Here is a 64,761-nt window from a genome sequence, read left to right on the forward strand (position 1 = left end):
TTATTATTTGATTTGATTTACAGCAAGGGTAGGCAAAAAGGTGCCCTCCAGATGTTTTGGACTACAATTCCCATAGCCTCCAACCACTGGCCATGCTGGCTGGGAGTTGTGGTCCAAAACATCTGGAGGGTATCCTTGATTTATGGGGACAGGATACATCCTCTCCCAACCCTATGGTTTTGACAGTGGTGGGGGACCCACATTGAACCCACTCTTCTGTGACTCATAGGGTAAGTCTGCAGCCCAACTAATTTGAATAATGGGTGGCTAAAGGGTCGCCCTAGGACCCCCAAAGTCCTTCCAATTGGCCAGGGCAAGGAGCATTTTAAAAACAGGCTGGAAATTCTCTCCCAGCAGCCTTAGGAAAAATATTTAATTTAGAATCAAGGAAGGGGACAAACGTCCCCTAGACTTTTTCGGAAAATGAAATAAGTACTTCAGGCTGGGGATGGGGGTGGGATATGGAGGCGGAAGGAAGGAAGGAAAGAATATTTTTCCCCAAACTTCCTTGCTTTCCTAAACCAGCCAACAAACTAACCACCTTGGTTTTGTCCCTTTGGAACAGACCGCTTTGCTAAAAAAATCTCCAATATATATGTATATATATATATATAGTTTTAAAACTTTTAACAAACTAAAAATCTGGAAGCTTCATTTCATATTTTATCAGCATCTTCCCCAGCCCACCCTGCCCCAATCTCGCTCACTTTCTAATCTCGTTTCAAGGTTAGGGGAGCCTGAAAATTAATCCGTGGCTACAAGAGGATATAATAAACTGGTTATTTCGGGGAAGAACATAAATGGAGATATATTATAGACCTATAAGGCTAATTATTATTATTATTTTTCTCCAAAAAAGGGTGAGGAAACCATATTTCAAAAGGAACTGGAGGAAAGTTATAACTAGATTTTGTGACACCTTTTTTTTTTTTTGGTTTAGGAGAGTTCTTGCGTTTTACCCTCAGACGAACCCCCTGCTACATTCAAACTTCCTGATGCCGCTTCGGCATTAGAGCTATCTTCAAAGTGCTGTTCTAGGCCATCCTGCAGCACAGCGGCTTCAGGCGTTTCTTGCATTTCCTCGCCGCCTGCAAGGCTTCCGTCTTCTGGGTGAGCGGCCGGAACGGGAGCGATGGCCACCTCTCTAACCCGGGGCTTGCGCCCCCGCCTGGAAGGGATTCCATTGCAGCCATCTTTTTTAAGGTGCCGGTGCAAGTGGTCGGATCGGACGAAAGTCTTGAAGCAGCTCTCGCACTGATAGGGACGGAGGCCCGTATGAACACGCATGTGGTTCTTCAGGTCGTAGTTGTGGGCGAACGCCGCCCCGCACTGCTGACACAGGTAGGGCTTCTCACCGGTATGTTTCCTCATGTGGACCTTGAGCTTGTCCTGCCTGCAGGAGGGAGGAAGGCAAAAACGAGATCAATGGGGCATCACTCCACCCACCTAGGTAGCCCACTGGTTCTCGTCCTGGCCTGGCTGTAAAGAGACCTTTCTCCGGGTGCCCCCACCGAATGAGGCAAGGCAGGGGGCTACTAAGCAGAGGGCCTTTTCAGTGGTGGCATCTCAGTTGTGGAAAGACCTCTGCAGAGAGGCTCACCTGGTGCTTACATTGTGGTCTTTTCATCATCTGGAGAAGCCCCTTTTGATTTCCCCGTCCTTTTTAGCCCTTGGCTTTCAAAAATGGTGCGTTTTTAGACCTTTGCACTGGTGCTGGCTTCTACCTTGGTTACTACTTTCGTTTTATTCTGTTTTACACACATGGTTTTATATTATGTTTTACTACCTGATTGTATTTGATGGTTTTCAGCTTTGACCTGTAAAACCACCCAGAGAATTTTATTTATTACATTTCTGTACTGCCACATCGCCGAAGCTCTCTGGGTGGTTTACAGATGTTTACAGAACTTTGGCTAATGGGCAGAATAGAAACCTAATAAATAAATAAAATGATTCCAGGGCAGGTTTTGCCTTGTCTGGTTGGCTGTCTATGTCCCTTCCCTTCTAAAGCACCATCGCTCCTTCTAACACGAGACCGAGGTGGTGAATGTCAACAGGATGATAAGCAAAACCGGGTCACTAAAAAAAAAGAAAAAAACCCAAGAGGGACAGGGGATATCAGCATGCTTGGAAGATTGTGGAACTACAAAAGAAATCTTTTAAAAAATCCCGGGGGTGGGGGGACTGAGTAGTCCCTCAGTAGACACAGAATGCTGAGTGGCAGCTGGAAAAAGAAAAATGGAAAAGGGGAGTGAGATGGAATAGAGCAATTTTCCCCATGATAGTTCTCCCAATCGTCCCCCAACACATCTGGAGAGAAGAGGTCATAATCCAGTACATCTGGAGGGAGCCAGGTTGAGGACGCATATCCTAGGAAGATAGGAAACTGCCTTATACCGAGTCAGAATCTTGGTCCATCTAGCCCGGTACTGTCAACACTGACTGGCAGCACAAGCTCTCCAGATTTCAGACTTTGGGTCTTCACCACCCCTACCTGGAGATGCTGGGAACTGAACCCGGGACCTTTTGCACTCAAAGCAAGCGCTCTACCACTGAACAACGGCCCTAACCTTAAAGATTCTGGTCCTCATGGTTGTGAATAAAGGGCCGATTTAAATATGAACACATATATGACCACAAATATGAAAAATATGACCACAGATCCATCAAGAAGGTTCCAGGCAGGATTCTATCCGAGCCTGACCTGGGGATCGAACCTGGGACCTTTCACATGCAAAGCAGGGGCTCGTCCAAGCAGCAGCTCGTCCAAGTCTTGGGGGCACTCACAGTTTCAAAGGACGGGAGGGTGGTCACGTGTCAAAGCCAGCTCCAGGATGTTGTGGTGCCCCCCCTCCCCCCAGACAAAGCATCCTTGATCATCTCCCACCAAAAAACCTGGCTTATAGAGATGTTCTTTGCAAAAAGGGGGAAATGTTAAGACATATACTATGCCCCGCCCGCAGTGGTTCAAACTGCACAGTGGTGGGTAGGACTGGGGTTTGTTTGGGGGGCCGAGCAGATTCGCTCCCTGCTCCCACCCCGCCCACACACACTGGCCCCTCTTGCTTTTTCTTCTGGCTTCTCTAAGATTTAGCACGTGTGGGCGGCGGGCGGCCTTCCCACAACAGCAGGGGCATTGCTAGGTCTGGATTCATGGGGCGCCTGCCCCCAAATCTATTTCCAGGACCCCTGGATCTGTTCCCCAGAACCCTGAAGTGCCCACTGGTACCAATGGAAGGTTTCGATCTCTTTTTAACTGCCTTGCAGGCAGTGATTTTTCAAGAGGGGGTTGCACCTGGGGTGGGAAAGATTAACCCTCCCCTCGCTACATGATGGAGCACCCTCCCCGCAAAAAAAAATTCCTCTTTTGCATGGCCTTTAAGCTTAGAAACAAACTCCCATTGGTGTTAATGGAAGCTTTTCTTCTAGGCGTAATTGCACAAGGTAAGGGCACTTTTCTTCCCGGAAGGAAAGAAGCGGGGAGGTTGGGGAGAGAGAAACAGAGGAAGGGACAGCGTGAGATTGCAAATTAATTGGAATGGAAGAACTGCTGACTGGGGATGAGATGGGCTGGGCTGAAAATGAACTGAAGAATTTATTTTATTTGAGGACAACTGGGGGGAGAAATTAAATGGCGGGCTTTGCCTTCGGTGAAAGCTAAATAAATCCTAGGAATTATGGCTAAATCTTCATTTATAAATATCAGTTAGCATATGCAGAGTTGTGCCTGATGGGCCTGGGCCCCAAATCTTTTACAGGTCTAGAAACACCCTGGGTTCCATAACCCACTAGACTGACTCCATTCGGTCCCTGCATGAAGGAATGTTGCAAGGGGGCAGCTTTTCATGACCCTCCCTTCTGAGAGGGATACGAACAGCAGGATGGCCCCACGAAGGATGAAAGGGGAAAAAACAACCACGTGTACTCATGTTTTCCTTCTTGCTCTCTCCATCCAGCAGTTTTGAGCTGGGTTGGCATCAACCCACCCTCCAATTTCAGAAAACATCTAAACCAACCCCTTTCTAGGGATGTCAGAGAAATCTGCAACGGAATCAAATGAGTTTGGATTTCTATGTATCTGACCCACACATTCTGCAGCAGACTGGCTTTTCCCAAGTCACACAGATTCCACAGACCTGCAGACCGTTTAAAAAAAAAATTCTGGAAATGTACGCAAATTTAATCATAGAAAAATATGTAAAATTAAAAAAACCACTGGACAAAAATGCACATTTTCCCCACAGGCTGAAATATGCAAGTGTGCATTTGGGGGGGATTTGTGCATTTGGGGGGACTTGCAAATTTCCGCAAATGTGAATTTCCGCAAATGCGAACTTGTGCAAATTTGGGAAATGGGAAAAAATCTGATTCCACCAATGAGCAGACAATGGAACGAAAGGCAGCTGACAATCTGTGAAACGCAGATGGAATGGATTTTACAAACTTTTACAAAATTTTCCTCTACCATCAATTCTAGCATCCTGGGGTGAAACTGAAGCACATACAGCCCAATCTGACATAGACAAAAATATGCACCGATCACCAGCCCACCGCTACCCTGCTCCAGGGCCTGCAGGGAAGGAGCAACTTCAGTGCCTCTTTGCAGCTGTCGTCCTGCTCTGCACAGCCCGGAAGGCTGGTGCCTCTGTCAACCCAGACAACCTCTCAATAAGCCTTGGAGAAAGCTCAGCAGAGACAAAAGAAACACCCGAAGTTGCCTTCTTCCGGTCCATATTCAACCCCGTTGCATTTACTCTGGGTGGCAACATGACAGCCATTGTGGTGCAGTGGTTAGAGCACTGGACTGGGACTCAGGAGATCCGGGTTCTAGTCCCCACTCAGCCACGGACCTCACTGGGTGACTCTGGAGCAGTCGCTGACTCTCAGCCTCACCTACCTCATAGGGTTGTTGTGAGGATAAAATGGAGAGGAGGTGGACTATGTAAGCCACCTTGGGTTCCTTGCAAGAGGGAAAGAGGCGGGATATAAATGTAATAAAATAAATAAACAACTGTCCTCTTTCCCATCACCTTTCCAGCCGAAATGCCAGGAACTGAATCTGGGAAAAGGAGGGGCTCTACACCTGAGCTATGATCACCCCACCCCCGCCACCAAAATAAAGTTACTAGTCCTCATAGTTCTGAATGGCAACATAAATAGGAACACAAGAAGCTGCTTCATACCAAACCAGACCCTCGGTCCATCTAACTCTGCGCTGTCTACTTGCAGCGGTTCTCCAGGGTTTCAGGCAGGGGGTCTTTCCCAGTCTCGCAAGGAGATGTCAGGGATTAAACCCGGGACCTTTTACGTGCAAAGCAGGGGCTCTTCGACAGAGCTGTGATACCTCCCCTATTGACAAAACAAGATTCCAGTCCTCATTGTCCTGAATAAAGGGCTGATTTAGACCACAACATAGGAAACAGCTGTATACCAGGTCAGACTCTTTGTCTATCCAGGCCAGTACTCTGACTGGCAGCAGCTCTTCATCACCCATTACCTGATCCTTTCAACTGGAGATGCTGCAGACAGACGCAAAGGACGTGGCTTTACCCCTGAGCTCTATTCCTAACCGTAAAGGTAAAGCAAGACTCTAGCCCTCATGGTTCTGAACAAAGCGCTGATTTAAATAAGAATGGTGGAGGCTGCTTTACACCAGTCTCTCCAATTCAGTACTTTCTACACTGACTGGCAGCCGGTCTCCAAGGTCTGAGGCAGGGCAGGGTCTCTCCTCATCACCAGCTACCCAATTGTTTAACTGGAAATCCTGGGAATTGAACCTAGGATCTCCTGGATACAAAACAAACATTATTCTGCTGACCTATGGCCTCTTCCCCCTCTCTCTGTGGAGAATGTGGATAAGGGGACATTTTTCTCCCTCTCTCATAATACTAGAACCCCAATGGGGTCATCCCATGAAGCTGAAGGGTGGGAGATTTGGGACAGATAAAAGAAAGGACTCCTTCACAGTTAAACTATGGAATTCACTTCCACAAGATGGCAACCAATTTGGGTGGCTTTAAAAGGAGACTAGACAAATTCATGGAGGAGAAGGCTATCAATGGTCCTCATGGCTATATGCGACCTCCAGTATCAGAGGTTGTATGCCTGTGCACACCAGTTGCTGGGGAACATGGGCAGGAGGGTGCTGTTGCACTCATATCCTGCTTGTGGGTTTCCTGTGGGCAGCTGGTTGGCCACTGTGTGAACAGAATGCTGGACTAGATGGACCCTGGGTCTCATCCAGCAGGGCTATTCTGATGTTCTTACAGAACTACCACTACGGACATACAGATTTTGTTAAATCCGTTCCATCTGTGATCTGTGAACTGTCACGCGTCTTTTGTTCTGCTGTCCATTCATTGCTTTTTCTCAGTTTCCCGAACTTGTGTTCATGTTGGAAAGTGTGCACTTGCATGAATGCACATCTGTGCAAATCCCCACCTCATCTGCATTTTCACATGTTTGCCTCTGGGGGGGAAATGTGCATTTCTGGTCAGGGATTTTTTCGTATGTTTGTATAAGTAAATTCGCATACAATTCCGGAAAATTAAAAAAACGGTGTAGTGTGGAATCTGTGGGTTGGATTCACAGAAATCTGAACTCATTTGAATCTGTTGCAGATTTCTATGACTGTCATGACCCTGCTGGAGGAATCCTCCTCTGATCAGGTGCTATTGCTCCCAGAGACGGGTAACACCAAAGAGCCACCCATGTCAGGAGATCTGGGGGAGCCTGGGCCCTCGCAGGAGATAACCACTGGTCTGTCCCCGTAGGAGGAGGGGAGTTCCACCTCTGAGGTGCTGACTGGGCAACCACATAGTCCCTGAGAGTGTCATTGCCTCAAGAGGCCGGCCAATAGGGCTCTTTGGGAAGAAGTGCTTGACTACAAAGGAGGACTCCTCAGGAAGAAAGGCCTCCTTGGGAGCATGGCCCTCCTCCTGAGAGGTCTTTTGCCAGCGGGCCTGTAATGCACTGCAGCTGTCAGGAGCGCCCTAGCGGCCTCTTTCAGTACACTCCAATAGCCAACTCAAGACACAGACGAAAGGATTCTTTTCAAGGCTTTAATCCCTTTACAACTTAATGACTCTTTCAGATGCGAATCACCAGCGACTAAGCAATGAACAGCAGAGTAGCCTATGCTCCGGGTAGGCAGTTGGTCCCCATTTGAAGGAGAATCACTTGAAGACCCTGAACTTATGGGCTAGGGAGAGATCCTCCCTCTTTCCCTTGGGTCCACGGGAGGTGGCCGTTGCTTGCGCGCCAAACGGGCGCTACGCCTACTTTCCGCGCCCTCCATCGCTCGTCGCTCCCGGTGTCAGCGCCAAGCATCCAGCAAGCCCCCCTCCAGCGCTCTCTCGCTGCCAGGGTCACTATCTATCCCAGGAATGCTGGCAGGAGGAATCTCTGCCAGCTGCTGTGCCCGTGAGAGATGAGCACGCTCCTCTCCCACAGATTGCTGTTCCTCCTCAGAATCAGAACTGCCCTGGTGTTCTGTTGGCTCAGTTTCCACCCTGACATCAGCTGAGCCCTAGGTGGGGCTCAGGAAGCTCTGGCTATATAAGCCTTCAGTTTTAGTCTAGCCAGTGCTGGAACAACATAGTTCTACTAGTTCCAATGCTTTGTACCTTGTTTTCCTGACCTCGCCTTGTGATCAAATCTTTGTGCTACTGACCCTTGGACTCCTGCTTGACTCTGCTTCTGGACTGTGTATTGTACTGGACTGCTTAGCTGTGTTTTGACCTTTATTTGTATCTTGACCACTCCTGCTCAGCCTGATCCCAGACCGGACCAAAACCTTCATCCTTGACCATTCGCCTGCTTTCCTGCCTTGCCTTTTAGGTTGCCCCGTAATTTGCCCTAACGCTGCGTCTGATTCAGGTGTAGGAAGACACCAACATCCGTAACTACAAGTCCCACTGGGCCCAGCCAGCATGGCCAACAGTGAGGGATGATGAGAGTTGTAGTCCAAAGTATCTGGAGGGCACCAGGTCAAAGAAATCAAGGATAATCTACACCTGGCCCCTACGACTGCTAGACTGGGAACGTCTGACATACCTTCATTCTTAAAAGTGTAAGGGACTAAAATAAACAAAATCCCTACAAATAAGCACATTCTGCTATGGTCCATATTGCTGGCAAATAGATATTTTGGTTAGATGCAGGGAAATGAGGCTCCTCAAAAAGGCCCAGAAAGCTAAAAAAAAGAAAGGAAGCTAATTTGGGGGTGATAGTGATTTACGCTTACAGGTTGGGGATTTTAACATTTGTGGCTGCAGGGACAAAAGCAGAAGATGGGTGGTTGTGGGGGAGGAGAAATCCTTTTTGGCTTCCTCACAAGCCCCAAGTGAAAATTGGTTGCAAAGCTCCAGATGATGAGACTTAGAATAAACACTGAGCAGGGCGACCAGCATTCCGTTAGGATGCAGTCTTGGCCACAATCCAGGCTGTGTCAAGGGAAGGGCCGTAGCTCAGTGGTAGAGCCCCTGGTTTGCATGCAAAGGTCCCAGGTTTGATCCTTGGCATCTTCAGGTAGGGCTGGGAAAACCCATCTGAAACCCTGGAGAGCTGTGGCCCACCAGTGCAGACCAGATATAGGCAACCTGGAACCCTCCAGATGTTTTGAACTACAACTCCCATAAATCCCAGCCAGAACAGACAATGGTCAGGGATTGTGGCAGTTACAGTCCCAAACATCTGGAGGGGTGAAGGCTGTCCTTGAAGAGCAGACATTCACACCTCCAATCCAACAGAGTGCATACATTTTGTTTGGTTTTACACAAATCATTCTGCAATTCTTACTCTTTGGTATCAGTTGTTACGACTTTCTTAGTCACGGGTGGAGGAAAGGTTCTGCCCCACCTTTAGCTTCTCAGGTTTCATTCAGAGTTGCCCAGACACCTTTCAAGCATATCTTACCTTCCACAATCATGAGGACCAGAAACTTCTTTTAAAAACAAACAAACAAACCGTAACACTGAGATTCTTAGGAAGCTGAAATTCTAAGTACCACGTCCTGTGCTTCCCCACCTCCCAACAGCTCTAAACAATCGCACCAATCCCACGCATGACTCCCCCCAGCCCCGGTCTCCGCTGCCCCCTTCTTACCTCGTAAACCGAACTTTGCAAATGTTACATTCGTAGGGCTTCTCGCCCGTGTGGGTTCGGATGTGGCGTGGGAGTTTGCCAGCCCCTTGGATGACCTTCTCGCAGATGGGGCACTTCTGGAATGCTTTCGCGCGGATCTTCTTCTCCACCTTCTGGGACCAGGATGGATAGTCGCCGCCCTCTTGGGAAGTGCTAAAATATTTCAAGTAATAATCCATGACCCCGTCGTCGTCCTTGCGGTCCTCGTCGGAGAGCTGCTGGCGCCCCACGGAGTTGATCATCTGCTGCAGGAGGGCACTGGCGGCCAGGCCGTCCACTTCACGGGCGTCCGCCTCCTCTCCCTCCCCTCCCCCGGGGACGAAGGCAGGGGAGTCCCCGGCCTCCTGCTGGTCCAGTTGAGCCGACGCTTCATCCTCTCCCGCCGCCGTCGGCAGGTGGCGCCCGCCAAATTGTCCGTTCTGGGAAGGTGGGAACAAGGGTCCCTGGGCCGCCTCGTCTTCCTCCCGGTCCAGCCACATGGCGTGGTTGCTGTCGACATCAACATCGTTTGCCTTTGGTCTGTCGCTGAGGGCGGCCTGCGAGGAGTAGAAGTCCATGCCGTTGCACTCGGCTTCCCCCTCTTCTTCCCGGCCACGGAAGTTGAGCCTCTGGAAATCCCTCAAGTCTTGGTTGGTCCACGGAATGGCGCCCGGCTGGCCATTGATGGGGTTGCTCTGGAAGAACTCCAGGTACTCTTTTGCTCGGAGGTGGTTCCTTTGATCAATTTGATCTACTGTGTCCATCTGGTCGTTTTTGGCCAGAATCTTCCGGTCCAGGAGATCCGTGCAAACGTCCCTCACCGCCTCGATCTCTAGCAGCGTGGCGGCTTTGAGGATCTCGCCGACGTTCGAAGTGCTGACGGTGAGAGTGGCGGTGTACGCAAACTCCAGAAGAGCCGCCAGGGCCTCTGCACTCACAAAGTCTATCTCGTACACGTTCTGCTGGTCGACCACCAGCCCTGAGGTGAACAGCTTCTTGAAGTACTGGCTGCAGGCCGCCAAGACGGAGCGGTGGGTGGGGAACTCCTGCCCGTCCACCAGGATGACCACGTCGCAGAGCAGGCCGTGGTTCCGCTGCTCGTTCAGGCTGCTCAAGATGTCGCTGCTGTGGTCGGGAAAGGGGATGCCGATCGGGCCGTCCACACCACCCTCCATGCTGACACCAGAGGGCTGCAGAGAAGAGACACACACACACACACAAGAGGTCAGCCCACATGCCATGGAGTGGCCTTGCCGATAAACCCGCCAAAAGATCTCAGCACCTGGTGGGATTGGTTCCTGCTTTTGTCTGATGTGCAAATGTTCAACAGTGCAGGCGTCTGGGAGCATGGTCGCCAACTGAGAGCCAGTGTGGTGCAGTGGCAAGAGTGCTGGACTGGGAGCCGGGAGATCCGGGTTCTAGTCCCCACTCGGTGGAAGCTCACTGGGTGACTTTGGGCCAGTCACAGACTCTCAGCCCAGCCCGCCTCACAGGGTTGTTGTCAGGGTGGACACTGAGCCCATAGAATCCCAGAGTAGTTCTGACTCTGAGGTGGAGCAGCCGCTCCTGGGAGAGGAGCACGCTCATCCTTCCCAGGGCCAACAGCTGGCAGAGATTCCTCCCACCGGCATTCCTGACATAGATAGCGGTCCCGGGAGTGAGAGAGCGCGGGAAGCGGGCTTGCTGGACGCGCGACGCTGAGACAGGGAGCGGCGCCTAATGGAGGGCACGGAAAGGAGGTATAGTGCCCGACTGGCGCGCAAGCAATGGTTGCGCCCAGAGGATCCAAGGGAAAAGGGGAGGGACTCTCCCTAGCCCATAAGTTCAGGGTCTGCCAGTGATTCTCCTTCAAACGGGGACCAACTGTTCCAACTGAGGGCATAGGTACACTGCTGCTCATAGCTAGTCGCTAATAGTAGAGTTGTTAAGTTGTAAAAAAAGGAATAAAACTTTGAAAAGAATCCTTTTGTCTGTGTCTGGACTTGGCTACTGGATTAGCCTGAGAGAGGCCGCCAAGGAGCCCTTGACAGCTGTGAGGATAAAAAGGAGAGGAGAATTACGTACGGCGCCTTGGATTCCTTGCAAGAGGAAAAAAGGGGGGATATAAATGTAATAATAAATAGCTGTCAGGAATTTTTTCATGTTAGATCACTGGTAACCTTTAAAGGAGGGGCGAACAAATACAGCCCCAGATGCCACTACTCCCCCCCGCCAAAAAGGTAAAAATTTGTTTACATTTTTTAATGAAAAAACAGTGTCCTCCAGAGCACTACAGAGCCCCAAAGGTCAAATCTAGCCTGTTTGCAAGGGCCAAAATTAGCTTGCAAATGAGCTAGATTTGATTTTGGGGGGGTGCTCTGTAGCACTCCAGATGACATTTTGGGGGTACTTTTTTTAAAATGCATTTTTTGGAAGACTACAGCCCATGGGGGGGGTGAGGGGGGGATTAGCTTACAATCTAAAAGACATGACACAAAAGGAAAAGGGACGGGGACGGAGGAGGAAAAAAGCAGTACCAAATTCAGGCACCGGTTTTTCGTTTCAAAGTTCTTACGGGTGTTTTTTCTGGCAGGGATGGGTGAATAAAGCTCCCCGCATAAAATCGTGAACATAAATGCAACAAATTCACCCCATGCTGCCAAGGTCGACCATAAAATCTCGGGGTTGGGCTGAGCTGAGAGCAAAAAGAGACAGAGGGACTTTGGTATTCCTTTCCCAACCCCCAGGATCCAGGCCTATAAATACTCTGTGTGTGTGTTGTTCTTTAAGTTCCCAAATCCTGCACTTAGAAGCTGAAAATGCATCCATGATGCAAATTAGCACACACGAACTTATTTGCTGTAACTTACTCCGCTTCTTCTCAAGGGTTGGCCAAGGCGTGATGGACTTTAATCCCTGACACTGGAAAATCCCATTCAGTCACCTCTCAGATGTTCAAACATGCCTTCATAAGCATGAGGGCTAGGAACTTCCTTTTTTAAAACAAACATGGAGTGAACCCCCCCCCCCCATTCTTCGAATATATGCACATTTGCATACATCTTGCTCGTACAAAAGCAATCTGGGCTTTATTAGCACATAGCTTAGCGCCAGCCCACTGTACTCATAATGACCAAGCAATACTCAAGACAGGAAAGACGGGATCCCGCCCACTTCGCACTCACACAGCAACAACAGAGGAGGAAATTCTGGTTTGCCCAACCACACACAGCTTGTGGGACACACAGGCGGAAGATGCTGTGTGGCCCTAACAGGCAACTTCCTGGGGAATCAGCCCACTACTGATACCCATGGAATTTTCTTTTAAGTGATTCATCAAACTGCTCATGCTGCTAGTCCTCATCACCGTCTTCCTCATTATGAAGGGATGCTTTACAGGCAGGGTAGCCATTTGTCCTAAGAAAAGCTGGATTCTAGATAAATTACTCTACGTTAGCACATTGGCATGAGTTTTCTTGCATTGTATATAATTTATTCGTGGATACTCTGCAAACATTATTCTGGTTCTGACAGTCATGGATACAGCCCAGGAACCCCATAGGGCACTGGAGCCCAGCCATTTGTTCAGATGCTCTGAAATTTCAGCAGATACTGCTTCAAGCATACCTTTGCAACCTTCTGGACCTGGATCAGTTTTTTAAAAGATCAAAATTCACTACCAGGCGAGATTTAAGGTTTTAGTACTAGTGCATAAAGCTTTAAACAATTTGGGGCTAGGATACCTGAGAGAGCGCTTTCTCCCTTACCTACCTGCCTGGTCACCAAGGTCATTGGAGGGCTTGATCCTGGTGGTTCCACGTGGACCTATGGCCCAACTGGAGTCCACCAGGAGAAGAGCCTTCAGTGTGGTGGCCCCCTTTCTTTGGGATTCTCTGCCCATGGAGGTCATGCAGGCACCAACACTGCATTGTTGCCGGTGTCTCCTGAAAACAGCACTGTTCCAGGAGGCATTCCTTAATCGACCAGTTATGGGTTTTATCAGTATTGTGTTTTTAAAGAAGTCCAATTTTAATGTGGTGTTTTAATCTTTTTATTCTTTTACTGTTTTATTTCTTGTGTTCACCATTCCGAAATCTGTTCTAGATATGGAATGGCATATAAATATTGTAAATGAATGAATGAATGAAACAGGGAGTTGAATCCTATGGCTAATCCTGCAATTTGAGCTGGCGAATGGAATAGTGGCCTTCGCATAGCCCTGAGTTTCTTTTAGGTGGCCTATCAAACATCTCATGCTGCCAGTTCTCAAGGCTGTCACCCTTGTTGGTAAGAGACTCATTCTCATTAAGGCTCTATCATTTACTGGAGAGAGGGTGCAACTTAACACTGGTTTACTTCCGGAACTAAATTCTGGATATGCCTCTTTCGCCAGGTAATCCGGTAACATCCGTGGAGGGTGAGCTACCACTGCATATTGTTTTGCTTCTAGATGATACGGTGGTAATTTGCTGCCAATTCCCCACAGAATGTTTGGTAGAGACACAGCTGGCTCTGAGACCCTATATTCCAGGGGTGCGTGCAGAACCACCAGACCCGGTCCCAATCCAGCCCTCCAGTGTCCTCCAGAAGGCTCCAACCCCTTTCCCCCAACCACCAAAGTTGGATATTGCGATCCCCTTTCCAGGAAGAGGGCGCTGTAGGATGAGCACGCACACAGTCCTGGGCAAGCTTCTCAGCCTAAGCCCCAGCCTCCAAGAGACCCAAGTTCTAGGTTCGAAACCCTGAAAGACAAGCTTTCTCCGCGACGATGCCATGGCTGAATTAACTCACTCATATTTACCTACTTGGAAATTGAGATGATCGTCTGCAGCCCACCTCCAGGTGCCCCTGCCAAATGAGGCAAAGAAGGGGGTCTTTTCAGTGGTGGCTCCCCATTTGTGGAGAGGCTCACCTGGAGCCTATTATGGTCATTTTGGGACCAGGCGGAGACCTTTTTATTCTCCCAGGCATTTTAAGAACTGCTTTTAGTGCTCTATTCCGCTGCTGGCTTTAATCTGGTTTTATGCGGTGAGATGGTTTTATTCTTTGCCACTGGTTTTATCTTGGTTTTATTCCGGGCTCTTTTTATTCTTTTGATTAGTTTCAATGTTCGTATTTTATGTTTTTAATGTACTGTATTCCGCCCAGAGAACTTCAAGTACTGGGCGGTTTCAAAAGGCAGTAAATAAATAAAACGCTGGATGTTGCACGGGATTTTCTAAAAATCCCATTATTCTTCCAAGGAGTTCAAAGTGTGGCAGCGTGATTCCCCTGACTACATCCCCACCTTTTATCCACACAGCAACCCTGTGAGGTAGGTCAGGCTGAAGGGCGGGGGGAGGGAAAGAGTGTGATTTCGGTGTGGCTAGGGCATGCTGGGAGTTGTAGGACTTTTTTCTGTCTACCATGCATAGGATTGCACCCTTAAAATCTGCTAACATTGGCATTGTCTTGATGCTGCGTGGAAAGGGAGGGGAAAGGAGACTTCAGGGGGAATGCAGGGAAGGGTTAACCCCATGTGATTTGGGAGGAGAGAACCATCCACACATGGCAGGGTGGGAAAAATGCCACAGATCATGGGACTCTGCACAGAACGCATCATACTGACCCCTCGGGCTGTGACAGCTAATGTCCGGCCACTGGAGGAAGCACAAACCGCGAAGACATCAAAGCACGCACTTCATCAACCCTACTTCGGTGCCTGTGCCCTAGTTTCCATTTAGAAAAGGATCAAAAGCCTTTGCTAATCAATTCAGCCACCCCATTAATTGTGCCCGCCCCGATGAAACCAGGGCTGCAGCTTAGAGGAGGCTGAATCGAGGAGACCCGTCCTGGCTTCTAAGTAACTACAGTGTAGGGCCCAAGGAGACAAGCCAGGAAGCCCCCAGTTCAAATCTCGCCACACCCACACAGTCATGTGGAGGCCTCAGGCACATGAAGGTTTCCACCGTATCCATGCAGTGCAGGAAATAATGTGACTGGCCTACCTTACCACACGGTTGTAGAAGAATTACTATTACAGGCAAGGCACTTTGATAGCTTTACATATGCTCTGGAAATCCTGATCTTGAGTGACAACCACTAAGGATGGGCAGTTCAGTCCATTTCTTGTCTGGATCACTTTCTCACATGCACTGCCCCTAAATCTGCTTTGCCCCATTTCGGCATCCATCTACGACTTAAACAAAACGAAGACACCCGCATGAATATTTGTATTTAAACGTGGCTTTCTAAACGGAGTGCCTCTCAAAATGCGTGCATCCTGATATGTTTCGGGAGCCGAGAAGTGCGTCAGAAGGTTTGGGAAGCGCCAGCTTGGTTATCTGCGGGTGTTGGTGCTTCACGTTGTCTCTCAAGATGAGGATTTCCAGAGCACATTTAAAGCTATCAGAGCTCCAATGCCCTCAGATAACCAAGTTCCGATCTATGCAGAAGGCACAGACCAAGGCAGCTATTCTCGGAACTGGCAGAGATCAAACACCTCAAGTGTCCCTAGCAGAGTTTTTCAGAGACCCTTCTGCCCCAGTGACAGATCCTCGTTGGCTAGTGCTGATAGGAGGTGGACGTCCAAAACATCTGGATGGCGAAAGGGTGAAGGCTAGATAAGATCGCCCTAACTTGCCATTAAGAATTACTGAGAGGGATTTAGGTAATGGGCTTTGGATGTTCAGAGAGCGTAATGATGTAAAGGCAAATTATTATGCTATTTGTGCCAACGCACAGCTAGGTAAGCAAGGCAGAATCCGGCCCAGGATCCCTGAGTCATGACCGAACAGGGATCCGAACCCAGAGTCTCCTCAGTATCACCAGGAGTGGGTAATTTGTGGCTAGAGAGGCTCTCCAAGTTCCACCTCGAAGCTCAATCCACCTCCTTCCCAAATGAGAACTTTTGTTGCTGTCCAAACGGGAAAAGTGTGCTTTGGGGAACACTTTTTTTTTTTTAAAGAGGGCACCTAAATGCATATTCCCCCCGACTAAACCCAGGGGGTAGGTAACTTTTTTGGGCACATTTGGCAATTTGAGAAATGGTCCTGGGCACCACCACAAAATGGCTGCCATGAGAGGCGTGGCCAAGGACAAATCACCTGCCCTGAAGACTGCGTGCAAGGCAGGGGTGGGTTCTGAGCCCCAATACATCAAGCAACTCCTTTGAACTCGCAGTTTTCAGCACCAACAGAAATCCATTTCACAGCAACCTCAGCTGCCGGTAAGAAAATGTGTTAATTATTTTTTAAAAGTGGGAGGGGCAGGGTGCCTGGGCAGGCACAAAGAAAGGTGTTCAGGGGCTAATTGGTGCCTGCGGACATTGCCTACCGCTGAACAAAAGTGTAAAATGAGTATTTCTTTCAAACTGCGCATTTTTATATATCTCCCATTCAAATGTTGAAAGCATTGTTAGATATATCCACTTGCAAATGGATACTTACGTGGATATTTGGTCTGCTTTTGTTGAAGTTTATGTATAATTCTTAGAAAGTCATATTTTCATTCATACATGCATACACACACACACACACACACACTTCATATATGTGCACTGAAATTGATATATTCAAACTGCGGTATCTACATTTTTTCTTTTCCTCTATGTTTTGCTGAAATTTCACAATAAAAAGTATTTTTTTTTAAATGCGCATTTTTAAAGGGCACATTTTTCTAACAAATGCATTTTGCGAACATGAGCTCAGGACTTATAAGCGTTCTGCCTGAAAAATGCAATCGTGTTCACGAGTGCGCACAGGGCAAGTTCCTATGTTTAACGAACTGGAACTAAATTCTCATACATCTTGTGGCCCTCCAGATGTTTTGGCCTGCAACTCCCATCAGCCCTAGGCAGCACAAGCAATGGTCAAGAATGATGGGATTTGTAGGCCAGAACATCTGGAGGACCACAAATTGCGCATCCCTGTTCTACATCCAATATGATCCACTACATCACCGCTCCAGCGCATCCTACTGGGCCCACACAGAGGTGCGCAATGCTTAACTCTGAGCAGTGACAAACCGTCTGGACAGCTGCATCAACCGAACATGGCGGCAGGATTATTCCAGCAATATTAAAAAGCTAAACTAAACTGACTGCTCATTCCAAGGCCCGAAAGCCATCCTCCTACAGACAACCCAGTCCCAATAAGAGCCAGTGTGGTGTAGTGGTTAGAGTGTCGGGCTGGGACTTGGGAGATCTGGGTTCAAGTCCTCACTTGGCCATGAAGCTCACTGGGGGGTTTTGGGCCAGACACTGACTCTTAGCCTGACCTACCTCAAAGGCTGCTGTTGCAAGGATAAAATGGAGAGGAGGACCACCACATAAAGCACCTTAGGTTCCTTGCAAGAGCAGAAAAGTCGGGATAGAAATATAATAATAATAAAATAAATAAATCTCGGGGTACCCGGCAGTGGGCTGCATCTGTTTGGTTTGCACTTCAGACGGCTGCTTTGGGTCTTACAGCTCCGCAGCCCTGGAGCAGGGGGAAGGAACCATTTGGGGTAAGAGCCGAGCAGTGTCTGCAGATGCAGCTCTCTGGAATTGCACAGACAGGCTCAAACAAGCGTCTCCGTGCCTGGGGGCCGTCCCTGGGGCTGTGCAGAGACCTTTCAAAGTGCAGCAACCACGAGGGAAGGAGGGAGGGAACTAGCAGCATTAAAAAGCAAGGCAAGCAAAGCCAAATGGAGCCTCTCACACGCGCTCTCTTTCTGCGTTGTTTCTTTTTGTTTAATTTAAAAGACGAGTGGGAGCCGGCCAGTTTGACAGAGACCGCTCTATCTGACTCCGTTCCCTCATTGAAATTCAAGCACCTTCTTCCGCCCAGGAATGTGGTGCCGGTCAGCTTTCTGCGGTGTCAGAAAGTTATCCGAATTATGCAGCCCCACAAAGCCGTCGCGCCCTCTCCAGCGCACGGGGGGCCCAGATGCCTGCCCGAGGGCAGCTCCGTACTGTTGGACGGCACAGGCTGTCGATCTTGCATAGGCCTGTGCTGACATCCAAGGCAGTTGCCAGAATACAGGGGTGTGGAACCTCAGCCCAGGGGCCAAATCTGGCCAGCCCAGGGGCCAAATCTGGCCAGCCCAGGGGGTCAAACCTCTGGGATTCCCCAAACAGCCATATCCTTTCCCGCCCAACCCACAATCGGTGGGTTGTTTCCCAGCTTTTATGTGGTCCCCCCACCCCAATTCTAGAAGGTTGAAATGCCTCTCCTGAGAGTTACTGGCAGTAACAGTCTTAAGCTACGGCCCTTCCAAAAGATGCAATATTCCTCTAAGTTTGCATCAACTAGGTGATCTGCGTAAAATACAGAAATACACACAATTCTTCTCATTTTACTTGATTTGTTATGCCACATAAGCACCACTTCGTTTTTAAGGTGCCTATTTATTTACTACATTTATATCCCGCCTTTCTTCCTCTCGCAAGGAGTCCAAGGCACCTTACAGGATCCTCCTCCAATCCATGTTATCCTCACAACGGCCCTGTGAGGTAGGTCAGGCAGTCAGAGACTGGCCCAAAGTCAGCCAGTGAGCTTCATGGCCGAGTGGGGACTTGAACCCGGTTCTCCCGAATCCGTCCAGCACTCTAACCACTACACCATACTGGCTTTTTAAGGCTCTTTGATGTGTTTTGCTGTGATAGACTAATACAGCGCCAGCTCCCCTACCACACCCAGAATAAAGTAATTGCATAATTGGTACTGCTTTGCGTAATTCATTCTGGCTTTGTTAGCGATGGGGAGGGGTCTGGCGTCACACAGGACACTGTTGTCCCCTTCTGCACCCCAGCCTCAGCCCCAGGAAAATCTGGTTTGTATTTTTATTTATTTTAGTTATCATATTTATATCCCGCCTTTTTTCCTCTTGCAAGGAACCCAAGGCGGCTTACGTGGTCCTCTTCCCCTCCATTTTTATCTTTACAACAACCCTGTGAGGTAGGTTAGGCTGAGAGTCAGTGAGTGGCCCAAAGTCACCCAGTGAGCTTCAAGGCTGACTGGGGAGTAGAACCCAGGCCTCCCGAGTCCCAGTCCAACACTCCAGCCACTATACCACACTGGCTCTCAACTGAGCCGCTCTGTGGCATTAGGAGGTTCAAGATAGGCTTTCAGGCCTATCTTTGCACCACTAGCATGGTCAGGGATGATGGGAGCTCGAATGCAAAGCATCTAGAGGGCTGGGAAAGGCCGACGTTCCCTATTATGGAGAACACCGATGGCAAATTGTGTTGGCACAACGCCCTAACTCCAGGGCCGGTTCTACCATGAGGCAGAGAGAGGCAATCACCTCAGGCGGCAGAGGCTGGGGGAGGCAGCAAGGTGCTGGAGAGAGCTGCACGTCATATGGCCTGCCCTGCACACCCTAGGCTAACCTGCTGCCTTTGGGCGAAGGAAAGGGTGCTGCCCTTCACCCGGGTCCAAGGAAAACCAACTGTCAGTCCAGCTGGCATTCATACATGGAATGGGGCGGCACGTCACCTTTTCCTTTGCTTCAAGCAGCAAAATGCCTTGGGCCAGCCCTGCCTAATCCCCAGACTCCACCAAAACTAAGCCCAATTACAGGCACCTGTAAAATAAACACATCTTCTACCCCAGGTTCACCCCTGCCTGCAATGTGTCCATGTCCAGACTGTAATCTCTTTGGGGCAGGGATCTCCCCGCTCCTTCTTTGTACAGCTTGTTGGATTCCTCTATAATCTACCACCACCTGTTTTATTCTGTGGTATTTTAACTATTTGTGGCCACCCTTCCTCAAACAAACAAACAGCTTTCCAAAAGCAGCTTACCATTGAAAGAAGAAAAATACAGTAATTCAGTAAGGAGAATTTTTTTAAAAAATCAAAAAAGCAGGTCAAGGTCAGCATAAAACCAGACAAAGGAGATATAAAAAGGAAATTCAAATGCAGGCGGGAATTCCCTTTCCATATTTACTTCGTGCCAGTGGGAAAGCTCGAAAGATGACTTTTATTCACGTACATGGTATAATAACGGTACTATAACCACTGGCATTATAAGGGTGCATTATTACCCGAGTGAGAGTCGGTGTAGCATAGCAGCAAACATACCAAGCCATTAACCAGGAAATGCCCCGTGCACCACGGAATGTCACCACAGGAATGAACTCAGAAGGTGGCCCTAGGCAGGCCGCTCCCTCTGAGCCTCAGTCCCCCCTCCGATCTGCAATGTGAGAGATAATAGGACTGAGACAACCTTACTGGGTTGTTGTAAAGATTGCAAGTAGATAATGTGGGTAAAGCACTTTGAACGTCTGATAGCAATAGACAAATGGAATCATGATGATGATGTGAGATATAAGGAAGCCACCCCATCAGCCGTCAGCAGGCAGTAGCCATTCCATCAGGCTGTAGCAGAGGGAAGAAGAAAAAAGAGACAGCAGGGCCACTCCATCAGCTCAGCTGGGAAGCCACCCCCATCAGCCATCAGCAGGCAGTAGCCATTCCATCAGGCTGTAGCAGACAGAAGAAGAAAAAAGCAGGACCCCTCCATCAGCTCAGCTGGGAAGCCAACCCATCAGCCGTCAGCAGGCAGTAGCCATTCCATCAGGCTGTAGCAGACAGAAGAAGAAGAAAAAAGCAGGACCCCTCCATCAGCTCAGCTGGGAAGCCAACCCATCAGCCGTCAGCAGGCAGTAGCCATTCCATCAGGCTGTAGCAGACAGAAGAAGAAGAAAAAAGCAAGACCCCTCCATCAGCTCAGCTGGGAAGCCAACCCATCAGCCGTCAGCAGGCAGTAGCCATTCTATCAGGCTGTAGCAGACAGAAGAAGAAGAAAAAAGCAGGACCCCTCCATCAGCTCAGCTGGGAAGCCAACCCATCAGCCGTCAGCAGGCAGTAGCCATTCCATCAGGCTGTAGCAGACAGAAGAAGAAGAAAAAAGCAGGACCCCTCCATCAGCTCAGCTGGGAAGCCAACCCATCAGCCGTCAGCAGGCAGTAGCCATTCCATCAGGCTGTAGCAGACAGAAGAAGAAGAAAAAAGCAGGACCCCTCCATCAGCTCAGCTGGGAAGCCAACCCATCAGCCGTCAGCAGGCAGTAGCCATTCTATCAGGCTGTAGCAGACAGAAGAAGAAGAAAAAAGCAGGACCCCTCCATCAGCTCAGCTGGGAAGCCAACCCATCAGCCGTCAGCAGGCAGTAGCCATTCCATCAGGCTGTAGCAGACAGAAGAAGAAGAAAAAAGCAGGACCCCTCCATCAGCTCAGCTGGGAAGCCAACCCATCAGCCGTCAGCAGGCAGTAGCCATTCCATCAGGCTGTAGCAGACAGAAGAAGAAGAAAAAAGCAGGACCCCTCCATCAGCTCAGCTGGGAAGCCAACCCATCAGCCGTCAGCAGGCAGTAGCCATTCTATCAGGCTGTAGCAGACAGAAGAAGAAGAAAAAAGCAGGACCCCTCCATCAGCTCAGCTGGGAAGCCAACCCATCAGCCGTCAGCAGGCAGTAGCCATTCCATCAGGCTGTAGCAGACAGAAGAAGAAGAAAAAAGCAGGACCCCTCCATCAGCTCAGCTGGGAAGCCAACCCATCAGCCGTCAGCAGGCAGTAGCCATTCCATCAGGCTGTAGCAGACAGAAGAAGAAAAAAGCAGGACCCCTCCATCAGCTCAGCTGGGAAGCCAACCCATCAGCCGTCAGCAGGCAGTAGCCATTCCATCAGGCTGTAGCAGACAGAAGAAGAAGAAAAAAGCAGGACCCCTCCATCAGCTCAGCTGGGAAGCCAACCCATCAGCTGTCAGCAGGCAGTAGCCATTCCATCAGGCTGTAGCAGAGGGAAGAAGAAAAAAAGGAAAGCGGGGCCACTCCATCGGCTCACCTGAGAGACCAGGGAAGTTCGGTTCCTCCTTTCCATTCCAGCTGGTCATTACCAGAACTTTGTAACTAAGAATCCAGGGCCCGCATTTGCTTTTTCCCCTCCACCCTCCCAATCCCTTTTCCTTTTGTGTCGCGTCTTTTAGACTGCAAACCAGAGGGCAGGGACTGCCTTATTACTGGCTCCTGCCAGCCATTCTGGGAGACTGGTGGGAAAATACTGAGCTAGAGGGACAGATAAGCCTGAGCAGGTCTAAAGGCAGCTTCCTAGATTCCTGCTCTATTCAGAACCCTGAGGATTGGAAACTGACTTAACTCTGGTGGGAAGAACCCTAGCTCAGTGGTAGGACATACAAGTTGCATGCAGAAGGTTCAGTCTTTGGCATCTCCAGGTAAGGCTAGGAAAACTCCTGCCTGACACCCTGTAGAGACATTCCTGCCAGTCAGTGTCGACAATGCTGGCCCTGACAGACCAAGCCTCCGACTCGGTCTATGGCAGCTTTCGATGCTCTGTTGCTCCAAGCCTGTCATCCTATACCAGCCTTCTCCAGCTGCTGGACTACAACTCCCACAATGCCTTACCACTGGCCCTGCTGGCTGGGGCGCAATGGGAGCTGAAGTCCAAAGAGTTCGCCGAGTTGGGGAAGTGAGCTGTACAGTCTCGCCTGGGAGTGAATCTCTTTTGCAGAGTGGGATGGACTTCTCAGTCAATATGCGCAGGATCGCACTGTCGAGTCCCTGCCGAAAATGAGGTACCCTCAGCCCAGACCCCAGAAAACAACCGCGATCTCCGGGCCCCACGGTATGACTGCTCTTTTCTACTGGGGAGAAGAAAGTCGGGGTGGGCAGAAAGAATCTCAGCTGAACAACAGCGTTATTACGGGGGCTGACATACGTTTAGGGGAAGTGGGCAGTTGCATAATTGTGGCCGGAGAAGCAGAAAGGCGGCCTCATGGGACTCTGGGCCCAGCGGGAAGACGGTGGTATAGGAGTTGCCGCTGGCTTGAGTGGCGGAGGTTATCAGGAGCAAAAAAGAGACACCAAAATCCAAGCGTGGACCGTGCTGCGGTCTGCAAGCGCAATGCACGTTATTTCTCTTTATCAGCATCGATTACACAGTAAGGAGGGAGCTCTTTCGAAGCACTTTCTACCCTCCCTGCTTTCCCCAACCGCTTATGGAACAACTATTCTGGTTTCCGAGATTTCAGCAGGCATTGCTCGTACACTCTCAAGCACATTTCTTTTTCCTCTTCCCTCCTCCCCACTTTTTCCTTGCGTGTCGTGTCTTTTTAGATTGCAAGCCTTCCGGGCAGGGATGGGCCTTGCTTTACTGACTGATTGTAAGGCGCTTTGGGGCTGAGGAGCAAGATAAAAGTACTATAAATAAGTAGATCTTCACAGCCATGAGGCCTAGAACCTTGAATAAGGAAATACAAAACAAAGCCAAGAATATGAAATGGGGCGGGGCAGTTTGACCTTAACTCCAGACCAGAGGAACAAAAAACTGTTGGGTGCTTGTGATTGTTCCTCTCCAAAAGTACTGGAATATTACAGGGACAGCCAGAATTTTTGGTACTTTTCCCCTGAGCTTGAACCTTTTAAAGCCCCCAGGAGGCTATTCCAAAGCTCTGGGGCTACAACCGAGGAGGCCCCGCTCCTACAGAAGCCAACCCAGCTTCTGTGTTAAATTGGAACTGGAAGCAGGGTCTTTTACCAGCTGATCTTGAACTGGGAAGGGGCTTGCACAGCCCTTCACTCAATGGCTTTTATTACTTTGCAGAATTTATTCTAACTGCACCTGTTGGGGGACAGCCCACTCTTCCGATTTGCTGCGAAACGCATTCCACCACCCGCCTCTGCAACTTCACCAGCATTGCCCATATGCTTTCAAGCATCATTTTGAGGAACCCTGAGGACTAGAAACTTCTTTTTGAAATGGAAGCTTAGCTGCCCAGGAAAGCGACTTCTGCGGCCAGTACCACATTCTGTAGCGCTTGGCTGCAAGAGTACGTTTCAGACCCCCCCAAATGCAGCCCAGCCTGCATGGTGTGGGTAAACTCTTCCCTTTCCATTTTTTCCCTTAAAAAAATCACACTCTACCCTACAGCCCCCATCCTTCAAGGAGCTCCAAAGGAAAGCCTGTGATTGGCTGCCCATCTGAGCACCAGCCAAGCCCGGATCTGCGTAGCTTTGGGACCGTCACTGCATGCTAAGCTCTGGCCATTCCCTGAGGCAACCGACTGGCTGGCAGTGTTCAGAAAACCAGTTAGGGCAACTCCTCAATGGAAAAGGCCACAAAAGGTTTCCTGGATCTGCATTCGCTGACATTACGAGGCAGGCAAGTGCCAAGCTAAATCCAGTGGAGCTGGCTAATCCACTCAGAGGGCATCGGGGCGGGTTGGTTCTTCCCCGAGCCAAAAGGCAGGCAAGTTTTGCCACCGAGGTTTCAAAAGTAGGGCATGTCACCCTGCGATGCTGCCTTAAACAGGTTACTCCACCCAGGACCAAACGTGCCAATTCCCTCTCCCGCGTCACTCGGCAAGGAGCGCAATTCGGTGGCCTGGTCCGGTCAGGCTTGCTCCTTTCCCGAACCTGAATCTCTCCCCCTGCCTTCCTATTCGTGCCGGAGGCGCCTTGATGTGGACTCGGTGAGCCAGAGGCATTGCATCTAAGTCGAATCTTCTTTGCATGGCTGTGACTGCACAAACAACACGGGGATCCTGACGTCCTCTTGGTCAGCAACTATTCCTAGCCGCCGGCCACTCAGAAAGGACTGCGGAGGGGCAAGTCCTCATTCTCAACTTGCATGTGAGGCTGGCCCCTAAAGCAGGCTGGTGAAGGAGACCAGAGAGCATCAAATAACAGGAGGATCTGTCCTCTGGCTAGCACGCCTCCCCCTCCGCTCCGTTCCCACCCAGGGTCATGGCTTCAGTGGGTCTCAAACCAGCAACCTTGGAGATATCAGGCCGGGATTTTGCCAGCGTGCCTGCCCACTCCCCCGCCACACCAGCTAATGGAAGCACCAGTGGACAAGTTAACTAGTTAATCCTGAGTTTGTACACCCAGGAAGAGTACCCAAGATGGTCCTTGGAGGAAGAAAGGATTCTGGGACCGAACTCTCCTTTCTGGGAGAACTACATGAGCACAACCATACTCCGTGTTAGCAGCTCATGCTTGCTTACTCCAATTTAGTGAAAAATGTAGACTTGCTTTGCATAACACGACAATCCATGGTGGGTTGTCATCCTGGTATATTTCAGGGTGACTTGTCGTGACATCAGAACTGGGCACAGTGGCTTAAGCATGGGTGGTTAACCACGTTCAAACCACCCTGAGAACCCATGACTTCGGGGCTGTTCACACAACACGCTAACCCACATTCAGCGGGTTATTCTGAACCGCGGGTTGTTTGTTAAAATGTGGGATAGCGTGTTGTCTGAACGCAGTCATGGTTCAGGCAGCGCGGCTTATGTTCTCGAACAAACCACCTTGAGAACCCCTGGTTTGTTGTTAGGTTATTCAGGGTGGTTAGCAAGCCACCCTGGCTGCACTCACACAACATGCTAACCCACAGTTCAACAAACAACCCACAGTTCAGAAGAACCCACACTCAGCTTAGTTAGTGGGTTGTGTGAACAGGTTGCTCAGAGTGGCTTGTTTTCAGAACGGCTTGTCGTGACGTGCAAACCTGGCATGATAGCTTGTGCATAGCTTGTTTGAAAGGGATAAAGAAATGCCTGCCAAGGGCAATGAAAACCCCGAATGCTCTTTGCAGTGCCAGCTCGGCCCTTCCTTCGATAGTGACCGGCTTTATCCCCTGGGAGCCAAGTTAGCACAGCAACGTGTGCACCTGTGACTGACATACCCCAGGTAAGTGTGCATGGCCACAATTCAGGACCATGACAATTTGGGAGGGGGGGATTTAAGCTTTCCCCCCTCCTGTTTTCATGCCAATATTTCCCCTCCCCACTATAGGAGGGTGTTCAAAAAAGCCTCAATTTCTTTCTTTTTTTAACTTCTAATGATTTCTTTTTTAAAAAACATTGGGCATGAAAACAGAAGTGGGGAAGTCCGCATCTCCAAAATCGGGTCCTCGCACTCTTACCCAGAGGTAAGTCAATCACGCGCACACGCGTGCGCTAAGGAGAAGAACAGGCTGCGATGAGCAGCCGAGGGTGTTTTTTTTTTAAGATTTAAAGAAAGAAAATAAATAAAACCCTCAACTGCCTCATCCAAAAAGTAAGGTAAGCACCCTTATATGAAGATATGGCATATGCTGGTCAACGCAGGGGCTTTGCAAGGCAAGAAAAGTGGGACAGGGGAGAGAAAAACTCATCACGGCAGGAATGTAGAAGGGTTGTGTCACAAAGGCCACTGAGATACATGATGGAAGCGGGAGGGGGGACAGAGGGAGAAACAAACTTTGGCAAACTTTTGCCGTCTGTCAGCAGCAGTGTGGCTTAGTGAACACTTAACCAAACCACCAGGGCTTGTTTTCAGTGTGGCTTATTGTGACGTGCAAACTGGCCCACGATATCCGAAACTTTTTTTTAAAAAAAAGGATTCAGAAGAGGCCAAAAACAAACCAACCCAAACAGCAGCAACAAGTAGGGAGAATTCTAGTACATGCTGGTCTCAGCTTGTGGATGGGTCACGGCCTGACCAAGGCAAATATTATGGTAAGATGAAGAAACATCTTACCCCACGTGGGTTTCCCCGAGCTGCTGATCTCTCCCTCTTGTTTCTCAGTGGCTCCGTTTTGGCTACATAACCATTGTCACTCAGCACTTAAGTTTGCTATTGGAGGGAGTGACTGGTTTTGGGGGGGGGGGGATGAAAACAGTGGGGCCCAAAGGCCAGGACAAGCAACTGATAAATGCCAGGACATAAATAGCTGCTGCTATTATTCCTCCATAAAAATGTACTTATGCCATGTTTGGAGAATCTGGCATTGTTATTTTTAAAATCCCACCCCCCCCTACACACACACACACCAATTCAGCAGCGGCTGATCCAACCCCACTCCCCAGCAAATTGCTATGCAATTGCCTGGCAGAACGCCACAGAGATGCTGGTATGTAGGAAGGGGGGGGGTGAAACACGATGCAGTGAATTTCCACTGGTGCTTAGAAACAGGGCTTGGGTGTGGATCTCAGGAGGTGAGCCATTAGTACTATTATTTTGCCCCCACTCCTGGGGACGGAAGGGGGACACGCAAACTCTCAGTCCTTCCTGTGCATTCTCTGGGCAAAAGGCGTGAGGATCGCAGCCCAGGCTGATGGGATACCGTACACCCACACTCTTCTTTGCAGTTGTGTTAGAAGCCGCCCAGGAAACCCTCACCCTCAGTGCATCCTCACAAACTCGAGGTCTCCCAATCGAATTGGCCAGAACACTGCCGCAGGAAGTTGCAGTGGTATAGAGCTGTGGTTAGATTTCAAGCCAGGATATTTGGCTCTGCCACAGACATCAGTGGGCAAATGGTGTGTGTGTGTGTGTGTGTGTGAAGCGGCTAAGAGACTGCACTATGAATTAGCTGATGGTCCTAATTGTCCAATCCTCAAGACCTCCCTCAATCTACAATACGGGAATAGCTACCCTGGTCTACTTTGCAGGGTTCTTGAAACTGCAACGAGGTCTTGCACGTTGGTACTTTGAACACACCATCTCGAAAACAACTAAACAGCAGACTTAAACCTCTCCCTGGACACTCACTTATTGACATCAGAACACACTATTATACCGCAGGGAAAGTGCAATCCTATCCATGTCTACTCACAAGTAGGTCCTGTTGAGTTCAATGGGCCTTACTCCCAGGTGAGCGAGTAGCGAACAGCCTAGGTAATGTATAACGCAAGACATAAATAAAAGGGAATATGTCCAGCTGGCACCCAAGAGGCAGATATTGCAAAGAAGAGCAAGGAACGGCTATTTCCCTCTTGAGTTGCTTATGAGCAACTCTGGGGCAACAGGCTGTCCTCTGTCAGAGACTGGGTGCTGGTTTAGGCTTTGCAGCATTCACATTCACACCAGCAGGCCTCATTGCTGGGGACTGCTACAGGCGTTTGCTGTGCTCTGAAAGTTGAATCCTTGGAGAGAGAGAGAGAGAAAAGGAAACAGAAACAGGCACACATTTAACTTCTGTTTTTGTGCCAGTTAAGTTCCCTAAGCCAACAGTGCAATCCTATACATGTCTACTCAGATGCAAATCCCACCGAGTTCAACAGGGCTTACTCCCAGGTAAGTGTGCACAGGATTACTGCCTGTGTTTATTAACTGGACTTATAGATCAATCACCTCTAACGCTCAGAGCTGGCAATCTGAATGTTCCCTCTCTCTCATTCATTCATTCATGCATGTCATGCAGCTACCTTGAAACAGATACCACTGTGCCCATTTTACAGATTGGATAGTAATGAGGAAAGGATCACTGATAAGGCCTGAGTACTGCCTGCCTAGTCTTGATTCTAAGACTAGACTAAGACTTTCCAAGGGGAAATCCACCAGCGGGGGGCATCAAGTCAACCACACACTGAGAGAGCCAGTGTGGTGTAGTGGTTAGAGTGCTAGACTGGCACTCAGGAGACCTGGGTTCAAGTCCCCACTCAGCCATGAAACTCACTGGGCGACATTGGGCCAGTCACTGACTCTCAGCCTACCTTGCAGGGTTGTTGTGAGGATAAAATGGAGAGGAAGAGGAGGAGAATGTATGCTGCCTTGGGCTCCTTGGAGGAAAATAAAAGTGGGATATAAGCATAACAAATAAATAAACACACTCCCTCGACCCCAACATTTGTTATTTTCGGCGCCACACTCCTCCTGAAGATGGAGGTTCTATTGAGCAACTATGGTTAAACAGCCGCGCAGGGAGATTTATCGCGTGCGAACTGGCTCAGCCGTTTAGGGCTGGGAGCATGCAACCTGCATAGGATTGTACCCTTAGCCACCCAAAGCCACAGTCCTTCAGACAGACAGTGGGAGGCAAACTTCAGGCATGTGGGATCAACTTTGTTTAAAAGAAGCCAGAAGTCCATCAACCCATGCAAACACACATGCACACACACACTGGAATTCCCAGCCATGCAAAAATCCACTCCTGGTTACCCCAAGCTTCTTTTATTTCAGCACTACAATTTAGGACGGCGCATGTGTGATTTTGCTGCAGCTGCGGTCCAACAACTGGAAATCCTTGCTGGTTCACTCAGAACACCAGACGCAGATCTACCTTCTGCCTACCTCTGCTCTATTTTATTCAGCACGCTAAGAACTGGCCCCCATGCTGGATCAGACCAAGGGCTTTATCAAGGCCAGGATCCTGTTCCCACAGCGGTCAACCCAATGCTGCAGGCAGTGTCTCCTTCCCTACTCTAGAAAGTAAAAAAGAAAAAGGAAGGAAGGAAGTTAGGAAGGAAGGAAGGAAGGAAGGAAGGAAGGAAGGGAGGGAGGGAGGGAGGGCGATTTTTACCAACCCAAGCAGAACAAGACACATCTGGGACCAAACCTGATGCAATTCCCAGAGTGGGGCGACGCGGTGCAGCGATGTTGGGACGGATTAGCCCTCGACGTGACGCGGGGCGTAAAAAATGCAATCCTAGAGGAAGTGAGGCCGTAAGAAATTCCTAGGAACTCTGCCCTGTTATTAGCAGTCCCACCCAACCGCCCACCCCCCTTCTCCTTCCTGCGAGACGAGAGGAGGAGAGAGAGACAAACAGCTTTCTTTCTGCTTGTCAGGGCAGGAGGAAAACAGAAAAAGAGAGAGCGAGAGAGAGAATATATACGAATATGACCTGTAACTACAAGCCCAAGTCAAACTTCCCCACCGTTGGGTTAAAAGGAAAACAGAGAGCCCCCCCTCCCATTTTAAAGGCTAGTGCTTTTATCGGGGCATCAGCGTTCACAAGCAAGAGCTGGCCCAGAACATCACACACCCAATGAAAACAGAAAGAGCCCGGCTGAGACCAAGGGGCCATCCAATCCAGAGGCATTGGGTTGGCTGCTGTGAGCAACGGGGACAGATCCAGCAGGGGTGGGCAGGAAGGAGATCTCCAGATGTTTGGGACTCCCAGCATTCCTGATCGTTGTCTTTGCTGGCTGGGGCTTCTGCAGTTGGCTCTTCTTACATTGTATTTTCACTAGAACAGTGGTGGGGAACATTTATTTTTTTCTGTTGAGGGCCACATTCCCTCAGAGATAATTTGTTAAGGGTGTTAGGAAGGGCCTTTCTCTCTGCCACCCCTTTTTCTCTCTCCCTCTCTCCTTCTGCCACCCTCTTTTCTCTCTCTCCTTCTGCCACCCCTTTTTCTCTCTCCCTCTCTCTTTCTGCCACCCTCTTTTCTCTCTCTCCTTCTGCCATCTTCTTTTCTCTCTCTCCTTCTGCCACCCTCTTTTCTCTCTCTTCCTCCCCTTCCCCCCTCCTTCCCCCTTCTGCCACCCCCTTTTCCATCCCCCCTTCTGCTACCCCCTTTTCCTCTCTTTCTCCCCTTCTGCCATCCTCTCCCCCCACCACCCCCTTTCTCCCTCTCTCCCTCCATCTGCCACCTCCTTTTCCTAGAATAATTCATGGAGAAGGTATCAATGGCTACTAATCCTGATGGCTATATGCTACCTCTGGTATCAGAAGCAGTGCACCTATGTACGCCAGCTGCTGGGGAACATGGGTGGGAGGGTGCTGTTGCAGTCACGTCCTGCTAGTGGTTTTCTTGTGGGCAGCTGGTTGGCCACTGTGTGAACAGAATGCAACTGGATGGACCCTCAGTCTGATCAAGCAAGGCTCTTAAGTTCATATGGCTGACCCACTTTTGGCTCTAGCCCTGCACACTCCTGGCTTTGGCCCCACACACTACGGACATGCAGCCCCCAAATGATTGCTCAGAAGGGAATGTGGCCCTTGGCTGCAAAAACGTTGCCCACCCCTCTGTTACAGCACGTTGCCTCCATGTCCCCTCTGAGTTGGTAACTGGTGCTGACCCCGGCACGTATAATACAGGGCTGCTCTCGACTGAACAGGCGGCTCCTTTTATGGAGAGTGGCACAGAGAGGCTCGTACCATGGACAGTGGTGGCCGAGAGCACACTCTTTATGCTCCCCTTCCCCTTACAAGGCACCGAGTGCCAACAGGAGAACAAGAGCCATGTGCAGATGAGGGACCGAGCCCCTGGCCGCTCCAGAACTATCGCTGGGCCGAGACACTGAGTGGATGCATGGCACGCACAGCAGACACACACACCGACAGCAGAGAGAGGCTCCGGGGGAAAGTGCAATCAATGTGCACCCAGCAGGTAAAGGGTCATAAAAGGGAACATTTCACCTCCCCTTTTTAGAAAGCAAACAGTGTTATCACTTCTATACTATCAAGGGCTCATTTCGGCCAGCCCTCTGCCCCAACCGCACTGAATCAGATTAGCAGAGTATTGCCTCACTTCGCGCTGCTTAAAGGGAGACGTTAATGGGACCTCTGAGCTATCACATGCAGAGCTCCTCTCCATAACAATCCATGGCTTCCCCCACTCTGGTCGAGTGATCCCAGATTCTTTGCATCCGGTTGCTAAAGGCAGACCGGCTCGCGCTGAGCCATCGTTGCTAAGAAGGCACTGAAAGTCCTGTGAAGGATCACTCTCCTTGCAAAACAATAGCAGCAGCAACCCCAAGCGAATAAGGCATGCCTCCTCTGGATACTGGGTTTCTGGACATGTTAGACCACAAGCCCCGTGGTCCCCAGCCAGCATGGGGATGATACAGCTTGTAGTCCAACACATCTGGAGGGCATCAGGTTGGGGGAAGGCTGGTTTCAGCTCCGGCAGCAAGGAAAGGAAACTCTGATGGACGATGCGGAGCCCAGAGAAGGCCTTGTGGAGGAGGCCTGCATTTTTAATTCTGCATGAGCTGTTCTGAGCAGCTGGCAGTCAAGAGTGTAAAAGGTCAATTGTCATATCTGGATGTCAAGACTAGGGATGTTCGAAAGTCACTTACCTTTTCGACAGGGTGATTCGTGGTGGGGGGGAGGCGCTCTGCACCTCCTCCCAAAATCCTGATCTGGCTGGCTCCACAGAGATTCTGCGGAGCCCCTGGCCGGGGCCGCCCGCAGCTGGACATCCAGCTGCTGGGCAGCCTTCTGGGGAAAAAAAAAAACAGCGTAGGCAAATAGCGACGGCTACGGTGGTCGCCATTTGCGTTCCCTTTTTTTTGCTGTTTTAGCCTACATAAATATTTACGTAGGCTATTACGGCAAAAAAAGGGGGAATGCAAATAGCATAGTGGGCGCTATTTGCGTTCCTTTTTTTCCGCCATAACAGTTTACGTAAATATTTATGTAGGCTAAAACAGCGAAAAAAAGGGAACGCAAATGGTGGCTGCGGCCACGGCCGCCGCCATTTGCATACACTGTTTTGTTTTTAGCTTGCCATGATAGGCTACGTATTTACGTAGCCTATCACGGCAAAGGCAGCTATGCAAATAGCGGGGTGGCTGCCATTTGCGTGGCTGCCTTTGCCGTGATAGGCTACGTAAATACTTACGTAGCCTATCACGGCAGCCTGGCCAGACGCAAATGGCAGCCATTACGGTGGCCACCATTGGCGTCCGCAGCAACCGGCTGAGACCAGCTGCCACTGGAGCCGCCGCCGCCGGAACATCCGCCCCAGGTAAGCTTCATCTCGGGGGGATTCTGCAGGGGGGCGGGGGGTGGGAGGCCGTTCCGCCACAGGTTTCAGGGGGCCGAATGCACTGGCATTCAGCCTCACTGAAATCCGTAGCAGAATTCTCCGCCATCCCTAGTCAAGACTAAGAACCAGCTGTGTCCACGTCTGCCTCTTCCGCCGTCACAAATTGAGTCGTTCCAAGGCTAGCGGGCAGCTCCAGGCATGGGGATGGAAGTCAGGGCCACCTAGGCAAGAGCTTCGCAAATTGCAATGGCATCCCGAGAAGGAAGTCCCACTTAAGAGCCAGCACGGTGTAGTGGCGAGAGTGTTGGACTGGGAGCCGGGAGATCCGAGTTCTAGTCCCCACTCAGCCATGGATGCTCACTAGATGACTGTGGGCCAGTCATAGAATCATAGAATAGTAGGGTTGGAAGGGGCCTACAAGGCCATCGAGTCTAACCCCCTGCTCAATGCCGTCACAGATTCTCAGCCCAACCTACCTGACAGAGTTGTTGTTGTGAGGATAAAACAGAGAGGAGGGGGATAACGTAAGCCGCCTTGGGTTCCTTGCAAGAGGAAAAAAGGCAGGAGATGCATGCAATAAATAAATAAAATTAAAATAAACAAACAGGGCTGGGGGGAGCTGTCTAGTCTGATCTTGCAAGGTTCTCCTTTTTCCACGGCCCAGCTCGTTCTATCCCGCTTCCCACAGAAATTCATACACATTGTTGTGTGCCTTGTTCAGATGTACGCATTTTTGCACACATGCACCCATTCACTAAATCATGGGTGCAGAACCTCAGGTTGGGGGCGGGGGATATGTGGTGGCCTTGCAGGGGCCAGAGGCAAATGCAGTAGCACTGCAAAGGTGGGGGGAATCATTTGGTGAATTCCTGTATTTGGCATGTCATCCTCCGCCCCCCATTTAAAAGGCTGAAATGCCTCTCCTAAGGCTTGGTGACTGACGCCAAGAGTTTTAAGCCACAATGTGCTGGCATTTTGGCCCCACCTCTTTTGCCTTCGACCCCGCCCGTTTCTGACTTGAGACCCACCCACCACTGAAATGCAGCCCCTGAGAGCTTGTCCAGGATGGAATTTGGCTCTTGGCTGAAAGAGGCTCGGTGCCCCTGCACTAAAGTGTGTTTTGATGCATTTTAGAAATGGATGCTGTTTCCTTTGAGCATTTTTCCAGATGTGCATGTGTTAAAGGATGCATTTGTTGTTTCTCGGAATGCAGGGCAAGCTCAGAAAAGTACGGATATCTGACTGCAAATGGCCTGCTGCTCTCGGAGGTACGGATTGGGAGAGTCAGTTAAAACCCCCAAATGGAGCTAATTTCTCAACCACCCCTAGTCCCACTGCCTGCCAGTTCCCCCTCTTGGAGATACCTATATTGTCTCTGTCTCCTTCTCTCCTCTCTAATCTTGCTCATTAAAAGCCTTTTAATTATCCAGAGAAACTGGTCTCCTGCAGTTTGTGGAGGATTCTTATCTTGCCCAATTGGCTCGACAACAACTAGAAATGGCTCTCTTATCTCCCGCGACACCTGCTTCTCACGAACAAACCACCTTCTGCCTCTGAAAACTGAGGCATCAAGGCTAAGCCCCTGTTCCTCCTAAGCATCCCTCCCTGAGGGCTGCCAAGCTGAGGCGCTGAATTCCGGTTTCCTGAGACACGGCCCGTCAGCTTCTCTCGGATTGGTTTTGCAGGCAGAGAAATGCAGCGGAGCAACAGAACTGGCGGATTGCAAGGGGATTTGAAAGCGGCAATCCCCCAGGAGGTAGAACGGGGAAGGCACTGTGCGAGCAAAGGGCCCTGCGTGCCACCTACATGGTGCATGGCCAGGAGGTACATGGTCAGAGGACGTTGCCCTTTCTCGATGTCATCAGGCCCAAGTAGGGCTGGGTGGGTGACGGTTATCCACCCCACTGCGCCCTGATCTATAGAGATTATCCATGATTGTCAAACGAAACGATGAATCATGGAGGCGGAAGGGACTTGGAGGCCATCTAGTCCAACTCCCTGCTGAATGCAGGGACTTTGCGACCAGAACATCCTCGGCAAAAGGCTCTCCAGTGAAGGAAAGCATACCACCTCCCAGGGATGACTATGCCACTAAGCATCAGCTTGTGCCATTAGGACATTCTCGTTGGAGTCAGCCAACCTTTGCCATTTTCAACCATTGGTTCCATTCCTGCTTTCTACAGTCACAAAGAGCGAGTCTGGTCCATCGAGAGCTGGGCACAAACAGCCTCTCAAAATGGTCCACACTCTTTGTGGGCAGAGAAGGTGGGGGTGGGGAACAATTTCACCGAATTCTCCAGAGGGAGGAGAAATTCTCCAACAGTTTCTCCCAGGTAGGGCTCACCATTGGCAGGGGTTGTAGCACAGCTTATTTCTCCTTTCCCAAGGGTTTTTCTTTGGGGGGGGGGCAGGAGGTTGCAAGTGGCAACAGCATAACTGCGTTGGCAGCCCAGCCCTCCTTTTGCATCCTCCACAGTGCCCCACGTCATTCCAGGGCATTGTGCGGGAAGAGAAGGTGGCCACCATATAAAATTAACGGAAGCGTGGGAAGCCAAGGAGGCTGCCGGCTGCCAGTGAAATTATTGTACAATGAAAGACAGGACACTCACGCACACTCCTCGGCCACCATCCTTAGTAAGAGAAGAACGAGAGCCCCAAACCCAGCCCATGAGAATGTGTCCGAAATACTCATCTCCTTTGAATTTCTTTTCAAGAGACATTTCTTTCCGATCCAATGAGAATGGTAAAAAAAAATATGCGGGAGACATTTTCGGTACAGCACTAGCTCCATGTTCTCTGTGACGGTCCTTCAGATATTGCAAGACCGCCATTATATCAATGTCTCCTTGTAATCGTCTCTTCTCCAGGCTGAACATACCCTGCTCTTTCAAACAAGACCTCACAGGTCTTGTTTCCCCCCACCCTCCTCTGGATGTGCTCAAGTATGTTCAGTGACAGGGTAACTTAGAATATCAGCTACTCCGGACAAATGACAAGTTCGGGCAATTGCCCATTATTTGATCCAACAGGGCTGTTCTTATGTCCTTAACAATAAAAACAGACTGAGAACGTGATCCATTTCTAGAAGGAATTGTTTAGCTTAGAAAAGAGGTGGGTAAAGGGAGACATGATAAAGGTGTACAAAATGTTGCATGGTGTAAAAGAAGTGGAGAGGGAGACGTTTTTCTCCCTCTCTCATAATATGACAACCCCAATGGGGTCATCCCATGAAGCTTCCTGGTGGGAGATTCAGGCGAGATCAAAGGAGGACTTCTTCATACAGCGCATAGTCAAACTATGGAATTTGCAACCACAAGACATAGTGATGGCCACCAATTTGGGTGGCTTTAAAAGGGGATCGGACAAATTCCTGGAGAAGGCTATCAATGGCTACTAGTCCGATGGCTATATGCTACCTTCAGTATCAGAGGTAGTGTGCCTGTGTACACCAGTTGCTGGGGAACATGGGTGGGAGGGTGCTGTTGCGCTTGTGACCTGTTTGCGGACTTCCCATTGGGGCAGCTGGTCAGTTGCTATGTGAACAGAATGCTAAACTAGATGGACCTTTGGTCTGATCCAGCAACGCTCTTCTGGGGTTCTTAAGGAACAATCCAGATTTGAGAGGACTACAAAACATTAAGAGCACACAGTACAGAATAGTGCTACCTTTGTTGCGATATTATTGTACATCGCTTGGAGGGCTCTGGTAAGCAGAAAAGCGCTATATAAATACTTTAAATACCCTACAGAGAGAATGATTATCTCATCATGTTCTCCAGCAATGGACCCATTTCTGATACTTTGCTGTTAAGTTTTTTTTGGGGGGGGGGCGGGGAGAAGGATTATGAAAACCAGATGTGGAAAATCTTAGAAATCCAATTAATTGCAGAGAGAAAGACAGCTGACTAATAGACATTACGGACAATGAGCCCCTCACTGAATGACCGGTTGGTTAGATGTTGGAAAGTGACCAAAAAGATTATAGTGATGAGTACAGAATGACCCCCCAACATGGTACCCTCCATGTTAGGCGGAATAAATTTCAACTCTCAAATGTTAACAGTGGATCTAATGACCTGGTTCAGCCATAACACCAAACCAAGATTTACCACCACATGGGCTTTGTTCTCCTCTTAATCTGCGATCCTGGCTTGTAAAGGGAATGACAAGTTCAGACATCATGCAAAATAAACCCTTCATGGTTTAAAGTCATACTTACACAGGGGTGCAGAATCTCAGTCCCAATCAAGCCCTCTGGGGGTTAACCAAATGGCCACGCCCCCCTTCCCCCCAACCACCAATCGTTTGGTGGTTTCCCAGCTTCTGTGCAGTTTTCCTCCCCTTACTAAAAAGTTGAAATGCTTCTCCTAAGGCTTAGCTACTGGAAAGAAGAGCTTTAAGCCAAAAATATGCTGGTATGTTTGCTATTTTGGCCACGCCCCTTTGCCTTTGGCCCCACCCAGCATCAGAATGCGGCCCCAAAGAGCTTCTCTGAAATGGAATTTGGCCCTCAAGCTGAAAGAGGTGCTACACCCCTGCATTATCAAGCAGGCGCAAAGGGGGAACCAACAGCATGCAACTTGCCCACGATAAGCAAGTTCTGACAAGCATTCGTTCTGAGCGCATGGGGCCATGGTCTGAAACCACCATCCTGGCTCGTATGCAACAACAAGCCGGGAAGTGTAGAAGCTGAATCCTGCTTAAGACTGCCTTCCTTCCCAACACAGGGGAAAGCCAGTCTGTGTGTGAGCTTCCGGGGCAGGCAAAGCCGAACCGGTCGGCTGGCCACCTCCTTCACTTGCCGCTCACAGCTGCGATTCGGGTGGTACACTCTCCGCTGGAATCCCTTTCTCAAAGATAACAAAGGGATTCCCCTTACCAAGAGGATTCCTCTCCCAAGTTCTTCCCCAATTCTCTGGAACAGGTCAGGCCAGGGGATGGGGCTTGGGAGGGGCCTGTGGAGGAAGCCCAGGTCTCTGCGGGCCAGATGGGGAATTCCGCAGGCCGGAGGTTCTCCACCTCTGAACTTCACAGTGGCTCGTCCACGTAACATACATGGTTCAGCATCACTTGCAAACACGGCTGGTGACACTACAACTGCCCTCTCCGCTAAGACCAAGATGTCAAGTTCATCTCTTCCCACTTTGTTTTGTTTTTCCAGCTACAGACCAAACTTGTGGCTTATTGTGATTAACCTTCTTAATAACAGAAGTTATTAAAAACCCTGTTTTAGAGATCAATAAGCACACCAGGTTTTAATGGTACATTATTGCTCTAGAGAAGAAACACTTGAGGCAAGACAATCCACACCCATTGCGATACGGGACAGATAAAGGATGTTCCCAGACTTCCAATTATCTATCGGAAGTTCATTTAATGCTTGCATAAAGTCCTTCTGATTTGCAAGCTGTAAAAAAAAGCGGTGACACTTCTTCATCCAGCAGCAATTCCATCAGGCAGCAAAAGAGGGAGAGACTGAAAACAAGGCTACTCCATCAGCTCAGCTAAGACCCAGTCCACTTTAGGCTCCTCTTCTCTTTGAACTGTTTCCATTCCAGCTGGTCATGATAAGACGGCAAACTATATCCAGCTGCATTAGCCATTACAACTGATTATAGGTCCTGTGTAACGTTAAGAACCGGTGCCTGAGTTTTCTTGTTTTCCTTTGCTTTTCTCATCCCTTTTTCCTTTTGTGTTGGTGTCTTTCTCAATTGTAAGCCTGAAGGAAGGGATTTTCTCATTTTTATTGGTCTGAAAACTACTCTAGAAGCCTTTTTGACCACAGAGCAAAGTATCAATGCTTCAAAAAATATTTTTATAAGGACAGAGTCCATTTGCAGAGCGTAGGTCTATCCGACAGCTACCAGCCACTTGTCCTTGAAAGGCATCGCTATATACAGTGGCCCAAAAGTAGGTATCCAGTATAGTTTATTTGCATTTTATTACATTGTTTGTTACATTTACATTTGTTTAACACTGTTTAATCTCGTAAATACCCTACTTAAGGGCCTCACTCCCCTCACTCTCTACACCTAACTGATTTAACTGTCACTCCCTCTTCCCAACTGTCATTCTGACTCCACCCACACATCTTCTACTCACACATTCTCTCCCCCTCCCATCAACATTCTAAACAACTGTATACCTACTTTTGGGCCACATATCTTGGCCATATTCAGACAGCACTTTAAGCCAGGAAATCCTGACTTACTAAACTATGATGTGAATTTGTGTGCGCATGCACACAGTCCATTCACTCCTCCCTTCAAGCAACCAGGTAAACAAACTAGGAAAAGATAGCTTTGCCTAATGGCTGAACCCAGGATGATGGCTAATTGCTCCCAAACAAACCAGGATTCTAAACTAGCTTTAAATCAGGGATTAAGTGAAAGCACTTAATTATAATCTCAGGTTTGGATGTAATGCGAAGCCATCCCTCCCTCACTTGTCATAACATACATATGTATACATATATACATAACATATATTGTCATAACATACACATAGGCACATGTGTGACTATGTACTTCACTGCAGAATATGAGGAGGAACTCATCCTACTATAAGAGAATTAGTTTTTATCACACACATTGTATCAGTGCTGAAATCAAGTTAAGGTGCTACAGGAAACCCAAGTAATTGCAGGTGTTTTCAACTCTATGGCCATATTTGCCACTGAGTGCACCTAACTGAGGCTTCACAGAACCCCAAAAGATTATTTGCTGGGTGATATGTTCTCTCAGCATTTCTACCGCAAAAATATTTAGATACCTGAATGGATTTTAGGCACTAGAAAGATGTGGGCTTCCTCATAAGTTTTAGACACTGGAAATGTAAAGTATACATTTAGACAGGTGGGACATGCTGTGCGAACGAACTCCCTCATGATAAGCAACCCTGGGTTGCAAACTTGGTTGGTTTTCACTTGGGGTCTCATTACTGTAGCATCTTCTGGAGGTGAAGCAGGTACCACACTCTGAAACTGTCCACAAAAGTCACAATGAACCGGTTAGCATTTAAGGTGCTACAAGATGCTTTTTGTGTTTGTTGGAACATCTTCGCAGCTGCTGTTTCCAAGAGAGTTTTTATTTGTAAACTCCTCGCGAGTCAGCACTGTTCCTTTTAAAGAAAAAAAAATGGATAAGATAATGGAGATCCAGTGTGACCGAAGGTCACGCGGAACTCAGGTAAGGCACTCCTTACCCAAGGAGTTTCCTCAACAAGACGGATTATTACATCACTTGAAATACGGGCACGCCAGATTCTTAACTTAGGAAGCTCCATTAAAATGAAAGGGGTTTGCATCCACGCTGGAGGTGGCAGTCGTTACCCACCCAACACTTTTCTGAGGGAAAGGGAGCCACAAGGCAAGGTCTGTGTCCTTTTCTGGCCCTCACAATCGACAGAATTGCATCTTTTACTCCAGCACAGCAAAATCCACTACGTCCCTAAGTGCAATGCTCAGCCGAGGGAGAGGGAGACAAACACACACACGCATCCCACCATTTCAAGTTCATCTGGGTGGTGCCTTTTCACTCCCACTTTTCCCAGAACAGGCTTGAATAGCAGCCAAAGGGATTATTAAAACAGGAATACTCTTCTCCATCATGGCCTTGGTTTTATTTTTAGGCTTTTCTTCAGAAGAACCACCATTCCGAGTCAAAATACTGGTACATTTAAGCCCAGCGTTGCACCTCCTACAACAGCCAGCTCCTCCCACATACCCCACTGATATTCCAGGAGGAAGGAAGAAATTGAGGCAGGCTACAACCCCATCAACCCCGTACAGCTAAATGCTTGCGCTTTAATTTCATTCTGAGGTTTAGCAACTCCCTGAAGCAGCCTTCCACCAACCTCCTGCCTTCCAGATGTTTAGGACTGCAACTCCCAGCATTCTTGACTATTGGCCATGTAAGCTGGGGCTGATGGGCACTGAGATATGGACATCTGAAGGGCTCCAGGTTGGGTAAAGTCTGCCCTGAAGAGAAAACCTGAACGCACCAATTCTCTGAGCAAGGTGATGGAACCTCTGTGAATGCCTTAATCCTTCCTTGTGTTTGGTGGTTATGTTGCCAGCCTCTACAAAACCGCCAGAGCAATCAGTATGAAAATGACCCTCGCAATGCCTCTCTCTTCCCCTGCAGAGTATTGCAATCTTTCAGAAGATACCACCTAAAGCTTACAAATCCTTCTACCACATGGCTGTAGATTTCTACAAACCCTCTCTTTCACTTGCTTCCAGTGTTCCAACATAAGCCAACTTGTTCATTGTCTGACAGATATTCAGCACCACATTCCATGGAATGTTCACATAGGTGACCACATACAATTACACCGTCTGCCCTTCCAGGGCCGTTCAAGTTTTTGCGTGGCTCAGAATGTCTGTTTCTGCCTGAAGCAACGCTAAAGGCGGCATGAGAAAAGGAGACGACCACGTGGGCGTGAGAAACCTGACAAACATCGCCACGCAGGGGCAAGGAACCATCTGACAAACCACAAATGGCTCTCTCTAGAATCTTGCAACTTCGGATTCCATACTGGAGGGCTGTAAGAACATCAGAAGAGCCCTGCTGGATCAGGCCAAGGGCACATCTCGTCTAGCATTCTGTTCCCACAGTGGCTAACCAGATGCCTCTGGGAAGCCCACAAGTAGGACACGAGTGCAGCAGCGCCCTCCCACTTGCGTTCCCCAGCAACTGGTATACAGAGGAGGCAATTAATATATAAGACTAAGTTGCCACTGACAGCCTTATCCTCCATGATTCTGTACAGGCTGCCACAAAAATCAGAACGTTCAACCCCTTTCCTAGTACGCATGCCAGTTGGGAGTTAGTTACTTCGCCAAGCCAGAAATGAGCTCCGTGGACTTGGCTTAGCCCAACCTGGTGCCCTCCAGATGTTTGGGACTTCAACTCTCATCAGCCCCAGCCACCATGGCCGATGGTCAGGAGCCCTGGCAGTTGTAATCCCAAACATCTGGAGGACACCAGGTTGGGGAAGCTTGGCTTAGCATGTATAATTAGCATTGGGTAATAGGGTGGACACTCCACGGACCTCGGAAGCTAGCAGAACATGGTCCACCTAGTTCTCTAGGGTTTCAGACTGGGGTCTTCTTCCCCATCCTATCTGGAGATGCCAGGGATTGAACCTGGGACCTTTTGCATGCTAAGCATTTGCTCTGCCACTGAGCTGGGACCCTTGCAAGCTCACCACAAGATCTGGCCCATGTACTGGGTCTACAAATGCAGCAATTGGTGAGGGAAAGCACACAGAGTGGCATTTAGAGACATCATCTGATGTAGACGGGAAAATGCATTGCCTACATTTGGGGCTATGGACCCCCAAAAAACCAAACACACCCAGACTGGGATTCTCAAGTTGGTGGGCTCAAGCAGAGGGAGTTGACTGGAATCAACAGCATGCCGGCCCTCATGATCTCGTGCTTCCAGCGGTCTAGAGCATTAAGCAAAAATACAAAACCAAAAAACCCAGTCCGTTTAAGAGCCTCTTGTTTCAACGAGAGAATTCCCAAGAGGCTCCAAAGAGCACCCTGGCTCTGTAGGCCCCAACAGGCCTCAGCAACCACTCTGCAATTCAGCCCCACGGGTTCAGTACAGGCGGCAGAGACATGGGTATGAAGAAAATGGAAGGGTGGAGATTGGGGGAGTATTAACAATCAGCCTTTGAGCAACAGCCTCCTCCACTCTCGGCCTCTGTGCCAAAGAAACGCAGGGAGGGGGAGACCGAGCCAGTACAAATTTGCATGCTCCCCACCCTCACTCTCCCTGCCAGAGCTGCTGTGCTGCTAAATCCACCAAGTGGGCACCTCACACCTCCTTTCCCAACCTCCAGCAATTCAGGGCTTCCTGCGAAACAGGACCCCACCCAACTCCCCCTCCCTCTCCAGCACTGGGAGGCAGACAAGACCAAGCACATCTCCGCCCGATCCACCTCCGCCGCCATCACTCACCTGCCCCTTCCCAAATCAGCTTCCGCCTTTCAGGATATAAGGCCCCGTTTCCTCTGCTCAGTTTCTTCCACTGCCCTCTCCCCTCTCTGGGCCCTTCTGGATATTGCTGGACTACAGCACCCATCATCCCTGACCAGTGACCATGCTGGCTGGGGCTGCTGGGAGTTGGGAGTCCAAAACCACTTGGAAAGCCACGGGCCCCTTGCTGTTTCCCAGGCTTTTATGCTGTTGTCCCCCCGCCCCCATTATAAAAGGGTGCAATGCCTCTCCTAAGGTATAGTTCCTGTTAGTGAGGAGCTTCAAGCTAAAATAAGCTGGCATTTGGCAGGGTTTGGCCTCTTCCCGTTTGCCTTCGGAGCCACCCACCACTGGAATGCGGCCCCCGAGAGGTTCTCTGAAATGGAATTCGGCCCTCAAGCCGAAAGAGGTTCTGCACTCCCGGTTTAAGGAACTGACCTATCTATGGAAAGGGCAGGATCCGCCTGATCTCATCTGATCTTGGATGCTAAGCAGGGTCAGCCCTGGTGAGTACTTGGATGGGAGACCCCCTGGGAATCAGGCTTCCTGCACTGAGCAGCGGGTTGGACTCGATGGTCTTGCAGGCCCCTTCCAACCCTATGATTCTATGATACTTCTACTTCTAGGATTCTATTCAGGCCAGGGGCTCAGGTCTCTACTCTGAGGGTAAAAACAGGGATTGCCCTTTAGCATGTCGTTGCCCTTCAGGATCCCACATGTAACTGGTTCAAGGAGGTGAGGGGCATCTAACCGTGTGTCCGGGTGACTGCCAGCATATTCTTGCCCTCTTGCAAAGCCGACCTGCCACCAGCTCTACACCCAGCAAAGAGCTGCCCTAGGGGGCATTTTTATACCGCCACCAAACGGTAACACGGCCCCTGGTTCCCACTTCAACAGGCCGCAGCTCTCCACGTTCCCCCCAAAAGAGGCGTTTGCCAGCCGACGTTGGGAAATCAAAAACACAGGACTTGGTGCAAATCAAGGATCATTTAGTCCAGGCCTGAAAATAAGTTACTGGCCCATCCGCCAACCCGTACTACAATATGGGATTTCTGGGACAGCAAAAACCACCTAGTCCTCTGATTTAGAGCAGTTCCCTGCTGCGCCTGATTATTACCTCACCACAAGAAAACAGCATGTGGCTATTTCCAAGCCCAATGTAGTCCAACCCAAGGCCATGTATGTATGTCTTCCATCCAGGCCAGTGTTTAGAACGGTCCCAGCCTCAGATACTAACCAATTTCACGGCTTCCTCCATTTGCTATATACTCTACCAGAAGCCTTCCAGATGCTTGACTACAATTCCCCTGTGCTGGCTAGAGCTCATGGGAGTTACAGTCCAACATTTTGTAGATGACACGTTCTCCATCCAAGGTTTAGTGCCTCTGTTCCTTAAAAAAGAAAAATCCCACAAGCAGCCAGTTTCACCCCATCCTGCTTTCCTCCCTGGGACCAGTCTGTCTTTTCATCCCCATTCCCCTCTGTACCAACTTCTTCCTTGAACCCATTATAACCCAGGAGTTGCAAGCTAGGGTGAGGGTGTGTGAAAAAGACCCCTGCCTGAACTCCTGGAGAGCCGCGGCCAGTCAAAGCAGACAATATTGAGCTAGATGAACCAATCGTAAGGCAGCTTCCTGTGTTCCTATTTCAATCAGCCTTTTATTCAGAACCATGAGGGCTAGAACCTTACTCATTCTTAAAGGGAAGCCCACAGCTCAGTGGCAGACCACCTCCCTCACGTGCACAAGATCCCAGGTTTAATCCCTGGAAACTCTGAAACTCTGGACAACTGCTTCCAGTTACAGTAAACAGCACTGATCTAAAGGGGCTGATGATCCAATTCTATACGAGTCAGCTCCCTATGTTCCTCGCGGCCCCTTTATGAGCCAATTGACCAGCTTCCCCACTTCTCTTTGCCTCTGGCCCATCTCCTCGCCCCCAAGCCTGCTTCCCCCCCGCCCCAATAACAACATTCCACGTATACAGTGTTTTTTTTTAAGCGTGCTAAAAGCCCTTCCTATTTTCTCATGCATCCTTTCACCAGTCCTGTAAGGTAGGCTAGCATTATCATCTTCTTCATATGGCATACAGGAAAACTGAAAACAGCTTGCTTGAGGTCAACTTAATGAGCTTATAGCAAGTTCTGAACTCAAGCCTTCCCAGTACGCAGCTACCGAGGACGAGAACACTGGCATTATAGCACACGCAAAGGGCTTTGCAGATGTTCTTTCTCAAAGCAGTCCTGACAACCGCTCTGTAAGGTTGCCCAGTATTACTGTCACTGCATCAGGGAGGGTGAAGCAAAGGCTGAGAAAAGACCATCCACTGAGAGAGGCAAGATTCAGACTCAGGGTTTCCTGGCTAATAGATCAGCCTTTCGACCGTTATGCTGTATGCCTATATAAAGAGCATTTGCAGACCTAAAAGGCCATTGGGGTGTAGAGAGAGACCCAACGCTTTGGGTTAATTAAAAATTCAGAGAATTGTAAAAAAAGATTACCAGTAACCACAGACTGCAAACCTGGGATTTTTCATCACAGCCAATGAGCTCTATTTCTCTCCCTGCATCCCACCACTTCTTTTTCTTGCCAGCCTCATGGAGTCAGAATTCAAAAGTTCGCTCATTTCTTTGCGGTTTTTAAAGCGGGTGTTAATAAAGGTATTATACTATAGTTGCGTTTGAGTCTCTCCCCTCCAGTGGCTTATTCAAAGCCACCTAGAGACTTTGATGCAGGAGCCTGTGTGCAATAGCAGTTCCCGAGTACCCAACCAGGAAAACCCAACCATGAAGCTCTGTGAGTGACCTTGGGCCAGCAGCTCTCTCTTTCTCAGCCTAACCCACCTCGCAGGGTTGTTGTGAGGGTCAAACACGCAGGGGGGGGGGGAGGACCATGTACACTGGAAATGGAAACAGATAAAGCAAGCAAGTTTTGAACTAGGGACTTCCTGGTTCACAACCTGAGCTTCTTATGTGTTACAGCTACCATCTACAGACACGCGAATGGGTCATCCAAAGTTGCTAGCCCTCAATACCAACCCACCAGGCCAGGTTAAAAGTCACCTGCGGTTTTACAAAGGTGGAGGAGTGGGAAGAAGAAGAAGAAAAGGCAACTTTCCTAAAAAAAAATCCATCAGCTGTCAGCATTAAGCAGGCTTATTTCATAAGGGGCGGCTTCCCTGTTTATGAACCTTATTTATTTGCAGGGTGCACCCTAACTGCAAAAGGCAACGTTGGAAAAGTTAAAACACATTGCAAAGGGCGGCACATTCTAATAAAAGTACCACCAGCAACGTCCCAGCATGTGCCACCCGCCGTCCCCTCACTAAACGTGCTCCAGATTTTGGAGGCCAGTTCCGGGGGGTCCGGGGCGCGCAGGTGGGCTTAGCAAGTTTTGTGGGAGAAACGAGAGACTCGGACTCCAGACCTGCTGGGCTCGCAGCTCAGCCTCCGAACCACAGCGCCGAGCTGTCAAATATTCTGCGCTCCCCGCTTCACCTCCTCGGGTTCTGCCTCCTCATCCTTCTCTCCCACCCACCCAAATTCAGACCCCACAACCCACCACCATTTTCTGGCCCAAGTCAGGATTTGCCCCCCAAATATCAGACACCTCCCCACACGTACAAAGCAAAGCCAACCACAGACGGTTCTCAGGCCCCCCCACCCAAACAGTCCCCCTCGATACGAGCCCCCTCCCCAAATTCAGGTTGGGGAAATTCAGGTTCAAATTGAACCAAATTCAGGTTCATTCCCCCCGCAGAATGAGTCAATTTCCCCTCTGGAGGGCGAGAAGGACCCCGGCGCCTCACACTGGCCTTCCCTGCCCTTTAGAGCCCCTACTGGCGAGGCTAGGAGGAAAGGTAAAGCCAGGTTCAGCCCCGCCCGAGCCTCGCACTAGGCCTCGCATCCCCGGCCTTTCCTGGCCGCCGCGGCCGGGGACCCCACCTCTCCCCCGGGGGAGGGGCTGGCGTTGGCCCCGCTCGAGCCCTCGGCCGCTTTCCCTTCCCCACCCCCACCCCGGTCCGCCATTGGCCAAAGCGGAGGCCAGAGGGGAAAAGCCGCCATTGGCCGGCGCGGCCGCCTGTCAGCACGCCTCCCGCGGGAGGACGGGGAGGGACTCGTCGCGGGGCACCTCGGGAGGCGTAGTCCCGCCTCCATTGCACCTGCAGGCCGAGGCACGGGGGGGAACTACAACTCCCAGGAAGCCAGGCAACATTTCCTCTCCCTCCCTGCTCCCTGGGCTTACAAGCCCCCTCCCTTAAAAAAAAAAAAAAAAAAAACATATCCTGCCCCCCCACCCACCCTAGCAAGTCTAAGTACAACGTATGCACGCAGCACAGAAATAGGGGTTTGGGCAGGAAGGAGGAAGAGGGGAGGGGGTGGAAAGTTCTTCCCCCTCCACTTCCTTGCAGCCCCCAACCCCTGCCTTGCACCAGCCCGGCGCAAAAGGCGCATTGATTGCAAGCCCCTCCGATAAGAATTGTTTTTATTTCTGAAATTGCATTTCGGGGATCCGAACGCAGAACGGCCCCCCGCCCCCTCCCCACCCACCTCTTTCACCTTCACCCTCTTGCATCGGCCCCCTCCCCCAAAACAGCCGGCGAGACTCGGGAGTTCAACGTCAAGTTCCCCTTCCCCAGCGCAGGCAGGCAGGCAGGCAGCCAGCCAGCGCGACCGCCCGAGCCCCCGTTCCTGTTCACACGCGCGCAACGCCCGCGGATGCAATACACGGACCCGTGCAATCGGTCCCCAGCGCAGGTCGCTGGCCGGGGATGCCCGGCCGGGGATGAAGTTGGGATTGAGCCACCCAGCTCGCAATCCGGGGCAATCGGAAAGTCACAGGAACTGTTTGAAAAAGGGGAAGAAGCGACGAGGGCGGCAGAAAAGGGCTCCCCCCCCCACCTCCACCTCCACCTCCACCACCACTCTTTTCTTTTTCTTTTCTTTTTTTCCCCCCTCCCTTAAAAAGGGAGGGGGATCAGATCCCTTGGCGGCACCTCCCGCCCAAAATGCACGAGAGCCAGCCCGGATCCTGCGACCTTACCTTGCTGGTCCTGATGGTGCGGGGGCCAGGAGGAGGAAGGGGCGCCTGGAGTTTGGAGTCAGCGCCTGAGCAACTCTGCCAGTCCTCTCTCTCTCTCTCTCTCCTTCCCTCCCTCCCTCCCTCTCTCTCTCCGCTGCTCCTGCCCCTACTGTTAGCAGCAATGCAAAGCCCCGTATGACGCCGTGAACTCCCTTCCTGGTTCCTCTCGGGGTAAAAAGGGGTCCCTCCCTTCTCTTAAAGGTGCAGCCGCTGCCGCCGCGCCGGGGGAACCTGCCGGGGCCGAGCGGACGCGACGGAGGGCTGCCCGGTGGAATTGGCATGGGGCTGCAAGCGGGCTGGGCAGCTCCCTGTTTGCAAAGGGGGGGAGGGAGGGGGGGAGGAGGAGGAGGAGGAGAGGGTGGGGGGGAGCAAGCATGCAACAAAGCGCACACGCGCACGCACACACAAAGAGGAGGAGGAGGAGGAGGAGGAGGAGGGAGGGAGGGAGGGGGGGCAGAGAGCATTCGAGGCAACCCCCTGCCCTGCTCGCTGCTGCCACGTCTCACCCTCGCTCGCCTTGGCTCCCTTCTCGCCTCTGTGCCAAGGGCGCTCGCGCTTGGGTGGCGGAGGCTGATCCTGCACCGCGCGGCCCCCCCTCCTTCGCCCAGCCCCACCCCGCCCAGCCGAGAAGGGACCCTGCAGCTGCTGCTCCCGCCGCCCTCCCCTCCCCTCCCCTCCCCTCTAAGCCGTGGCTGCAATCCATGTTATCTAACCCAGAACACGCAGATCAGCACGGCGCTGTGCCCGGTGGTGGTTTGCAAAAGGCAGAGGGAGGAGGGGGGGGGAGGGGGGGGCAAGCTCACACGCGCGCACGGACACGAACCGAGCCGAAAGTCGGGCACATGCTCAGGAGAGGGGAGAGGGGGGAGAGGAGACAGGTGGGTCGCCTGGAGAAGCCCGGCCGAGAGCGGGTGGGGGGCGGAAAGTTTCTTCTTCTTCTTGCTCGGCAGTTGGGAGAAGTTGTAGGGCAGCATCACAGCACCCTGGCCCAGCGGGACGGGCCTCGGGCAGCCTCCAGCTCCGCAGTTTCTTCCAGCTTGATGCTGCATTCGCGGTGTGTTGTCGTGCATTCCTACACGCAGAGAGAGAGGCAGGCGCAGGCACAGGCACAGAGAGATGAATGCACACTCACAGATATATATACAGAGACAGACACACACATACACGGATATATAGATATATATACAGAGTCACACACACAGAGAGAGAGATATACAGAGACAGACACACACATACACAGATATATAGATATATATACAGAGTCACACTCACACTCACACACAGATATATATACAGAGACAGACACACATACACAGATATATAGATATATAGATATATATACAGAGTCACACTCACACTCACACACAGATATATATACAGAGACAGACACACATACACAGATATATAGATATATATACAGAGTCACACTCACTCACACACAGATATATATACAGAGACAGACACACATACACAGATATATAGATATATATACAGAGTCACACTCACTCACACACAGATATATATACAGAGACAGACACACATACACAGATATATAGATATATATACAGAGTCACACACACTCACACTCAGATATATATACAGAGACAGACACACATACACAGATAGATATATATACAGAGTCACACACACACACACAGATATATATACAGAGTCATACACACACACACTCACACACAGATATGTATACAGAGACAGACACACACATACACAGATATATAGATATATATAGAGACACACACACACAGAGAGATATACAGAGACAGACACACACATACACAGATATATAGATATATATACAGAGTCACACACACACACACTCACACACATATATACAGAGACAGACACACACATACACAGATATATAGATATATATATAGACACACACACACACACACAGATATACAGAGACAGATACACACACAGATATATAGATATATATACAGAGTCACACACACACACACACTCACACACAGATATATATACAGAGACAGACACACACATACACGGATATATAGATATATATACAGAGTCACACACACAGAGAGAGAGATATACAGAGACAGACACACACATACACAGATATATAGATATATATACAGAGTCACACTCACACTCACACACAGATATATATACAGAGACAGACACACATACACAGATATATAGATATATAGATATATATACAGAGTCACACTCACACTCACACACAGATATATATACAGAGACAGACACACATACACAGATATATAGATATATATACAGAGTCACACTCACTCACACACAGATATATATACAGAGACAGACACACATACACAGATATATAGATATATATACAGAGTCACACACACTCACACACAGATATATATACAGAGACAGACACACATACACAGATATATAGATATATATACAGAGTCACACACACTCACACTCAGATATATATACAGAGACAGACACACATACACAGATAGATATATATACAGAGTCACACACACACACACAGATATATATACAGAGACAGACACACACATACACGGATATATAGATATATATACAGAGTCACACACACACACACTCACACACATATATATACAGAGACAGACACACACATACACAGATATATAGATATATATAGACACACACACACATACAGAGACAGACACACACATACACAGATATATAGATATATATACAGAGTCATACACACACACACTCACACACAGATATGTATACAGAGACAGACACACACATACACAGATATATAGATATATATAGAGACACACACACAGAGAGAGATATACAGAGACAGACACACACATACACAGATATATAGATATATATACAGAGTCACACACACACACACTCACACACATATATACAGAGACAGACACACACATACACAGATATATAGATATATATATAGACACACACACACACACACAGATATACAGAGACAGATACACACACAGATATATAGATATATATACAGAGTCACACACACACACACACTCACACACAGATATATATACAGAGACAGACACACACATACACGGATATATAGATATATATACAGAGTCACACACACACTCACACACAGATATATATACAGAGACAGACACACACATACACAGATATATAGATATATATACAGAGTCACACACACTCACACTCAGATATATATACAGAGACAGACACACACATACACAGATACATAGATATATATATAGACACACACACAGAGAGAGATATACAGAGACAGACACACACACAGATATATAGATATATATACAGAGTCACACACACACACACTCACACACAGATATATATACAGAGACAGACACACACATACACAGATACATAGATATATATACAGAGTCACACACACACACACACACACACAGACATATACAGAGACAGACACACACATACACAGATATATAGATATATATACAGAGTCACACTCACACAGAGATATATATACAGAGACAGACACACACATACACAGATACATAGATATATATACAGAGTCACACACACACACACACACACACAGACATATACAGAGACAGACACACACATACACAGATATATAGATATATATACAGAGTCACACTCACACAGAGATATATATACAGAGACAGACACACACATACACAGATATATAGATATATATACAGAGTCACACACACTCACACTCAGATATATATACAGAGACAGACACACATACACAGATAGATATATATACAGAGTCACACACACACACACACACTCACACAGAGAGAGATACAGAGACAGACACACACATACACAGATATATAGATATATATAGACACACACACACACACATACACACATACAGAGACAGACACACACATACACAGATATATAGATATATATACAGAGTCATACACACACACAGAGATATACAGAGACAGACACACACATACACAGATATATAGATATATATACAGAGTCACACACACACACACACATATATACAGAGACAGACACACACATACACAGATATATAGATATATATAGAGACACACACACACAGAGAGATATACAGAGACAGACACACACATACACAGATATATAGATATATATAGACACACACACACACACACATACACACATACAGAGACAGACACACACATACACAGATATATAGATATATATACAGAGTCATACACACACACACATATATACAGAGACATACACACACATACACAGATATATAGATATATATATAGACACACACACACACACACAGAGATATACAGAGACAGATACACACACAGATATATAGATATATATACAGAGTCACACACACTCACACACACTCACACACAGATATATATACAGAGACAGACACACACATACACGGATATATAGATATATATACAGAGTCACACACACACACACACACACACACACTCACACACAGATATATATACAGAGACAGACACACACATACACAGATATATAGATATATATACAGAGTCACACACACTCACACACAGATATATATATATACAGAGACAGACATACACATACACAGATATATAGATATATATATAGACAGACACACAGAGAGAGATATACAGAGACAGACACACACACAGATATATAGATATATATACAGAGTCACACACACACACACACACTCACACACAGATATATATACAGAGACAGACACACACATACACAGATACATAGATATATATACAGAGTCACACACACACACACACACACAGACATATACAGAGACAGACACACACATACACAGATATATAGATATATATACAGAGTCACACACACTCACACTCAGATATATATACAGAGACAGACACACACATACACAGATATATAGATATATATACAGAGTCACACTCACACAGAGATATATATATACAGAGACAGACACACACATACACAGATATATAGATATATATACAGAGTCACACACACACACTCACACACAGATATATATACAGAGACAGACACACACATACACAGATATATAGATATATATACAGAGTCACACACACACACAGATATATATACAGAGACAGACACACACATACACAGATATATAGATATATATACAGAGTCACACACACACACACACACACACACAGATATATATACAGAGACAGACACACACATACACAGATATATAGGTATATATACAGAGTCACACACACACACACACTCACACACATATATACAGAGACAGACACACACATACACAGATATATAGATATATATACAGAGTCACACACAGATATATATACAGGGACAGACACACAGATATATATACAGAGACAGACACACACATACACAGATATATAGATATATATACAGAGTCACACACAGATATATATACAGGGACAGACACACACATACACAGATATATAGATATATATACAGAGTCACACACACACACAGATATATAGATATATATACAGAGACAGACACACACACATACACAGATATATAGACATATATACAGAGTCAGACACACACACATACACATATATATAGATATATATACAGAGTCAGACACACACACACAGAGATAAATACACACACAGAGATAAATACACACACACACACAGATATGTATACGGAGACAGACACACACACATACACAGATAAATACACACACAGACACACACACAGATATATATACAGAGACAGACACACACACATACACAGATATAGATATAGATATACAGACACATATACAGAGACAGATACACACACACTCACAGAGAGATATACAGAGAGACAGACACACACACAGATACAGAGACACACACACACACACAGATATATAGATATACCCAGAGAGAGAGAGAAACACACACAGTAGATTTATCCATTTTTCTTTTTAACACTGGTTTTGTATTTTTTGTATATTTTGGTGTATCTATATCTTTAATTAAAACGGCTATTACCTATATTTATTATTTCTAACATTTATAGACTCCAGCCTTTCCACCAAATGGTGCTCAAGACAGCCAACAGAAATAACGAAAATACAATGAAACAGCAACAGAACAAATAACTTTAAAAAGAGACAGGGGAAACATCGAACCAACCCATTTAAACCTACCCTGTAAGACAGGTCTTTAAAAACAACAACAACTCATGCATATGGGCTTGCTTGAGGGCATCTTCCAGATCAGGGGTGGTCAACCTCTGGTGGTCAGGGTGAGCACTGCCCCCCGCCACGACCCCACTGAGGACTGCACGCCACCCCCATCTAAATTGCTGCTGAGGTGGCAGCAAAAGAAAAAAAAAAAAAGCAATTTTGCACAGAAACAATTTTGCAAGCAGAATCACGCTCACGAGAGGGCTTCTGGAAGCGTGATTCTGCACCGTCCCTGTGTGCCTGTTTTCCTTGCAAAATGGCTGCCTTTTTGGCTGCCAAGGCAGCAAATACGGTGGCGGCAGGGAAAGCACAAAAACAGCCACGGCAAGCTACATATGGGCTGAGGGTTGCATCACCCCTGTTCTAAAGGGTCTATGGCAGAGAATAGAACTACAGACTTGCAGATTTGTTACTCAGTCCATTATTTCCTCCAGTAATCTCATGAATTTGACTTGGACCACGCTCCTATAAAATGCAGTTACTCTTGGTAGTAATTACTAGTACTACTAACTACTAATTGGCAATTCCTATGACAGCTGTAGTAAGCCCATCAACTAATTAAGAGGGTTTTCAAATCTATCGCCTGCCTTTTAACTCCATGAAACTAAATAATAAATAACTTTGCAGACAGAGGGGAGTATCCAGTGTTCGTCCTACATAGAGTAGACTCATGGAAAGGAATGGGAGTTCAGTTGTGAATAACTTCAGTCCCATTCATTTCAATGGGTCTACTCTACATAGGACTAACATTGGATATACCCCAAGTCTTGGGACTCCCAATCCAGCTGAAGTTAGATGTTCCGTGCCCTACAGCAACTAAACCTGTAACCAGGCCTGATGCACACAATAGCATGTAAAACGGCTCTTCTGTTTACTCCTGCCTCACCTTTTTCTCTTTCCCATGTCGGATTTTAGATTTGGAAGCCCCTTGGGGCAGGGAGCTGTCTTCTCATACTGAAATAATTGCATATGTTTCCCATGTCAACCCCCATGTCAAATTTTACCTTGTTAAGTTCTGCAGAGCAGGGACAGATTTACCTTGTTAAGCTCTGCAGGGCAGGGGCCATCTGGACTCTTTGCACAGTGTACATGGATGGTGCTGTGGGAACGACAGTGAGGGCCACTGGTTACCAGGGGCTTAGGCATATCTGATGCTGCTGTTCCCTGCAGCTCAGAGGGCACAGCCTGGCAAGGACAGGGTGGAGCCTGGTAGGAGAAGAGGCTCAGGAGTGCACCTAGGGCAGAAAAAGCTCTCAATCAAAACAGAACAAACCCGTCTCCCTTGTCTGATCACTTACTGTAGGATTTAACTCCTTCCTCATGGAGATCCGAATGAGGACGCGAAACACTTTTTACCTGCTTAGGCTGGTTCAGCTATCTAGAGAAAGCTGACCTAGCCACACTGACGCATGCCTTGGTTACCCAGGTTAGATTACTGCCATGCACTCTACGTGGGGCTGCCCTTGAAGACTGTTCAGAAACTAAAACTAATATAGAATGCAGCAGCTAGAACGCTTGTAGGAGCCAGGCATTTGGGCCATGTTTCTCCTGTTCTGGGTCATTTATATTGGCTGCCTGTTAGTTTCCAGGCCCATTCAAGGTACTGGTGTTGGCCTTTAAAGACCTGAATGGTTTGGGACTGTGTTATCTGAAGGACCACACATCTGAAGCTCACACGTGTGTGAGCCTATGCAAGCATTAAGACCAGTGTCAGATGCCCTAATCTCTGGTCCGTCAGTAAGAGACAGGACTTTTTCTGTGGCGCCTCACACCTTTGGAACTCCCCTTCCAGGGAGACACCGATGGCCTCATCACTGCTGGCTTAAAAAACATACCCCAAAGATACCCACATTTATTCCAGTCTCTATTTGGGCTTAATAATCATAAGCTGCTGCTATTGTTATTGATACTATTATTTATTACATCTCTATACAGCCCCATAGCTGAAGATCTCTGGGCAGTTTACAAAGATTAAAAACATAAGGAAATACAATATGCAAAATTTAAAAACGTAGAAAAACAGACAGTATTCAACATAAATCTAAAATCAACTTTGAGCGATCAGCCAAACCATAAAACAAATCCAGGATCACTTAAAAATTAAATACTGGCGAGTGTGTCTATATTTAATCGAAATTTGTATGTTCTTGTTTTTATATTATTGTCAGCCACCTTGTGAGGGCAGTGCAGCCCGGAAGGTGGATTAAAAAAATCACGATAAAATAAACTAAAATCAAACGAAGGAAATTAAAACTTAAATAAATAACAATAAAATCGATGATAATGATAATAAAACTATAATAAATGCAGGTTGCTTCTTGACATATAGCAATCCTCTGAGGGTGAACCACTCTTCAGTTGGGTTAAAAAGTGGGTGGTACCCTTCTGTCACCAGAAACAAGAGTACACCCCGGGGTGGGGTGGTGGAACAGCAGAGATGTTTCATACTTTTGTTGTTATTGTCTTTCCACCGAAGGGGGAGAGGTGCTTACAGCATTTTCTGCCACATGTACCAAAATAATTCAGCTAACTTTGGGTACTATGCACTTTGATCTGGGTGGGCAGGGGGCACCATTTGCTGCTCTGCTCAGGCAGCAAAATGTCTTGGGCCGGCCCTGATAAACAATGAAGAAAAGTCCTTGCCCCAAGGAGGTTACAAAACTCGTTTTGGTACTGGGGAAATTGATGCTTGGGTGTTGAAACAGAGGAGGAAATGTAACTGTGAAAGACTCCTGCCAGTCAGCGTAGACACTCCTAAGCAAGACAGACACATGATCCCACTCTGTGCAAGACAGCTTCCTATATATTCAGAATCATGAGGATTGCAATCTTACTTTAATTTTAGGGGAAGGCCCATAACTCTGGAGCACAGCCCTTGCTTTGGTTCAATCCTTGGCATCTCCAGTTAGGACCCTTGCCTGAAACCCTGGAGAGCTGCTGCCAATGTAAACCAGAGGAGCGGGGCCTTTTTCTCTCTCTCAAGGGCCACATTTGCCTCCGGGATGATCTGTCAGGGCAGTATGCTGGTGACAGGCGGGGCCAGAGCCAAAAGTGGGTGGGGCCACCCCTTCTCCCCCCCTACTCGCTGCTCACCAAGCAGCCAGAGAAGGGACAGATCACTCTTGCAAAAAGTCTGAACTGCTCCCTTGCAAAGGGCTTCTGAAATTTTGCAAATGGTTGCATTAGACCGCTCCTTTTATAGACAATTCTGAGCTCAATAAATCAGTCGTTTAACTCACTTTAAAGTCTGGTTTCCTAGGCTTTCCCACACCATGTTCATTTTAAGCCCCACCTTTGGATCTACCAATAGACCTTGTATTCCTCCAGTTTCATCTCTTTCCCCACTCCCCTACCCCCATCTTCAATGCCCTGCTCTTTCCTGCTTGTTCTGCAGGGGTTTATTGGTGTGTGTGTTTTTTAACTTTGCAATTAACAGCCGACTTCAAGATTTCTTCATTTCCCGTCTTCGCCCCCTTCTCTTTCAGTTCCTGTTCTTTGGAATTCTCTCCCGTATGACATTTGGGCTTCATTCTCCCACCCACAGTGTTTCTCCATTGTAGTCATCGCCTCCTCTAGACCTTTCTTCTTCTGTCTTTTTCCTCTTCCATTTTTTGCCCATCTTTATGGTACCATCCTATAGATGTGTACTCAGGAGTCCTCTTAGTTCAATGGAGCTTACTCCCAAGTAAGTGTGCATCAGATTGCGGCCTTATTCATTCAATTGGTAGGCTGTGGATCCTTAGCACTGGGAACCACCATCTCAAAAAGGAAAATAGAGTTGGGGTAAGTGTGAAAAACAGCAATCCAAATGATCAGTGTTGAGACCACCTTGCCTACTAGGCAAAAACATTTGAAGGTTTCTAAAATTTAGAACAATAACAATAAATTCTAAGCTTAATAGCAAATTTGTAATTTGTAATACATCGATCCAGGCTTGCTACAAAGGTGAGCATTATGAACAGATGATTTCTGGCAATGAGTGGACTAATTACGAAATTTGGTGGCATCACTGTTTTTAATCAGACTGCTGTGCTGGATTTTATATTGTTCTAACTCCTGCTGCTTAGTCTTAGTTTGTTATCTGTTTCTAACTAAAGCGTTGTGTCAGGTTTGTACTCTTTTAAACAATTGCTTTTTAGTCTGAACTGTATTGAGATTGTTCTGACGGAATTGTTGATTGTATTGAATGGCGCTGTTTTTAGATGACTTCTGTTGCTGTATTGTGCACGATTTTGCAAAGGATTGTATCTTGAAAAAGCAAGATACAAATAGTGGAACTGAGAGATAAGATGAAGTACCCCTTTAAGCAAGCTCGGAAAAAGTCATGATTTTCCTTTGGATAATTGCACACTTTTTATTTGGTCCTGCCCTTCAGTTCTCTCCAAACCTGCAGGAAGCCAAGAAAAAAAGGGGGACGTTGAGGGACAACGGAGCCTTCTGTAAAACAGCCAGCAAAATCCCCGGCCTCGGCTGACCTTGTGTGATCTTGAGCCAAGCAGATCACCTCTGCAACCCGCCACTCCGGCAGCCCTGAAGAGTCATTACGCAGATAAATCCAGAATGGTGCGTGCAAATTACGAACATCATGCTGTGGCATTTTGGAACGCTTTCCTGCACCTGCACTGGAAGGGAAGCAACAGTTTGAAGCAACGATGACAAAGAGCCACACACAAAGCAGAACAACAGAAGAGAATTTGGCGCACCAACCAAGCTGGGTGCAACCACAGCGGCTGCTTCCAGAGGTTTCAGGCTACAGCCCCCAGCATCCGTGACCATTGGCCATGCTGGCTGGGACTGATGAGAATCGAAGTCCAACACACCTGGAGGGCACCCGATTGGGGAAAGCTGCCATTTTGTATTTGGGCAGTGTTTGGGACTGAGCAGCTGGTAGGTTCCAAATTCTACACTGATGTCACCAGTCTCCATGACCTGGCTGGGTCTATCCTGGCTCCAGCTTGCAGTTGGCAAGGCAGCCCTACAGCCCAGAGTTGCTGAATCCAACATATTTCAATTGATACGGTATCGCCGGGGTGTATGACTCTTTACGGCTCCATGGTTCCTTCCAGTTCACATTACTCCCAACACCACCAATAGGGTTCGGTATTCTGAAGTACAAATTAAGTATCTTAATCTTAATATAATTTTAGGGATGGTAAGTTTTAACAGGATTTTTGTCACACTGTTTTTAAGCACTGAGACCAAGGAAAGGAACTTAATTCAGCTCAGTTCAATTTAGCTGAAATCAGGTGATGAGATCGGTTGATTACCTTTTAGTCTTCTTTGGATGAAGAAGAGACAATCCTCGTGAACAGTGTTCGAGAATAAGGTTTTGATTTTTTCTGATTATTGGATATTTAAGTGTTATAAAATCCATATATTGATGTGTAGAGAACCTCATCATTTTTAAAGTAGTTTGGCATGTGTTGCAGTTTTCAAACAGCCATTTTTGGTATTTGGAGATTTTTGGAGAATATGTAAATTTGCATGTTAAATGTTTGGGTGTGTATTATATATATTACTTATCATGTGTTTTATTTTTCTAGTTCCCGCAACAAAGAGTTTTCTCGAAACACATCGGGTACCTATAATTGGTGCCGCTGTCTTTTCTTTTGGTTTGGTCTTCACATTACTCCCTCATCATAACTATTCCACCCTCCCTTCCCTCTGTTGCCCAAGATCGCCCAGTGATGCAAACTTGTTACCTCCCTGGTCAGTTTGTCTGGTGCTGCAACCACGACCCCAAACTGGCTTTTAGATCATTAAGATGCTCATGGGGCTTTCCCACTTTTGGCTTGCATAACCATATTGAATTATATTTATTGCTAAAAGAGATAATCTTCGTGGATCACTGCCTTGTTGTGGCGAAGGGGCTTGCGTAACTCAGTGAAGCCATAAGCTATGCCGTACAGGGCCACCCAAGACGCGCAGGTCATGGCGGAGAGTTCTGACAAAATGTGGTCCACTGGAGGAGGAAATGGCAACCCACTCCAATATTCTTGCCAAGAAAACCCCATGGAATGTATCACAAGGCTAAAAGAGATGACGCCGGAAGATGAGCCCCTCAGGTCGGAAGGTGTCCAATATACTACTGGGGAAGAGCAGAGGGTATTTCCAAGTAGCGCCAGAAAGAGTGAAGTGGCTGGGCCAAAGCCGAAAGGACGCTCAGCTGCGGATGTGTCTGGTGGTGAAAAGAAAGTCCGATGCTGTACAGAACAATATTGTTTAGGAACCTGGAATGTAAGATCAATGAATCAAGGTAAGCTGGAGGTGGTCAAAAATGAGATGGCAAGATTGAACATCGACATCTTGGGAATCAGCGAACTAAAATGGGCAACAGATACTGAAGCTGAAGCTCAAATATTTTGGCCACCTAATGCGAAGAGAAAACTCTCTGGAAAAGACCCTGATGCTGGGAAAGACTGAAGGCAAAAGGAGAAGGGGACAGCAGAGGATGAGATGGCTAGATAGCATCACTGATGCAATGAATATAGACTTGAGCACGCTCTGGGAGAGAGCGCAGGACAGGAAGGCCTGGCGTGCTATGGTCCATGGGGTCACGAAGAGTCGGACACGACTGAGCGACTGAACAACAAAAAGAGATAAGCCATCACAATTTGATATATTCAAAATAAAATACAAATAGGACAATAAGCTAACATGGAATACTGTAAAAATAGTAAGATAAAATACAGTAAAAATGGTAAACAGAAATATAAGAGTAAAAACAGTATAAAAATGCATGATCGCATTGACAAGGCTTGAAAGGTCCCCAAAGGGATACTAGGGCTGACACATATAAAGGAGAACAGAATTTATATGGGCCCCACATTGGGATGCCATTATGGGTGGTTTGGGTGCCTAGCTCTAAACTTACTTGCAGCCAGGGCATATTTTGCAACCAGAGCAGTAATATATACATTATTATCAGGCAAGAAAATACAAATTTGATCAAGGGAAGGTCGATTAGGCAAAGAGCAGGGAATGCCTTCAAGGAATTTTGGTCTAGGGGAGGTATATAGAGGGCATTGTAACAAATAATATTGAATACAGTTGCATAAGTGTAAAGCAGGGGTGTAGAACGTTAGGCCCATGAGCCAAATCCGGCCCTACAGGGTTTCCCAGATGGCCACACCCTTTCCCTAGCTCCACCCCACTTCCCCCAACCACGGATCATTTGGTGGTTTCCCAGCTTCTCTGCAGTACTCCACCCACCCTCCCATTCTAAAAAGTTGAAATCCCTCTCCTAAGGCTTAGTTACCATCAGTAAGAGCTTTAAGCTAAAATATGCTGGCATTTTTGGCCCCACCCCTCTTGCCCACCGATGGAGTGCAGCCCCCAAGAGCTTCTCAGAAATGGAATTCGGCTTGAAATTCTGCGTGAACCTATAGTACGAAATTCTGTGTGACCCCACAGGCCAGGATGCAAAGGGTTATTTCTCTCACACACACACACACACACACACGTGGGGCTTGCAAGGCAGATGCTCCTGATGGCTCGAGTGAGAAAGCCAAGCCATGATGAGTGGTGATAAATCCTTTAAGCTGATAAAGCAGGTGTGACCCCAGATGCAACTTTACCATCCCTAGAATTCTGACGCAAGCGGAAAATTAGGGATCCAACACGGGGTTCATTCCACTCTTTCCACACGGCTTGGCTCACTCACTCGAGCCAGCAGGAGCATCCGCTTCATAAGCCCCGTGCGGAGGGGAGGAGGATAACCCTTTACATCTGGCCTGTGGCTTCACACGGAAGGGGTCTCACGCAGAGCGTGGTGAGAAATATTGGAACAAGGATAACTGTTCTGGCAGTTGGCCTCTATACACCACCACATTGAAGTTGAAAGGAAACACACCCAGATGGGAGTGAAGTCAGGACTTTCAGCTGTAATGCAAGGGGTTTGACAAAAGTGGGGCGCTACCCATTCAGGAAGTACAGCCAGTGGCCTACACACACACCCATCGTTGGTGGCTCATAAGTAATGGAACAAATGGCCGACAAGCAGCTGCATGGCCAGGGGTGGCCTGTTTCCTGGGTGCCCCATGGCCAATCAAGCAGATGAAAGGCCTGGAGGTGGTTCTGAGTGTTACATTTGCATTTGATAGCTGTTCACTGGAACTCCCAACATGAGGTCCAAAGAGGCGAGTGAAGGAGGCCATCCTGAGGCTGAGGAAACAACATAAACCCATCAGAGAGATAGCAAAAACAGTGGCAGTGGCCAACACAACAGTCTGGAACATCCTGAAAATGAAGGAATTACCTGGCAAGCTCAGCAACAGCAAAAGGCCTGGCAGAAGACAACTAAAGTGGATGACCTCAGAATGCTGCTCATGGTGAAGAGGAACCCCTTCACAACATCTAGCCAGGTCAAGAACGCTCTTGCGGAGGTAGGCATGTCATTGTCAACATCTACAGTCAAGAGACGGCTTTATGAATGTAAATACAGAGGCTTCACAACAAGGTGCAAAACACTGGTAACGCTCAAGAACAGACAGGCCAGGTTAGCCTTTGCCAGCAAACACCTAAGAAAGCCTGCCCAGTTCTGGAATAAGATTCTTTGGACTGATGAAACCAAGATTAACTTGCACCAGAATGATGGGAAAAGTATGCAGAAGGAAAGGAACAGCTCATGATCCAAAGCATGCCACATCATCTGTCAAACATGGTGGAGGCAGTGTTATGGCATGGGCATGTATGGCTGCCAATGGAACCGGGTCACTGGTGTTTATTGATGACCTGGCTGCTGATAAAAGCAGCAGGATGAATTCTGAAGTGTATAGGGCTATTATTTCTGCTCAGATTCAGCCGAATGCTGCCAAACTGATAGAACGCCGCTTCATATTGTAGATGGATAACGACCCAAAACATACAGCAAAAGCTACCCAAGAGTTTCTCCAGGCAAAGAAGTGGGATGTTCTTCAATGGCCAAGTCAGCCACCTGATCTCAACCCAATAGAGCATGCTTCTCACTGACTGAAGACAAGACTGAAGGCAGAAAGACCCACAAACAAGCAGCAGCTGAAGGCAGCTGCAGTAAAGGCCTGGCAAAGCATCTCGAGGGAGGAAACTCAGCATTTGGTCATGCCCATGGGTTCCAGACTTCAGGCAGTCATTGACTGCAAAGGATTTTCATCCAGGTATTAAAGGCGATCCTTAAGTTTGAAATGATGTTGGTTTGTTCCATTACTTATGAGCCACCAACGATGGGTGTGTGTGCGTGCCACTGGCTGTACTTCCTGAATGGTTAGTGCCCCACTTTTGTCAAACCCCTTGAATTGCAGCTGAAAGTCCTGACTTCGCTCCCATCTGGGTGTGTTTCCTTTCAACTTCAGTGTGGTGGTGTACAGAGGCCAACTGCCAAAACAGTTATCCTTGTTCCAATATTTCTGGCCCTGACTGTATGTGTTAAATAGCATGGGGGATAAGATGGAACCCGGAAGGACACCACAGTGGTGTCAAACAGGAATCCCGCATCACCACCACCTGAGATCGTCCCTCCAAGAACTGGAGCCGCCGTATAACAGGGCGTCCCAGTCCCACCTCAGACGCCTCAGGATACCATGGTCAATCCCCATCTCTGCCTGTCTACTTCCCAGTACAGATCATCCACCAAGTTGACCAAAGCAGTCTGAGTCCCACAACCAGGCCTGAAGCCAGATTGAAATGGATCTAAATAATCTGTGTCATCCAGAAATCAACCTTTTAGAACGCAGGGAAAGCTGCATGAAAGCACCAGTTGGTGATTGGCATAAAGGCAGCATGGCCAGTAATTCACTCATTATGCACTCTGAAAGAACACTTTTTGGATGTCACCATTTTAATTCAGAAAGAAAGGGGGTGCCTCAGAAGCGTCTCTCAAAGGTTTCAAGAAAATCACTGCGGCAACATGAGAGTCTTAGGTAGGGGTAGACAGGTGGCAAGATCAGCAGGTGACCCTGGGCCCGTCCCTCTCTCTCTGCCTAACTTACTGCAGTGGTTGTGTGGACAGAAGAGGGAGGGGAGAAGACAACCTTCATTCACATCATCCCAGGGCTTCTTTGGGGAAGAAGCTGTTACCCATGCACTTATAACCTCTAGGTTGGACTATTGGACCACATCATCTATTGTGCTACCTTTGAAGATGTCGTCACTTACCTGTTGAGTTCTGTACTAACACCTCTCACCAGTTCTTAATATTTGCCAGCTCTCTTCCAGTCCCAGTTCAAAGTTCCGGTGCTTGCCTAAAGGGCCTTGAATGCCTCATAGCTAAAGGACAACACAAGCCAGCCTGAATGCTGCGTTCACCACCCAACATTCTCCTCTCTCCATCTTTAGTTAGGTGTGTTAGAGCTTTTCAGTCACGGCTTCCCATCTATAACACTCTCTTTCTCCAAAGATGCCTGTTTAGTGCCAACTTTTCCAGTTCCAGAAGACATTTTTATTTAGCCAGGCCCAGAATGTGAACTGGCAGCCTGAATAAAGTTCTATCCACTCTGCTCCGTTGTTATGCTGGTTTTTCTATTCCACTGCTTTGTGCTCATTTTAATTGTGATTTCATATTGATTTTTTAAAGAACTATTTTGAGATCCCCAGCAAAGGAGATCGTTACCTTGTCGTGGTGCTGGAGCTTGAGCACCTCAATGAAGTCATGAGCTAAACTGTGAAGGGACACCCATGACGGGAAGGTTATGGCAGAGAGGTCAAACTAAATGCGATCCCTGGGGAAGGAAACGGAAACCCACCCCAGTATTCTTGCCATGGAAACTAAATGGATCAGTACAACCAGGGATATGTCAGTATACCATTGGAGGATGGGTTTCCCAGGTCGGAAGATGGTCAAAATGCTACTGGGGAGGAACAGAGGATAAGTTCAACTAGCCCCAGATGTGATGACACAGCTAGCTCAAAGCCGAAAGGACGGCTAGCAGCCGCTGGTGGTGAACGACAAATCCGATGTTCTAAAGATCAACAC

The 64,761-nt window shown here is 48.3% G+C and overlaps 1 protein-coding gene across 2 annotated transcripts; it reads right to left on the reverse strand.

Moving 5' to 3' along the window:
• Window positions 1-908: 908 nt before the first annotated feature.
• Window positions 909-48,269, reverse strand: ZBTB7A (zinc finger and BTB domain containing 7A). 2 transcript variants are annotated; one of them, XM_084826044.1, is made up of 3 exons: window positions 48,145-48,269; window positions 9,106-10,313; window positions 909-1,393 (listed from the first exon to the last, which is right to left on the reverse strand). In XM_084826044.1, the coding sequence occupies exons 2-3, from the start codon at window positions 10,296-10,298 to the stop codon at window positions 937-939; spliced, it is 1,650 nt and encodes a 549-aa protein (XP_084682170.1). In that variant the 5' UTR covers window positions 10,299-10,313; window positions 48,145-48,269; the 3' UTR covers window positions 909-936. The 2 variants fall into 2 exon arrangements, with proteins under 2 accessions (XP_084682170.1, XP_084682169.1); XM_084826043.1 differs by lacking the exon at window positions 48,145-48,269 and adding an exon at window positions 47,600-47,718.
• Between the last annotated feature and the right edge of the window lie 16,492 nt (window positions 48,270-64,761).

Source organism: Heloderma suspectum, chromosome Z, assembly GCF_057233095.1.
Source record: "Heloderma suspectum isolate Gila_16-S chromosome Z, 16-S_ref, whole genome shotgun sequence".
Classification (NCBI taxonomy): Eukaryota; Metazoa; Chordata; class Lepidosauria; order Squamata; family Helodermatidae; genus Heloderma; species Heloderma suspectum.

Excerpts from the sequence above, each read along its gene's own strand:
- ZBTB7A (XM_084826044.1), bottom strand. The coding sequence starts at position 10,298 with ATGGAGGGTGGTGTGGACGGCCCGATCGGCATCCCCTTTCCCGACCAC. Across the intron at positions 1,394-9,105 it reads TGCAAAGTTCGGTTTACGAG|GCAGGACAAGCTCAAGGTCC; the intron begins GTAAGAAGGGGG and ends TCCCTCCTGCAG.